The sequence below is a fragment of the Procambarus clarkii genome, chromosome 13 (assembly GCF_040958095.1).
Source record: "Procambarus clarkii isolate CNS0578487 chromosome 13, FALCON_Pclarkii_2.0, whole genome shotgun sequence".
Lineage (NCBI taxonomy): Eukaryota > Metazoa > Arthropoda > Malacostraca > Decapoda > Cambaridae > Procambarus > Procambarus clarkii.
The window spans coordinates 48,728,797-48,800,885 of record NC_091162.1 but is presented as its reverse complement, the minus strand read 5'-3'; the positions used below and the strand labels follow the sequence as shown (position 1 = coordinate 48,800,885).

At 44.9% G+C, this 72,089-nt stretch overlaps 1 protein-coding gene across 2 annotated transcripts; it reads left to right on the top strand.

The window, feature by feature from the left end:
* Window positions 1-15,145: 15,145 nt before the first annotated feature.
* LOC138364303 (leukocyte elastase inhibitor-like) lies at window positions 15,146-53,013 on the top strand. Of its 2 annotated transcripts, none has more exons than XM_069323897.1 (6): window positions 15,146-15,692; window positions 34,570-34,893; window positions 35,038-35,176; window positions 39,378-39,621; window positions 41,840-42,123; window positions 52,213-53,013. In XM_069323897.1, the coding sequence occupies exons 1-6, from the start codon at window positions 15,679-15,681 to the stop codon at window positions 52,489-52,491; spliced, it is 1,284 nt and encodes a 427-aa protein (XP_069179998.1). In that variant the 5' UTR covers window positions 15,146-15,678; the 3' UTR covers window positions 52,492-53,013. The 2 variants fall into 2 exon arrangements, with proteins under 2 accessions (XP_069179998.1, XP_069179999.1); XM_069323898.1 differs by lacking the exon at window positions 15,146-15,692 and adding an exon at window positions 26,340-26,379.
* Window positions 53,014-72,089: the final 19,076 nt, after the last annotated feature.

Genomic DNA, 72,089 nt, shown 5'->3' with positions numbered 1-72,089 from the left:
TTGATTTTTTGGAAGTAAAGAGGATGGAGAGGTGAAGGGAAGTATAGAAGTGGGAAATACAGTGAGAGGTATGAAAGCAGGCGGGCTGTCCGCCTTGCTGACACCATGTGTGGGTGTTGGCAGCTAAGCTAAGCTGGCTCCCTCTTGTCAGGGAGCTGTGAGTGTGAGAGGGGTTCTACACATGTGTTTCACCATATATGGATGTCTATAGATGAATACTGTGTGTCATTCATATATACACACTCCGATGCTTCGACACATGTTGTTCTGTTTAAGGCTCTATATTTTATTATTAATATTTATCGAGTTGTTCATACATACATGTTATTATTTATAGTTGTTCATACATACATGTTATTATTTATCGAGTTGTTCATACATACACATATATACATACATATGCTAACACATACACATACATGCACATACACATATACACATACATACACACATACATATTCAATTTTTCAATTATGGGGGAAGGGGATCTGGTCTGTATTTCATCTGGAATTATGTACTGTGGGGCGGGGTTTTCATCTAGTGAGTCGAGGCTCTTGGGCCACCAGCTGTGGGAGCGGGGCGTCTCATCTTGGAGCAATCTTTCTAACATTGGGTCCTCTAACATTTCGATGGTGTTCCACACTCTGATGGCTTGGTGCTGCAGTTGATATTTAGTGGCTGTATGTTCAGGAGTTCATGGAGCTCCTGGATTGTCTGATCATATGGTGGACGGTGTTTTGCTGCTCTCCTTAGGTGGTATTGTTGACCTTTGTGGACGCCTGCTGGTAGACACTGGGGGATGGTGGGGAGGGCCCGCGGAGGGGAGGAGACAGGGTGGGAGGAGAAAGGGTGGGAGGAGACAGGGAGGGAGGAGACACGGTGGGAGGAGACAGGGAGGGAGGAGAAAGGGTGAGGGGAGACAGCGTGGGAGAAGACAGGGTGGGAGAAGACAGGGTGGGAGGACACAGGGTGGGAGGAGACAGGGTGGGAGGAGACAGGGTGGGAGGAGACAGGGTGGGAGAAGACAGGGAGGGAGGAGACATGGTGGGAGGAGACAGGGTGGGAGTAGACAGGGTGAGGGGAGACCGCGTGGGAGAAGACAGAGTGGGAGAAGACAGGGTGGGAGGACACAGGGTGGGAGGAGACAGGGTGGGAGGAGACAGGGTGGGAGGAGACAGGGTGGGAGGAGACAGGGTGGGAGGAGACAGGGTTGCAGGAGACAGGGTGGGAGAAGACAGGGAGGGAGGAGACAGGGTGGGAGGAGACAGGGTGGGAGAAGACATGATGGGAGGACACAGGGTGGGAGGAGACAGGTGGGAGGAGACAGGGTGGGAGGAGACAGGGTGGGAGGAGACAGGGTGGGAGGAGACAGGGTGGGAGGAGACAGGGTGGAAGAAGACAGGGAGGGAGGAGACAGGGTGGGAGGAGACAGGGTGGGAGGAGACAGGGTGAGGGGAGACAGCGTGGGAGAAGACAGAGGGGAGACAGGGTGGGAGGACACAGGGTGGGAGGAGACAGGGTGGGAGGAGACAGGGTGGGAGGAGACAGGGTGGGAGGAGACAGGGTGGGAGGAGACAGGGAAGGAGGAGACAGGGAGGGAGGAGACAGGGAGGGAGGAGACAGGGTGGGAGGAGACAGGGTGAGGGGAGACAGCGTGGGAGAAGACAGGGTGGGAGGAGACAGGGAGGGAGGAGACAGGGAGGGAGGAGACAGGGAGGGAGGAGACAGGGAGGGAGAAGACAGGGTGGGAGGAGACAGGGTGAGAGAAGACTGTGTGGGAGGAGACAGGGAGGGAGGAGACAGGGTGGAAGAAGATAGGGTGGAGGGAGACAGGGAGGGAGAAGACAGGGTGAGAGGAGACAGGGTGGGTGGAGACAGGGTGAGGGGAGACAGCGTGGGAGAAGACAGGGTGGGAGAAGACAGGGTGGGTGGAGACAGGGAGGGAGGAGACACGGTGGGAGGAGACAGGGAGGGAGGAGACAGGGTGAGGGGAGACAGGGTGGGAGGAGACAGGGTGGGGAGGAGACAGGGAGGTAGGAGACACGGTGGGAGGAGGCAGGGTGGGGAGGAGGCAGGGTGGGGAGGAGACAGGGTGGGGAGGAGACAGGGTGGGGAGGAGAAAGGGTGGGGAGGAGACAGGGTGGGGAGGAGACAGGGTGGGAGGAGATAGGGAGGTAGGAGACACGGTGGGGGAAGACAGGGTGGGGAGGAGAAAGGGTGGGGAGGAGAAAGGGTGGGGAGGAGACAGGGAGGGGAGGAGACAGGGAGGGAGGAGACAGGGTGGGAGGAGACAGGGTGGGGAGGAGACAGGGAGGGAGGAGACAGGGTGGGGAGGAGAAAGGGTGGGGAGGAGACAGGGAGGGAGGAGACAGGGTGGGAGGAGACAGGGTGGGAGGAGACAGGGTGGGGGAAGACAGGGTGGGAGGAGATAGGGAGGTAGGAGACACGGTGGGAGGAGCAGGGTGGGGAGGAGACAGGGTGGGGAGGAGACAGGGTGGGAGGAGACAGGGTGGGGAGGAGACAGGGAGGGAGGAGACAGGGTGGGAGGAGACAGGGTGGGAGGAGACAGGGTGGGGGAAGACAGGGTGGGAGGAGATAGGGACGGAGGAGGCAGGGTGGGAGGAGAGAGGGTGGGAGGAGAGAGGGTGGGAGGAGAGAGGATGGGGGAAGAGAGGGTGGGAGGAGACAGGGTGGGTGGAGACAGGGTGGGTGGAGACAGGGTGGGTGGAGACAGGGTGAGAGGAAACAGGTTGGGAGGAGATACAGAGGGAGGAAACGGGGTGGGAGGGTGGAAACAGAGTGGGAGGAGACAGGGAGGGAGGGCGGAGACAGGGTGGGAGGAGACAGGGAGGTAGGAGACACGGTGGGAGGAGACAGGGTGGGGAGGAGACAGGGTGGGGAGGAGACAGGGTGGGAGGAGACAGTTGGGAGGGGACAGGGTGGGAGGAGACGTTGTGGGAGAAGACTGGGGTGGGAGGAGACGGGGTGGGAGGAGACGGGGTGGGAGGAGAAAGGGAGGAAGGAGACAGGGAGAGAGTAGACAGGGAGGGAGGAGACAGGGAGGGTGGAGACGTGGTGGTAGGAGACAGGGAGGTAGGAGACAGGGAGGGAGGGAGGAGACAGAGAGGGAGGGAGGAGACAGGGAGGGGGGAGACAGAGAGGGAGGAGACAGGGAGGGAAGAGACAAGGAGGGAGGAGATATTATTGGAGGAGACCGGGTTGGTGGAGACAGGGAGGGAGCAGACAGTTTGGGAGGAGACAGGGTGGGAGGAGATATTATGGGAGGAGACAGGGTTGGAGGAGACAATGTGGGAGGAGTCTGGGTGGGAGGAGACAGGGGTGGGAGGTGTCTGGGTGGGAGATGTATATAAGAATTGCTGCTTAGTTTTTCCCGACACTGTTGGCCACACGATCGTCAGCTGTTGTCTGCTGCTGCTGCTGCTCCTGTTGCTGTTGTCTGTTGCTGCTGCTGCTGTTGTTGTCTGCTGCTGCTGCTGCTGCTGTTGTCTGCTGCTGCTGTCTTCTGCTGTTGCTGCTGTCGGTCTCTGCTGCTGCCGTTGTCTGCTTGTCTTGTTCTCTCGTCGCTACAGTTGTGAGTAATTATACATGGCTTGTACGCGATCAGTGGGCCAGAGTATTGGGCCATATTCTACCCCCACTATATTCTACCCCTACATTTTCTACCACCACCATATTCTACCACCACCATATTCTACCCCAACCATATTCTACCACCACCATATTCTACCACCACCATATTCTACCACCACCAATATTTTTCCACCACCATATTCTACTCCCACAGTATTCTACCACCACCATATTCTACCACCACCATATTCTACAACCACCATAATCAAACCCACCATATACTACCAGCACCATATTCTACACCACCATATTCTGTCACCACCATATTCTACCACCACAATATTCTACCCCCACAATATTCTACCATCACCATATTCTACCACCACCATATTCTACCACCACCATATTCTACCACCACCATATCCTACACCCACAATATTCAACCACCACCATATTCTACCACCACCATATTCTACCACCACCATATTCTACCACCACCATATTCTACACCCACAATATTCTACCCCCACACCGTATTCTACCACCACCATATTCTACACCACCATATTCTACACCACCATATTCTACCACCACCATATTCTGCCACCACCATATTCTACACCACCATATTCTACCACCACCATATTCTACCACCACCATATTCTACCACCACCATATTCTACCACCACAATATTCTACCCCCCCACCATATTCTACCACCACCATATTCTACACCCACTATATTCTACCACAACCATATTCTACCACCACCGTATTCTACACCCACAATATTCTACCCCCCACCATATATTACCACCACCATATTCTACACCCACAATATTCCACCCTCACCATATTCTACCACCACAATATTCTACCACCACAATATTCTACCACCACAATATTCTACCACCACCATATTCTACCACCACCATATTCTGCCACCACTATATTTCTACCACCACCATATTCTACACCCACAATATTCCACCCTCACCATATTCTACCACCACCATATTCTACCACTACCATATTCTGCCACCACCAATATTCTGCCACCACCATATCCTGCCACCACCATATTCTACCACCACAATATTCTACCACCGCCATATTCTACCACCACCATATTCTACCACCACCATATTCTACCACCACCATATTCTGCCACCACCATATCCTGCCACCACCATATTCTACCACCACCATATTCTACCACCACCATATTCTACACCACCAATATTCTACCACCACCATATTCTACCACCACCATATTCTACTACCACAATATTCTACCACCATAATATTCTTCCACCACCATATTTCTACCACCACCATATTCTACCACCACCATATTCTACCACCACCATATTCTGCCACCACCATATTCTGCCACCACCATATTCTACCACCACCATATTCTACCACCACCATATTCTACCACCAAAATATTCTACCACCACCATATTCTACCACCAAAATATTCTACCACCACCATATTATACCACCACCATATTCTACCACCACCATATTCTACTATGTGACGGAGTTCCCCCCCTTATAATTCTCCCACGCCTGCAGTAAGAGTCATGTCTACTTTTCCCAAGCGTTCTCTACGTTGCAGGCTACAATTTGATATATGGGAGAGAGTGAAGTGTTCTCGGAGAGCCGAGAAATTTGTGAATAGTAATATTTTGGCCTGTGGTATAGGCCCTTTAGGGAGCCAAGATGGCGCTTGCTCCCTGATTTCCCGCCAAAAACCGTGTGACGTCAGTGGCACCGGATTGGTCACCGACAGCAATGTGGCACCGGGAGCCAATGAAAACCTCCCGTGGCGAAAGTGACGTCACGAAGGAAGGGGGTCCGGCCAGCGCGCCGAGCTGGCGCCGGCAGTCAGACACGACACGTCCAAAGAGGTCGGACGTGCGACGATTGGTCCTGTCAGTTTGACAGTTGTTTCCCGCTCCCGTGGATTTACGCGTCACCTGAAGTCTGCCAGTACTCTGTGAGGTCTTCCCTAGTTCATGTGTTGAACCAGAGAGGGAATCGACGGTTATTTGAGCAACAAGTGCTCCAGTCAGGTACTGTGCAAGAAGCAGTGAAGCCGTGCAGTGACGTATGTGACGTCTGTGGCAGTTTCACCAGTTCGTGACGGCGTAGTGGCTGACAGAGCCACTGGGTAGCTGAGGAAGGAGAGGACTATTTGGGGAATCCGGACGACTGTAGCTGAGACGTAGGCGGCAGCCGTTGATGGGAGAAGACGACGGCCAGGAGACCGACTCCAACCCTTCAAGAAGTCAAGAAGGAGGACGGACCTACAGTGAAGAGGGCACGGAGACGACGCGCTAGAACGGTGGGACGACGAGAGGCTCTGGTAGGACACGACGACGTGTCGTGTGGGGGCGTTCCCGACACGAGGGACCAGGAGCTACATCTCGACTCTCATCGGAGGATAGGTTGAAGTAGGTGTTTCTAGTTCCCTCCCCATTCCCCTTTAGATAGCTATGTTATTCGGCTATATTATCTAGCCTGAGGATTTTATATGTCGTGAGCAAGGTCTCACCAATGTCACAGTGAGGCATCAGTTTGCCGTGTAGTACTATCAAGAGTACTTGTAATACTTTTGTTGATTATTGGTGTGTACAGGCACCAGGAACAAGTGATAAATCTACTGTGTATTGTATATCTTTCTACAGATTTTGATGTGAACATGTAGTGATAAATTATATATAATATTATGCCAGGATTTGGAAGTTAGGCTATGTGCCCAGAAACTATTTATTTTACCATTTACTGATGTCTGATCTATATGCATTATTATGTCTGTGTTCGTGCAGTGATTAATCATTTGTGAGTACAGTGAATTATTGCGTTTTCGCCCACAAGAGAAAGTACTGAAACTCCAGTGTTAATATTTCATAATATATTGTTGAATGAAGAACAATGTAAGACCATTACAGTGAGGCGTTGTAGCATTGATTGTAGAAACCGACTGTTTGAGCCTGAGTACAGTGTTAACCAAGTGATACGTGCTATTGTAGCCAATATCGTGTGTGCGAGTTCATAGTAATATTGGAGAACTTAAAGAAACAGCGCGCGTGAATCTATAAAACAAGCAAATAACTTTCGCGCGGGGGCCAGGCGATCAGCTGTTCTTGACACTTGATGAGGAGGGGAGGTGTTGCCACTTAGCGAGTGCTTACTATTCGTGGGAACTACCGGCCGCTGCCAGGATCAGTTGATTTATTTATTATTGTTTGGCCTTGTGACATCTTTCATACATTTTAAGTAAAATACAAAACTACCTTTGTGTTTTTATCATCTCCTCCATTGATCTTGTGGCTATATTATACTGAAAGCATAGAGTGATAACAGTAAGTACCTGCCCTGATTCCTGATCCTTGTGAGTGTGACCTTGCCAAGGCTACCGACTAATTCCACCAGTTCACTGAGGTGTTACTGGCCACCTAAAACACCAGTTGGCGACCTTGTGGTTAACCGTAGAGCCCGATTGTTGGGATGGGCACATGACAGTCAAGTGAACGAGTCGTGTTCCCACTCTTTCTTAATCAGAGGCCGTTGAGAATGACTGGGAGACTCTCCTGGCGTGCAGTGGCGCCGTGAGGATCGAGTGAAGACCCGCAGGGCTACGGTGAGTGACCTTGAGCATAACTATTGCTCACCCCAGAGTAAGAATAGAGAAGTGAAACCCCAACAACTACCACAATATTCTACCAACCACCATATTAATACCACCACATATTCTTCCACACCATTTCTACCACCACCATATTCTACCACCACCATATTCTACCACCACCATATTCTTCCACCACCATATTCTACCACCACCATATTCTTCCACACCATATTCTAGCCACCACCATATTCTACCTCTACAATATTCTACCAACACCATACTCTGCCACCACCATATTCTACCACCACCATATTCTACCACCACCATATTCTACCACCACAATATTCTACCACCACCATATTCTACCACCACCATATTCTACCACCACCATATTCTACCACCACCATATTCTACCACCACCATATTCTACCACCACCATATTCTGCCACCACCATATTCTACCACCACCATATTCTACCACCACCATATTCTGCACCACCATATTCTGCCACCACCATATTCTAACACCACCATATTCTACCACCGCCATATTCTACCACCACCATATTCTACCACCACCATATTCTACCACCACCATATTCTGCCACCACCATATTCTGCCACCACCATATTCTGCCACCACCATATTCTACCACCACCATATTCTACCACCACCATATTCTACCACCACCATATTCTACCACCACCATATTCTACTACCACAATATTCTACCACCACATATTCTTCCACCACCATATTCTACCACCACCATATTCTACCACCACCATATTCTACCACCCCCATATTCTGCCACCACCATATTCTGCCACCACCATATTCTACCACCACCATATTCTACCACCACCATATTCTACCACCAAAATATTCTACCACCACCATATTCTACCACCAAAATATTCTACCACCAAAATATTCTACCACCACCATATTATACCACCACCATATTCTACCACCACCATATTCTACCACCACCATATTCTACTATGTGACGGAGTTCCCCCCCTTATAATTCTCCCACGCCTGCAGTAAGAGTCATGTCTACTTTTCCCAAGCGTTCTCTACGTTGCAGGCTACAATTTGATATATGGGAGAGAGTGAAGTGTTCTCGGAGAGCCGAGAAATTTGTGAAATAGTAATATTTTGGCCTGTGGTATAGGCCCTTTAGGGAGCCAAGATGGCGCTTGCCTCCCTGATTTCCCGCCAAAACCGTGTGACGTCAGTGGCACCGGATTGGTCACCGACAGCAATGTGGCACCGGGAGCCAATGAAAACCTCCCGTGGCGAAAGTGACGTCACGAAGGAAGGGGGTCCGGCCAGCGCACCGAGCTGGCGCCGGCAGTCAGACACGACACGTCAAAGAGGTCGGACGTGCGACGATTGGTCCTGTCTGTTTGACAGTTGTTTCCCGCTCCTGTGGATTTACGCGTCACCTGAAGTCTGCCAGTACTCTGTGAGGTCTTCCCTAGTTCATGTGTTGAACCAGAGAGGGAATCGACGGGTATTTGAGCAACAAGTGCTCCAGTCAGGTACTGTGCAAGAAGCAGTGAAGCCGTGCAGTGACGTATGTGACGTCTGTGGCAGTTCACCAGTTCATGACGGCGTAGTGGCTGACAGAGCCACTGGGTAGCTGAGGAAGGAGAGGACTATTTGGGGAATCCGGACGACTGTAGCTGAGACGTAGGCGGCAGCCGTTGATGGGAGAAGACGACGGCCAGGAGACCGACTCCAACCCTTCAAGAAGTCAAGAAGGAGGACGGACCTACAGTGAAGAGGGCACGGAGACGACGCGCTAAACGGTGGGACGACGAGAGGCTCTGGTAGGACACGACAACGTGTCGTGTGGGGGCGTTCCCGACACGAGGACCAGGAGCTACATCTCGACTCTCATCGGAGGATAGGTTGAAGTAGGTGTTTCTAGTTCCCTTCCCATTCCCCTTTAGTTAGCTATGTTATTCGGCTATATTATCTAGCCTGAGGATTTTATATGTCGTGAGCAAGTCTCACCAATGTCACAGTGAGGCATCAGTTTGCCGTGTAGTACTATCAAGAGTACTTGTAATACTAATGTTGATTATTGGTGTGTACAGGCACCAGGAACAAGTGATAAATCTACTGTGTATTGTATATCTTTCTACAGATTTTGATGTGAACATGTAGTGATAAATTATATATAATATTATGCCAGGATTTGGAAGTTAGGCTATGTGCCCAGAAACTATTTATTTTACCATTTACTGATGTCTGATCTATATGCATTATTATGTCTGTGTTCGTGCAGTGATTAATCATTTGTGAGTACAGTGAATTATTGCGTTTTCGCCCACGAGAGAAAGTACTGAAAACTCCAGTGTTAATATTTCATAATATATTGTTGAATGAAGAACAATGTAAGACCATTACAGTGAGGCGTTGTAGCATTGATTGTAGAAACGACTGTTTGAGTCTGAGTACAGTGTAACCAAGTGATACGTGCTATTGTAGCCAATATCGTATGTGCGAGTTCATAGTAATATTGGAGAACTTAAAGAAATAGCGCGCGTGAATCTATAAAACAAGCAAATAACTTTCGCGCGGGGGCCAGGCGATCAGCTGTTCTTGACACTTGATGAGGAGGGGAGGTGTTGCCACTTAGCGAGTGCTTACTATTCGTGGGAACTACCGGCCGCTGCCAGGATCAGTTGATTTATTTATTATTGTTTGGCCTTGTGACATCTTTCATACATTTTAAGTAAAATACAAAACTACCTTTGTGTTTTATCATCTCCTCCATTGATCTTGTGGCTATATTATACTGAAAGCATAGAGTGATAACAGTAAGTACCTGCCTGATTCCTGATCTTGTGAGTGTGACCTTGCCAAGGCTACCACTAATTCCACCAGTTCACTGAGGTGTTACTGGCCACCTAAAACACCAGTTGGCCACCTTGTGGTTAACCGTAGAGCCCGATTGTTGGGATGGGCACACGACAGTCAAGTGAACGAGTCGTGTTCCCACTCTTTCTTAATCAGAGGCCGTTGAGATTGACTGGGAGACTCTCCTGGCGTGCAGTGGCGCCGTGAGGATCGAGTGAAGACCCGCAGGGCTACGGTGAGTGACCTTGAGCATAACTATTGCTCACCCCAGAGTAAGAATAGAGAAGTGAAACCCCAACAACTACCACAATATTCTACCACCACCATATTATACCACCACCATATTCTTCCACCACCATATTCTACCACCACCATATTCTACCACCACCATATTCTACCACCACCATATTCTTCCACCACCATATTCTACCACCACCATATTCTTCCACCACCATATTCTACCACCACCATATTCTACCTCTACAATATTCTACCAACACCATACTCTGCCACCACCATATTCTACCACCACCATATTCTGCCACCACCATATTCTACCACCACAATATTCTACCACCACCATATTCTACCACCACCATGTTCTACCACCACCATATTCTACCACCACCATATTCTACCACCACCATATTCTACCACCACCATATTCTGCCACCACCATATTCTACCACCACCATATTCTACCACCACCATATTCTGCCACCACCATATTCTGCCACCACCATATTCTACCACCACCATATTCTACCACCACCATATTCTACCACCAAAATATTCTACTACCACCATATTATACCACCACCATATTCTACCACCACCATATTCTACCACCACCATATTCTGCCACCACCATATTCTACCACAACAATATTCTACCACGATCATATTCTACCACCACCATATTATACCACCACCATATTCTACCACCACCATATTCTACCACCACCATATTCTGCCACCACCATATTCTACCACCACCATATTCTGCCACCACCATATTCTGCCACCACCATATTCTACCACCACCATATTCTACCACCACCATATTCTACCACCAAAATATTCTACCACCACCATATTATACCACCACCATATTCTACCACCACCATATTCTACCACCACCATATTCTGCCACCACCATATTCTACCACAACAATATTCTACCACAACAATATTCTACCACGACCATATTCTACCACCACCATATTATACCACCACCATATTCTACCACCACCATATTCTACCACCACCATATTCTGCCACCACCATATTCTACCACAACAATATTCTACCACGACCATATTCTACCACCACCATATTATACCACCACCATATTCTACCACCACCATATTCTACCACCACCATATTTTGCCACCACCATATTCTACCACAACAATATTCTACCACAACAATATTCTACCACCACCATATTATACCACCACCATATTCTACCACCACCATATTCTACCACCGCCATATTCTACCACCACCATATTCTACCACCACCATATTCTTCCACCACCGTATTCTACCACCACCATATTCTACCTCTACAATATTCTACCAACACCATACTCTGCCACCACCATATTCTACCACCACCATATTCTACCACCACAATATTCTACCACCACAATATTCTACCACCACCATATTCTACCACCACCATATTCTACCACCACCATATTCTACCACCACCATATTCTACCACCACCATATTTTACCACCACCATATTCTGCCACCACCATTTTCTACCACCACCATATTCTACCACCACCATATTCGGCCACCACCATATTCTGCCACCACCATGTTCTACCACCACCATATTCTACCACCACCATATTCTACCACCAAAATATTCTACCACCACCATATTATACCACCACCATATTCTACCACTACCATATTCTACCACCACCATATTCTGCCACCACCATATTCTACCACAACAATATTCTTCCACGCCCATATTCTACCACCACCATATTATACCACCACCATATTCTACCACCACCATATTCTACCACCACCATATTCTACCACCACCATATTCTACCACAACAATATTCTACCACAACAATATTCTACCACCACCATATTATACCACCACCATATTCTACCACCACCATATTCTACCACCACCATATTCTGCCACCACCATATTCTACCACCACCATATTCTACCACTACCATATTCTACCACCACAATATTCTACCACCACCATATTCTACCACCACAATATTCTGCTACCACAATATTCTACCTCCACCATATTCTACCACCACCATATTCTACCACCACAATATTCTACCACCACCATATTCTACCACCACAATATTCTTCCACAACAATATTCTACCACCACCATATTCTACCACCACCATATTCTACCACCACAATATTCTACCACCACCATATTCTACCACCACAATATTCTACCACGACCATATTTTACCACCACCATATTCTACCACCACCATATTCTGCCACCACCATATTCTACCACCACCATATTCTGCCACCACCATATTCTACCACAACAATATTCTACCACAACAATATTCTACACCCACAATATTCTACCACGACCATATTCTACCACCACAATATTCTGCCACCACCATATTCTACCACCACAATATTCTACCACGACCATATTCTACCACCACCATATTCTGCCACCACCATATTCTACCACCACCATATTCTGCCACCACAATATTCTACCACCACCATATTCTGCCACCACCATATTCTACCACCACCATATTCTACCACCACCATATTCTACCACCACCATATTCTACCACCACAATATTCTACCACCACCATATTATTGGGAGCAGCGCCAAGTATTAAGTTGAACAGGAAATAGTGTTTAAAATAATCAGCGCTGCAGGCTGTGGAGGCCAGGCTGTGGAGGCCAGGCTGTGGAGGCCAGGCTGGGGAGGCCAGGCTGGGGAGGCCAGGCTGTGGAGGCCAGGCTGTGGAGGCCAGGCTGTGGAGGCCAGGCTGTGGAGGCCAGGCTGTGGAGGCCAGGCTGTTGAGGCTAGGCTGGGGACGCCAGGCTGTTGAGGCCAGGTTGGGGACGCCAGGCTGTTGAGGCTAGGCTGGGGACGCCAGGCTGTGGAGGCCAGGCTGGGTACGCCAGGCTGTGGAGGCCAGGCTGGGTACGCCAGGCTGTTGAGGCCAGGCTGGGGTGAACAGGCTGTTGAGGCCATTCTGGGGTGAACAGGCTGTTGAGGCCAGGCTGGGTACGCCAGGCTGTGGAGGCCAGGCTGGGGACGCCAGGCTGTTGAGGCCAGGCTGGGGTGAACAGGCTGTTGAGGCCAGGCTGAGGACGCCAGGCTGTGGAGGCCAGGCTGGGTACGCCAGGCTGTTGAGGCCAGGCTGGGGTGAAAAGGCTGTTGAGGCCAGGCTGGGGTGAACAGGCTGTTGAGGCCAGGCTGGGGTAAACAGGCTGTTGAGGCCAGGCTGGGGTGAACAGGCTGTTGAGGCCAGGCTGGGGTGAACAGGCTATTGAGGCCAGGCTGGGTACGCCAGGCTGTTGAGGCCAGTCTGGGGTGAACAGGCTGGGGAGGTCACATTAGGGAGGCAAGGCTGGGGAGGCCAGGCTGGGGTGAACAGGCTGGGGAGGTCACACTGTGGAGGCCAGGCTGTTGAGGCCAGGCTGTGGAGGCCAGGCTGTTGAGGCCAGGCTGGGGAGGACATGCTGGGGAGGTCACATTAGGGAGGCAAGGCTGGGGAGGCCAGGCTGGGGTGAACAGGCTGGGGAGGTCACACTGTGGAGGCCAGGCTGTGGAGGCCAGGCTGTGGAGGCCAGGCTGGGTTTTATTATGTCTGGGTTTTCTTCTAGTGCCCATTCTCCAATTTCGCTAGTTTTATTTATAATACCATCTATGTCAGTGTACATTGCCTTGAAGCTCACTTTCTTCTGTTCATTCTCATGTTCCCTTCTTGGTGAGTGTTCTGCTGATGGAGGAAGCTGTTCCATTGGTGTGAGGATTTGTGAGGTGGTTAACAGGGTCTCAGAGGATACTGGGTGAGGGATGGGGGGTCACGGGAATGTGGGATAGGGAGGTAATGGGGTAAGGAGGGAGGGGGGATATAGAGGATATGGAGTGAGGGGGAGGGGTGACAGGGAGGGTATGGGATGAAAGGGAAATGAGGACAGGGAAGGAAAGAGAAAGGGAGAGGGGTAACATGGTTGGAATGGGGTTAGGGGTGACAGGGTCAGTTCGGGGTGAGAGGTCTCACATCAGGGGTATTTGAGCTGGTTGTGGATTTTAAAACCCAAAAATGATCTCTGGTCATTGCACCAGACTGTTACTTGCATACAGGTGGACAACTTTCTCAATCACTCCCAGACAGAAATAAACAGCCAACCTCGGCAGCCACTCTCCCGCTACCGTCGGTTGACCAGCAATGGACACTTAGGTGCTTGTAATTTACCTAGGAGAGTACTCTGTATGCATCTTGATCTTGGGGAGGGGTTCAGCGTCACCTACTTAGCGGTGTGACTCCCAAACTGGCCTCGTTGTCTTGTGTACACACACCCTACTCGAGCTGCCATGACTCCCCACTCTCTCCTTGTTTGGAATGATCTCCTAAATAACCCTTTTGTGAATTAGTGTCTACTGTCACATATTTGCAGCCATGACCATCTTTCTTTCTCTCTCTTTCTGGGAAACCTCACCAGCACAAGGGCAAAAGCCACCTAACATTTATTATACAAAGAAAACGTACATAATTCATGACATATAAAATTGAACATCACCATACAACGGTCTAAGCTGCTACAACCCAGTAGCGCTCCAAATCATATCCTGGCTTCACCAGATCTCCATATCAAGTGGCTGCACAACTCTGGGCTTTCCACTTACTACTCCCTCACTGTTTGAGGCGGAAATCATGTCACAACATTACTGTATCCTCAACCCTAAAATTATATGAAACTCTAAGGATGAAATACCTGAAACATCTACATAAGTACCCCCCAGGCAAAAGAAGAAATCAGTCTCTCTCACTGCGTCTTACATGTCAATACGCACTCAAGCACTCCCTTATACAATCATGTGTCCACAATGAACCTCTGTTCTGCTCATAGAGGCACCTTAATTAATGCGTATATCTGGGTCCTCCAAAATTCAGGGAAATCAACTGCTTGAAATATTTGCTTGAAATCAACTCCTCACCATGGAGTTCTGCTCTACCTCAGAGTTCAGGATACACAAGGCAGTTCGAAGTGTAGGATGGCGGTCCGCGAATTAGTTCAGTATTCTCAGGATATTTATGTACCAGTGAGCCCAAAACATGGTTTTTGTTCATACGACGGGTACAGCAACGCATTGATAACGCATCATAGGGAATTCTTATAACGTTGGATAAGAAAAAAAAATTGAAAAAGAACGAGTTTGTGGCAAGACTGTGGCACCAGCCGGCTGAGAAGAGAAGAATTTGGACCACCACATGGAGATGAACTCTGGCCTACAGGGACGTCAACAATTAAGGCGGATATCGTTTCATAAATCACCTAGTTGTGCTTTAGGATGCTTACTTGCAGGTGAGTGACTCTCAAAGTCAGTCATACACGGTGTACATTGTTTTATTATATAATAATTAGCTTTGTACTTAAGTTAAAATACGAAAAAGTATCTCGAGAGTCTCAGCTTGGTACTAGTTTTTTCACACCTGTGTGTTACATTACACTGCCACCGACTAGCCCCCCCCCCTCACCATAACACGCTAATGTAAACACACACACACACACACACACACACACACACACACACACACACAAACCAGCCTACCGCCAACCTCACCCCTCGCCCCACAGACTGACCTTCCGTCCCTCACCCACCTGATTGTTCTCCTTCCTCTCTCCCCCGCTCTGTCTCTCCCTCGCTCTCCCTCTCTCCCTCTCCCTCACTCCCTTTCACACTCTCTCTCCCTTTCACTCCCTTTCACTCCCTCCACCCCTCCACCAGTTAACCCCACCCCCCACTGTGCCACCCCCTACAATAAACACACACACACACACCCAAGCAAATGTAATGTGATGAAGATAGGCGTAGGGAACAGGAGGCCAGATACTAGATATCATCTGGGAGATGAAATTCTTCATAAGTCAGAGAGAGAAAAAGACTTGGGGGTAGACATCACGCCAGACCTGTCCCCTGCAGACCATATCAAAGGGATAACATCAGCGGCATATGCCAGGCTGGTCAACATAAGAACGGCATCCATAAACTTGTGTAAGGAATCATTCAGAACTTTGTATACCACATATGTCAGACCAATCCTGGAGCATGCGGCTCCAGCATGGAGTCCATATCTAGTGAAGGATAAGACCAAACTGGAAAAGGTTCAAAGGTTTGCCACCAGACTAGTACCCGAGCTGAGAGGTATGAGCTACGAGGAGAGGCTACGGGAATTAAGCCTCACTTTGCTGGAAGACAGAAGGGTTAGGGGGGACATGATCACCACATTCAAGATTCTGAACGGAATTGATAGGGTAGATAATGACAGGCTATTTAACACAAGGGGCACACGCACTAAGGGGCACAGGTGGAAACTGAGTGCCCAAATGAGCCACAGAGATATTAGAAAGAACTTTTTTAGTGTCAGAGTGGTTGACAAATGGAATGCATTAGGAAGTGATGTGGTGGAGGCAGACTCCATACACAGTTTCAGGTGTAGATATGATAGAGCCCAATAGCCTGTACACCTGTTGATTGACGGGACCAAAGAGCTAGAGGTCAACCCCCGCAAGCACAATTAGGTGAGTACACACACACACACACACACACAGGTCAAGCGGGATGGTAAGACAAAAGAACGAAGCTGTTGGAGAGGGACTGGACGAGTCACACATGGAGATGATTGCTAAGGCATGGAAGGAAATCAGTGGGGAATTGAAGAACCAGAGGGAAACTATATGTAAGCTGCAGATAGAGCTAAGTGCAGCACAAGAGGAGATAAAAGGCCTAAAAACAGGCCCTCCACAGACTCTGGTCCAGGCAACCAGCCCCCAGGTACCAGATGTAGCAATGGCAGGGACCCCTACAATTGGTCCAACCTTTGCTGAAATGCTGAAGAGCCCAGATGCTATGTACACAGTCAAGGAAGTTGTAATGAAAGCAGTAACCTCACAGGAGGCAGCTAGATGCGCAAGCCAGCTAATGGAAAGGAAAAGAGCTGTAGTAGTAATAGGTGTGAAGGAACATGAGGGTTCCACAAGGGAGGAATGGGGGACTAAAGAAAAAGCTGCAGTGGCAGGGATATTAAAGGAGATAGGAATGGAAGGGGCTGAACAAGACATAGAACAGTTTTTCCGGATTGGCCAGTACAACAGACAAAAAGAGATTGATCAAGATAGTATTCAAGAGCGAGGTCCTCAAAGAGGATATCCGAGGTATGCAAGGAATTACAAAGAGGTATATGTTCAGAGGGATATGACTAGAGACGGGATAGTAAGGGCAGCAAATGAAAGGAAAAGGTGCAAGGAGAAGGAAGGGAGCCAGGGAACTTCAGCCTCCAACCCAGCAATCCCAGAGGGGAGTGGGGAACCCCAATCCAGCAACTCGGGAACCCCAGGGGGGAATGCAACACCCCAGCCCACCACCCAATAGGGCCACCCCTATCCCCCCAGTGTAACAAACTAGGCTGTTGTAAGAATTATTCCAGAAGGTTCCAGAAGTTTAGAGTAGGGACCTGACCTCAACAACACACATTCCTCTGGGAATTATCAGGTCTGAGTCACAAATGGCGGGCATCTTTGTTCATAGTTTTGTATAATGAACCATCCTATAGTATTCAGTAATTTAGAGAAATTAGCCTTTATTCATTTTGTATTAAAATTGTATTGTATAATAGTGCTGGGTACAATATCAAGAGTATTCTAATTATTGAGTTTAAGTCACCATCAGTGACGTCACGAATCAGATCTAACTTGTAAGGCGGAGTGACCGGCGGTCATAGGTCATCAGGGTTGACATGTCTACTATTTCTCAAAGTTCAATTAACCATTTCGGGGATCGGGAACAGCTCTGCCGTTAGATGTTTGTGTAATTTAATTTCAGTAAAATAATTCAACCAGTCTGGATCAATTCAGTACAAACAGAGGTTAATTGTTATAACTTAAACCTTGCTAAGTAACTGGGGTAAGCGATGCGGAAGGATACAATGCTCTAGTCTGGGCTAGACCAGACGAGGAAGAGATCAGTGTGGACTCCAGAGCAACTGGGAGAGGTCAACCATCTTACCTCTCCCCAAGACCAGCCCAACATCTTTAGCTGGTAAAACATAGAGGTATAGTTGCTATTGTTATGTATAGGAATAGTCTTCATTGCCATTCAGGTCAAGTAGGGAGTGTTAAAGTGACAGGGAGTGAACATATTTAGATTTTGTTTTAGTTTTTCTTTTAATAAATTAATTAGGTAATAAATTGCATTTTTATTATTTCCATGTGTTTTATGTGTACACTTGTCCTGGTCACGTGGTCCACACGAGGCAGAGTTGGATTGGGCGCCGATTCTAACATCGAATCATTCCCGTGTAATTAATTTTACACTCTTAAGTTTCCACGGTCATCGGTTATAGTGGGGATCAAGCCCCAAGGCTGATTAATTAGCGTGATCGATCCAGACCTCGATCATTGCTCGGTGTTGCTGGTCTGGTGGTGGCAGCGTAGAGACGACTCTAGGGTTTTGCTCAAAGCCTAGGTCACGTCATACTGGGTGTAGAATCCTAAGTCGGTCAATCGTCTTAGGACCACGTGGCGTGGAGTTGGCTTTGGTAAAAGTTTTGGAGTCCCTTGGTAGAGAATAAAAAGTAAGAATACGGGTAGAGGGAAAAGAAGGAAAGATAAGTAGAGAGAAACTCTACCCCGTGTTACAATGGTGCACAGCGGTGGTTTCAACAATTTTGTTTGAAATTGTTGAAAGGCTCACGCGTCTAGCCGTTCGAACACGTGCGCGGATGCTAAGGAGACAGCCGCGGGCCAGGATTAGCAGTGCGCCCCACAACAGTGCGTTTGAGTGGGGATTGGCGAATCTTGGGTCATGCGGGCTGATATGATTAAGGTTTAGTTAGTAAGATTAGGCTGTTAAAATAGATTTATTGAAAAGGAGACCGCTCCGAGTTGATTGGACTGGGTACCATACTCGACCCATTGCAATTAATTCAGAGGTGTTGGGAGCCGCCATACTCTCAACAGCAGTTCCGTGTGGGCTGTCTGGGCGGATATATCTGTGGGACGCCAGTAGATAGTCCGAGGGCGTTATTAGACGACCCAAAACGCTAGGAAAAACGGAAATCCGTGAAGGGCGTTGCGGCCTCCGAGGGACGGACTAGTAACCTACCTAGCAGCGATTCAACAACTAAGTGATCGCACACTTAGTGGAGGTTGAGTCGTCCCTAGTCATAATTGTTGCTGAAAGCTGCGTGTCGCTCTGTTGGAACCTAGATGGTCGAGGCCCCTAGGCTAGGTGTGGTACGGCGAGCCGGTAGGAGCAATTATAAGATTAAGTCGAGTGCATTTTTGAATTAAGTATACTTCAATTTATAAAGTAATTTCCGTTTATTTTCATTGTTCTAGAGATTAATTTTGTTTTCCCTTACATTCAATCCCCGGTTAAAATTTGTTTTTTTTTTCAAAGTGTTTAGCATTTTCTTGCATATTAGGCTAAGTGCGTACATTAAGCTTTGCTATTCCCTGTTGTATTAGTCTAAGTCAGAGGCGTTGTTACTAGAGTGTAGTTAATCCTCTGGACTTAGGGCTATTGGTCGGTCACTATAGTAAGTGAAGGAGTGTAAGGGATAGTAAGTTGCGTGTAAATGCTTAATAGAGTCCGTGGAATATTTCTAAGTATTTTGGGATAAGTTTTCGGCTAAGTCAATGTCGGAAAGTCGTTAACTGTAATTAATTTGTATTCGTGGGTCACGTGTATGATCTGGGTATCATTAGGATTCTCCAGTCGATGCGAGTGATAGTTTCTAGTTTTTTACCAGTAAGACGGTAGAATTGTGTTTTTAGACTTAGAATTCTGTTTTCAGTAGAAACGTAGGTGGAAAATTTTCTAAGTCTAGCTTGGGCTAGAATCTGACTTTTTGGCGAAAATTCGAATTTTCATGTTTTGTGTATATTCTAGGGTCAGTATTACTCTCTAGTGCACGCAAGGGACGTAATTCTGTCCGTAAGGCATTAAACAGTGATAATAACATTTTTGCCGAATTTAGTTATTTTTCGAGAAAATCGTGTTGTAATTTTGTCAGAGTCCATTTGAGGTGAAAATCTCGGATTTTGACGAAAATTCGAATTAGTGAGTGTTGAAACCGCCCGATGTGTCAGTATTGTTCTGCATACAACGTCAGTAGTAAATAATAACGTATTTATATCTGGGAACGAGAAACCCAAATTTTTGTGAATTAAAGGAGTTTTGTGATATTTGGGGTGATAGAAAAATTTTTCCCTCGGAGTCAGAAAAATTGGCAGAGTCCAGCAATTGAGTAAAAACGCAGTTTTTGATAAAAATTCAATTTTTGGTAAGCATATATAGGTCCTGGGTGTCTATATTAATCGCTAGAGCGGTTTATTAACGTAAAACTAGTTATTTTCCTTCAGAACAAAAATTTTGATTTTTCAGCGTTTAAGCGAAAAAGCGCGGGACTTAGTTTTTTCAGCGCAGCTGGTCCCGCTCCATCAGTCATCAGGGGCCACGCTGCTCACTTCAAGTGCGTTTAGTATTCAAGTACAGTAAATATTCTTTATTACTCGATCACGAGTGCTGCGCGTTAGTTGCGTTATCATTTAAATTGTTTTCTTTTTTTTAACGTAAAGGACTTAGGTTTCAGCAATAGAACTGCGGGATATTTCACGGTCAGACACGAGTGCGGGGCAGACACTCATTCATTGGATTCACTTCAGCGATTCTCTTGATAAATCGGTGTATTTCCTACTTTGGGAATTTAGTAGTTTTCTCTTAGAAAAGAGTTGTGATTTTTTTTATTTTTGTAAGGTTACGGTTGTAGTGAGTCCGGGTCGAGAGTGCACTAAAGGGTAGTTTAGAAGAGACGTGGCACACCAGGAATCACAGAAAATGTTTAACCCAGATAGTGACCAGTCAGTAGGGACCAGTGGGAGTGGAAGTGTAGAGGACAGCGCCTCTTCCGACACCACTGGGGATCGCTCAGGTGGCTCAACTGACGCCACAGGTGGGGTCAGTGGGACTGAAGCGACGAATTCACGGGTTCTGCATGGGACTGGGCAGTCGAGGGTATCTTTCCATCCCAGTAGCGATACTATTATTGACATGAGTGGGGAGTCTTGCGAGGAGTCGTCCCATGAGTGGGGAGAGCCGTCTTGGGTTCCCCCACAAATAACATCGACGCCATGCCAGCAGGGCAGACAGGGGGCCTCAGTTAGTATGGCAGGACGTCCCACTTCGCTCGGTAGAGAACAGCAACCCGTTCAACGGGAAAATGAACAACCACACCAACAGCAGGAACTACCCAACATAACACCAATTAGCGTGATCGATCCAGACCTCGATCATTGCTCGGTGTTGCTGGTCTGGTGGTGGCAGCGTAGAGGCGACTCTAGGGTTTTGCTCAAAGCCTAGGTCACGTCATACTGGGTGTAGAATCCTAAGTCGGTCAATCGTCTTAGGACCACGTGGCGTGGAGTTGGCTTTGGTAAAAGTTTTGGAGTCCCTTGGTAGAGAATAAAAAGTAAGAATACGGGTAGAGGGAAAAGAAGGAAAGATAAGTAGAGAGAAACCCTACCCCGTGTTACAACAGCACAAACCCTTCCTTGCCACTGCACAATGCCCATCAAAAAATCAAAATCCTCCCTCTCCCCTTACCCCAAGTATCCCCCTGCTTTCTCAGCCCCTGGTCTTCTTCCTGCCCTAAGGAGGCCCAGGCGAGACCTAAGCCCTCCATCCCCCACTCCACCTCCCCCCAAACCCCTGTCAACTACACCGCAGGAGGGCGTGCCCTCTCCCCAAGCAATCACTGCCCTCTCACCCCCCCCCCCCAGGACTTCTTCCTGCCCCAAGCAGGCCTGAGCAAGACCGAAGCCCTCCATCCCCCACTCCACCTCCCCCTAAACCCCCTGGCAACTACCTCACAGGAGGAGGAGCCTACCCAAGTAGCAATGACCATGGAAAAACTTCCTACACTTGTGGGGAGTGAGGGTGAAATTGGATATAAGAAAGTGAGCTTCAAGGTAATGTACTCAAACATTGATGGGACTAGCAATAAAGCAAGTGAACTGGCCGAAAGGGCGCAAGAAGAAAACCCTAATGTAATAGGACTCACATAAACAAAATTGTCAGGAGTCATAACAGATGCTGTGTTTCCAAAGGACTACTGTATAGTAAGGAAAGAGAGGGAGGGAAAAGGAGGTGGAGAAGTGGTCCTGCTGATAAGGAAGGACTGGGGTTTTGATGAGATGGAAATTCCGGACTGTGACGGGTTCAGAGATTACATAGCAGGAATTATAACAATGGGTGAACCTAAGATAATAGTGGCGGTCATTTACAACCCTCCCTTAAATGACAGAAGACCTAGATAGGAGTTTGATAGGAACAACATGGCAACCATTAAAATATTAGAGAGAGCAGCTTCAGTTGCTTGCAGGAATAGCTCAAGACTCTTAATCATGGGCGATTTCAACCATGGAAAGATAGACTGGGAGAATGGGGACTCACATGCTGGTGCAGATACGTGGAGAGCTAAACTCTTGGAAGTGGCAACAAGGAATTTTCTGAGCCAGCATGTTAAGGAACCCACAGGAGTGAGAGGCAATGATGAACCAGCTAGACTCGACTTGACATTCACCCTGAATGAGTCAGAAATAAGGAAAGTCAAAGTTGAATCCCCCATAGGAATGAGTGACCACAGTGTACTGACTTTTGAGTACTTGGTGGAGGTAGGGATAACCTATCCAAGGATGGGATCGGAGGGAAAAAGACTAAATTACCGAAGAGGAAAATATGACGAGATGAGGAACTTCCTCAGGGGAATACCATGGGAAACATAACTTAGAGATAAGAATGTGCAGGGGATGATGGATTTTGTCACCCAGAAGTGCCAGGAAGCTGCAGACAGGTTTATCCCTGTCCAAAAGGAGAAAAACGAAAAAAAAAAAAAAAAAAACCATGGTTCAACCAGGAATGAAAGGTAGCGAAGCAACTGAGTAACAGAAATTAGAGAAACTACAGAAATAACGGAACACCGGAGAGCAGGGAGAGATACCAGAGGGCCAGAAATGAGTACATCAGAGTGAGGAAGGAAGCAGAGAGACAGTTTGAAAATGACATAGCGAGTAAAGCCAAGACCCAACCAAAGCTGCTCCACAGCCACATCAGGAGGAAAACAGCAGTGAAGGAACAAGTGATGAAACTGAGAAAAGGGGAGAACAGATACACAGAGAATAACAAGGAGGTGTGTGAAGAATTCAAAAAGAGATTCCAGGAGGTCTTCGCAATAGAACAAGGAGAAGTCCCTGAATTAAATGAGGAGGAGGCAAACCAAGCAACCTTGGAGGAATTTGACCTCACCAGTGATGATGTCAAAAGGTGTCTGCTGGAGCTGGATGTGACAAAGGCTGTTGGACCTGACAGAATCTCACCACGGATACTAAAAAAAGGTGCAGAAGCACTAAGTGTGCCACTCTCTATGGTGTATAATAGGTCACTGGAAACAGGAGACTTGCCAGAAAGTTGGAAGACAACTAATGTAGTCCCAATATACAAGAAGGGTGACAGGCAAGTGGCACTGAACTACAGGCCAGTTTCCCTAACTTGTATACCATGCAAGGTGATGGAGAAGATCATGCGGAAAAGGCTCGTAGAGCATCTAGAGGGAAATAACTTTGTAACATACCACCAACATGAGTTCAGGGATAGTAAATCGTGCCTCACAGGTTTAATAGAATTTTATGACCAGGCAACAAAAATTAGGCAGGAAGGAGAAGGGTGGGCCAACGGCATTTTCCTGGACTGCCAGAAAGCCTTTGACACAGTACCCCATAAACGGCTGTTAAAAAAGTAGGAGCAACAGGCAGGAGTAAACGGGAAGGTGCTCCAGTGAATAAGGGAGTGCTTAAGCAAAAGGAAACAGCAAGTAACGGTGAGGGGGGGAGACATCAGAGTGGCGAGATGTCACCAGCGGAGTCCCACAGGGCTCAGTACTTGGACCCATCCTGTTTCTAATATATTAACGATCTTCCAGAGGGTATAGACTCGTTCCTCTCAGTGTTTGCTGATGATGCAAAAATTATGAGAGGAATCAAGACACATGAAGATAGACAGAGATTACTGGATGACCTGGACAAACTGGAGGAATGGTATAGAAAATGCCGGCTAAAGTTCAACTCAAGAAAGTGTAAAGTAATGAAATTAGGCAATGGGAGCAGGAGGCTGAACACAAGGTATCATCTGGGAGGTGAAATCCTGCAAGAGTCAAATAGAGAGAAAGATCTGGGGGTTGATATTACACCGAACCTGTCCCCAGAGGTCCACATCAAAGGAATATCAGCGGCATTTGCTAGACTGGCCAACATAAGAACTGCCTTTAGAAACTTGTGGAAGGAATCGTTCAGGACCCTGTATACCACTTATGTAAGACCAATCCTGGAATATGCAGCTCCAGCCTGGAGTCCATACCTAGGTAAACACAAGACAAAGTTAGAGAAGATTCAGCGGTATGCCACCAGGCTTATCCCGGAACTGAGAGGAATGAGCTACGAGGAAAGGCTAAAGGAGCTGAACCTCACATCCCTGGAAAACAGAAGAGTAAGGGGGAGCCGGTCGGCCGAGCGGACAGCACGCTGGACTTGTGATCCTGTGGTCCTGGGTTCGATCCCAGGCGCCGGCGAGAAACAATGGGCAGAGTTTCTTTCACCCTATGCCCCTGTTACCTAGCAGTAAAATAGGTACCTGGGTGTTAGTCAGCTGTCACGGGCTGCTTCCTGGGGGTGGAGGCCTGGTCGAGGACCGGGCCGCGGGGACACTAAAAAGCCCCAAAATCATCTCAAGATAATCTCAAGATAAGATAGGGGAGACATGACAACCACCTACAAAATTCTCAGGGGAATTGACAGGGTGGACAAAGACAAACTCTTCGGCACGGGTGGGACACGAACAAGGGGACACAGGTGGAAACTTAGTACCCAGATGAGCCACAGAGACGTTAGAAAGATTTTTTTCAGTGTCAGATTAGATAATAAATGGAATGCACTAGGAATTGATGTTGTGGAGGCTGACTCCATACACAGTTTCAAATGTAGATGTGATAGAGCCCAGTTGGCTCAGGAATCTGTACACTAGTTGGTTGACAGTTGAGAGGCGGGACCAAAAAGCCAAATCTCAACCCCAGCAAGCACAATTAGGTGAGTACACTTCTTCCCCATCCTCGAAGTTCTTCCATTTACTTCTTCCCAAACAAACCTGCAATTCCATTACCATGCCAAGAAAAATGTTTTCCTGACAAAACATAAGTAATAAACCTATATCCTAGTATTAAAACTTGCCCTCTGACAACGCTCCGCGCTGTCCAACTGTAATGGGTGCTCCCCCATCCTGGACGGATCCAAGTTGGAAACATGTCTTGACACGCCACTGGGAGCTTTCCTCCGGCCATGTCACTGGGTGCCGCTTCTCCTCAGTTGCTCACCAGACATGGAAGTGTGAAGGTGCACCGCTCCTGCCGCCAGCATGTCCACTCAACTCCAAACCCCTATATTTGCTAACTGGCTCAATAAAATTACTACCCAATATATACACATGTTCACTATGATCGCTGGGCACATGATCAAACACTGATAGCTAATCTAACAACTGATTAAACAGGCTTAATACAGGGATCTATGACACAGGGCGCTCACTCCCTGGTGCTCAACATGACACAAAAATCGCTATAAGACTGCTTCACAAGGCTTCTTCTAGTCCTGACTTGAGTACATTGAGTCGCCCAGCAGGCTCCACAACAGAAACGCCTGCTTACTTCCTTCCTCTTGAAGGAGCACACACAATTAAAATTCCACAAAGGCGCGACCAATGCTCACTTCTAGGTCGCCTCTAATTTATCCAAATCATAGAGAAACGGTGTACTGTGTCCCCAACGGTTTCCTCACACTTGCGAACAAGTAGCCTTCGCTCCACCACTATCACAAGGAACTATTTTCTTCCTCCTTTCAGGAGCTCAACAAAGTACAACCATCTCTGACAACTGCTGTAGCTCAGGTGAGGTCACAACGTCCTGCTAGCTTCATGTCATGTCACCAAAGTATCGACATCACATTTCATGTTACTTATTACCAGATGCTCGTCCTCTGCTAGTATTTTTAAATTATTCACTGGCATTTTTTTTTCTCTGACTTCTTAATCTCAGGTCCAGAAAGCAGAATAACTCTCTCTCTGGGTAGACTCGCTCCACCATGCTACATGGGGTTATAAAAGGGGGAAGGGAGGGTTGACTGAGCATTTGAGTGGGGGCAGGGAGGGTGAGGGGTAGGTAGGGTTTCTGTGTGGCAGAGGGTGGTGGTATTGTCCTCCCTCTGGTGTTGCTGGGATGCTGGTTGTGGGTTCCCCCCTTGCCTCTGGGAATGTTGTGTTGGGGGCTGTGATTTCCTGGTTTTCTCCTCACACACTGTACTTCATCCATGCTTCTGCTTCCATGGCTCTCTCCTCCCTTGACCTGTCCCTCTGGAGGAATACTTTTTGTATTCTCCCACATATTGCAGATGGCTCTTCCTTTCTAGAATATCCTCCTTCATGGTCTTGTTTGCAAACACTATCTTATCAGGCGGTCTCTGTCCTTGTTGTACCAGCACAACCTGAAAAACCTCCTCAATGTTTTTTTCAGCCCCTTCCATCTTTAACCCCTTTAGTATTCCATTCACTCCCTCTCTGTCCTTACTATTCCATTTTTGCCTATTGGGGCCTTCCTGTTACACACACAAATCACAATAGTGTGATGCGTCAAATGAACAAATCCACAAGGGCCGTGATGAGGGCTCGAACCTACATCTTAGCAGATCCCAGAGGCTGCCTGAATCGACTAGGCCATGACATGGTCAAAATAATTGCAACCGGGAGTTCATTTTCCTTCTCATGGATCCTGCAGTCTCTCCACGACACAAACCAGGGTTTTACACAATTCCCCCATGCACTCGGGCTCTGTCAGATCCTCTCAGACATAGGTTCGAACCCTCATCACGGCCCTTGTGAATTTGTTCACGAGCCTTCGTGTTCTCTGATGCCCAGAGCTGCCACTGATCTTTTTCTTTCTAGCAGCTGACTGGTGCACCTTGCTGCTTCCTGTGAGGTAGCTGTTTGCGTGGCTACCTCCCTCACTGTGGCCATTGCTTCTGAGCTCTTTTCCAGTATTTCAGCAATTGTTTCATGTACAGAGGCATTCCTTTCCGATGAACCATTTCCATCATCCCTTTAGATGATTATCTGAGGTTCAGTCTCCATATTGTTCTCACTGAGGGTTTTTATCTCCTCCTTTGCTGGGTCAACTCACTTTGCAGGTTGTTTATTTTATACTTCATTTCATGCATCTCCTTCCTGATTTCCTCCCAAACTTGGGAGAACATTTCCTTCATTAAGTCAATTTGACTTTTCCCTGTGCTCTTGGTGTTTGTGTATTTACCTAGTTACTCACCTAGTTGTGTTTGTGGGGGTTGAGCTCTGGCTCTTTAGTCCCGCTTCTCAACCATCAATCATCTGATGAACAGATTCCTGCGCCTACTGAGCTTCATCATATCTACATTTGAAGCTGTGTATGGAGTCTGCCTCCACCACATCACTGCCTAATGCATTCCACCTGTTAACTATTCTGACACTGAAAAATTTCTTTCTAATGTCCCTGTGGTTCATTTGGGTACTTAGTCTTCACATTTTTCCCCTTGTTCCTATACCACCCATGTTAAAAAATTTATCCTTATCTACTCTGTCAATTCCTCAGAGAATTTTGTCGGTAGTGATCATGTCTCCCCTTACTCTTCTGTCTTCCAGTGTCACCGTATGTGTGTGTGTAATTACCTAAGTGTAATTACCTAAGTATAGTTACAGGATGAGAGATATGCTCGTGGTGTCCCGTCTTCCCAGCACTCTTTGTCATATAACGCTTTGAAACTACTGACGGTCTTGGCCTCTACCACCTTCTCACCTAACTTGTTCCAACCGTCTACCACTCTGTTTGCAAAAGTGAAATTTCTTATATTTCTTCGGCATCTGTGTTTAGTTACTTTATATCTATGACCTCTTGTTCTTAATGTTCCAGGTCTCAGGAAATCTTCCTTATCGATTTTATCAATTCCTGTTACTATTTTGTATGTAGTGATCATATCACCTCTTTTTCTTCTGTCTTCTTGTTTTGGCATATTTAATGCCTCTAACCTCTCCTCGTAGCTCTTGCCCTTCAGTTCTGGGAGCCACTTAGTAGCATGTCTTTGCACCTTTTCCAGTTTGTTGATGTGCTTCTTAAGATATGGGCACCACACAACTGCTGCATATTCTAGCTTTGGCCTAACAAAAGTCGTGAACAATTTCTTTAGTATATCGCCATCCATGTATTTAAAATAATTCTGAAGTTAGAAAGCGTGCCATAGGCTCCTCGCACACTATTCTTTATGTGGTCCTCAGGTGATAGTTTTCTATCTAGATCCACCCCTAGTGTACTCACCTAATTGTACTCACCTAATTGTGCTTGCGGGGGTTGAGCTCTGGCTCTTTGGTCCCGCCTCTCAACCGTCAATCAACTGGTGTACAGATTCCTGAGCCTATTGGGCTCTATCATATCTACATTTGAAACTGTGAATGGAGTCAGCCTCCACCACATCACTTCCTAATGCATTCCATTTGCTAACTACTCTGACACTGAAAAAGTTCTTTCTAACGTCTCTGTGGCTCATTTGGGTACTCAGCTTCCACCTGTGTCCCCTTGTTCGCGTCCCACCAGTGTTGAAAAGTTCATCCTTGTTTACCCGGTCGATTCCCCTGAGGATTTTGTAGGTTGTGATCATGTCCCCCCTTACTCTTCTGTCTTCCAGTGTCGTGAGGTGCATTTCCCGTAGCCTTTCCTCATAACTCATGCTTCTTAGTTCTGGGACTAGTCTAGTAGCATACCTTTGGACTTTTTCCAGCTTCGTCTTGTGCTTGACCAGGTACGGGCTCCATGCTGGGGCCGCATACTCCAGGATTGGTCTTACATATGTGGTGTACAAGATTCTGAATGATTCCTTACACAGGTTCCTGAACGCCGTTCTGATGTTAGCCAGTGTGTGTGTGTGTGTGTGTGTGTGTGTGTGTGTGTGTGTGTGTGTGTAGTGGGTGAGTGTCTATAGTGGGTGAGTGTATAGTGCCTCACCACCACACATCACCAACACCCATCACCACTACCCATCACCACCGCCTATCAACACCACCCCTCACCACCACCCATCACCACCATCCATCAATACCACCCATCACCACCACCCATCACCACCGCCCATCACCATCACCCATCACCACCACCCATTACCAGCACCCCATCACTTGCACGCATCACAACCACCCATCACCACCATCCATCAACACCACCCATCACCACCACCCATCATCACCACCCATCATCACTACGAAGCCTCACCAACACCCATCACCACCACCCACCCATCACCACTGTGAGGGATCTAGATCCCTCAGCTAGTTTTCCTAGTTTCTAGATTAGGCTAGTCACTCTAGAAACTGAAGCTTTCAAAATAACATATGCTTGTTGGGTGTTGAATGAAAGCTTATGTTATGGACTATCATTTGTGAGTAGTTAGAAGCCTGTGATTGCTCTGTAGAGAGAATTACAGAATTTTTTATGTTTCTGTGAAATAGGATGAGGAAGTACTTGACTAAAACCGTTAGAGGTGGGGGAAGAGTGGAGCAAACGTTGCCTTTCCCCCCCACATGGGAGACATCACGCCACTCTCCTTAGGCCACCCCCTCCTTGTGACATCACAGGACGCTCGAGGGTGAGTGAGCCTGATTGGTTTAGGCATGTGTGCTCCAAGCCTAGTTTTGGCGCGAAGAGCTATGGTTGGATGCGGCACGAGGGAGCCGTGCCGGCTCCAGGCTGATTGGTCAAGACGAAGTAGGGAGAAGGTATGGGCATTTTGAGTTTCCCTAGCGCGGGAAATCGTCAGTCTGAGCAGGGTAGCAGGCGCACTAGGACGCGTCTGGGTGGAGGGGGGAAGTTTTCCCCCTCCACCCCCGTTAATCGCTTCTCTCGTCCAAATTACTCATCGAATATGGCACTCCTGCCATCAGGGGTTGTGTCAAGGCCCAATTAGGTGAATTGGGGCCAAGGATTTATGGAAGGAACAGAAAAAAAGCTAAAGAGACAGTTGACTGGGTTCACCCATGAGGCAGCTGGAGCCTCATGATGTAACAGGTGGGTCGAGTATCCTGTCTAGTGGCAATGGACGATTGGTGTTGGGCAGTGTAAGTGTGTGTGATATTACAGGCCCATGTTGGACTTTGCATTCCGCCAGGCTGCGTCAGTGTGGGGACGCCGCCGGCCATTGTAACCCCAGTGTAGAGCAAGGTTGTGATTCCCAGCTGCGTGGGTACTCCTGTGGGCGGCAGCCTGCCAGCCTGAGGCACCCATGTGCGCGCCCGCCCGTGCCGCCCACCTTGGCCAGCTGCTTGGGGGGGGGGGGGGAGGGCCACCCGCGCAGCCAAATCCCCACCCCCACCCCGCGCACCAGCTCAGCCGGCTGGGGTGCTATGACGTCATGCGCTACCCGTGGCCACCCCCAGGCTACCCAGCGGCTCGGCCCGGCCCGGCCCGTGCGCGGCCACCCGCGCAGCCAAACCCCACCTCCCCCTCTCAGCTCGGGAGGGGCGCTGTGGGCCACGCGGTGGCCACATGCCTTGGCCACTTTCCCGGGACAGCCTAGGGCCACATCTTGTCGACGCATGGGGAGCAAGCAAGCTAAGTGTTGACAGCTAGTGTGGTAGTTGTGGGAAAAATAAGGGTTGTGATAGGACTATTATCATTGTGTTACAGTGTGATGCATACCGGTGGAAATTCACGGAAAGATTTGTCTCAGAGCCTCGCCAGGCTAGAGAAGCAGCTGAGTGACAGCTGTCAGTAGGGTCCAGATGACTGATAGGGCGGTACCTGGAGATAGATATTATACATGGGACCACACTGTAGTATCATAATGTATATATATATAGTAGACTGACTAGAGTATGTAACCGGTCAGTGTAGAGATTTACCATATAAGTGATCCAGCCTGTCGATTCTATATAATCGCTCAGACTGGATTAATGCCATAGAGTACCGTAAAATTATAATCATTAGAGGTAAGCAGGCCCGGTTGCAGGGATGTTAATGGGGGGCCCCTGAGGTCTGTGTAGTTAGCTACATTTACTTGATGATATAATTTTCATTGATTGTGTGAATGCCATTTCTATGTGTTCATTTGCATGTTTATGTACTGTGTTGTGTGGTAAGTCAGTAGATGTTGTTGCTGACTGATTGCCTAATGATGTCATTAGCATGTGGGGTATGCTGACGGCATCATTATGTTGCAGGTTTGTGCAGTGTTGTTATCAGTTTATACGATATTATTGCCCCAGGAACTGTGTTGAGGGTTTAAGGGACCTCTAGGATTATTCAGGGGAATTCACAGTACTTAATGAGAGCAGGCAATTGATGGGTTAATTGCCTTGCTGAGGTAAGTGTGTGTGTGTTCACAGTAGTCCGTTGCAATCGGGTGCAAGAAGATAAGGGGGGGCAGTAATATTAGTATACTTTTGTGTGTTGCACAACCGTGTGTCATTATTGTGTGGGCACAGTAATTAGCGAGTTGCAGTAGCCGCAACCATATGTGGGCAGTGCTTTTATGATGTTGCATGCCATTGTAGTGTGACCTATGTAACGCTGGGGTTACTTTGTTTCTTTAAGTTGTGTTGAGGACTTAAGGATTCAGTGAGTTAATTAAGTAAGGGGTAATTAACTGGATAAGGGGAGCACACTTAGTATTGTGGAGTGAGTGAGGGTTGTTAAGAGAGAACAGTGTTGAGCTTGAGTGAGATACGTCTCGGGAGCAATTAATTGTCCGTGTGACAACTAATTGACCACTCTAGCTAATTATGTAATTAGCCTTCTCATCATGAATTCACGTAGTGGGAGAGGATCTGTCAGAGTCTGTCAGTATTTGTGTTAACGTAATATGCTCGAGACTAATTACCTTTCTGGGGTATAGCAATTAGTGGCTCATGTTAATTAGTGGAGTAATTAACATTGGAGAGCTCCGGTGACTCGGTAAAGCGAGGTCATGGAGCTAGCATAAATCGTTGTATTAATCATATCCTGTCTGAGGACAGTGGATTAGTGGCACATCTTGTTAATTAGGGTAATTAACTCCTTTCCCGTGAATTCACAGTGTTTGATGAGACCTGCTTAGGCAGTGCTGAGTGAGACGTATTTATGGATGATTAATTATCGGTCCTGGTGACAGTTAATTAATTGCTCAGAAGTAATTAGGGACTTAATTAGGGTAATTAACTCTCACTAGTAATTTTTTGACACAGACTGTGGAGAAGCTACCAAGTTAGGGTAGGCTTAGTTAACGTAACTCAATGGGGATGTAATTAATGATCCGTTTGACCTTAATTGAGAATTACTCACTGAATACTTGCTAGGAGTGAAGTGTGATGTAATATATGTTTGAGTTATTGTTAACAAGAGAGAGACAAGTGTTGAAGATTAACGTAGAGTATCATCATGTTGTTGTCTAGTGTGAGACAATTGTTTGTGATTACTGTAGTACTTTGTTGCTGACTGCTGCGATCAGTCAATTAACGTAATTAATCACTTAAGGCAATTTCTTTTGGTTGTCGTCTGGTGACGAGAGTAGAGTCATCTAGGAATTTGTGGAGCTGTGTCCCAGAATCCCGCCTTGCCTGTCTTTGTTACTGTTTACAACAGTGCAACTTCTTGTTGGGAGTTGCAAAGAGTGTTCACACTGGGTTTTGATAGGGAGGGGGTCACTGTTGGACTACCCTCCTAGTTACGTGGGTCTCTCCTGGGGGGCGGGAGGACCCCTAAGTTTGTGATTATAGTAGCTGTCAGGGAAACCGAGACACTATTGATTGCCTGCTTGTGTCTTTGTCTTCAGTGAATATCCTTCATTTGTTCAGTTAGTTCATGTTGTCAGCCCGAAGTGTCAACAAGATGGAGCCTGCTGTCACTTCTCGAGGGGCTGTTGAATAGCTGTGTTGCAAATGCCACTTGATGTACAATAACGTAACCATTCGCTGTGGTGTAACTTAGTCTGTGATATTTTTCTTTGTTTTGCAATATTGCGTCATCAGTGGGCACACCTGTGTTCAGGTTAGTTCAGTATGCAGCCTCACAGCAAGGGTTGCTAGTTAGCTGTTTGTTATCGTGCCACTGGATGGACTTTAACGTAACGTAAACTCGGTAATGTAGTAGTTAGTCTCTTGTTATTAATAAATTGTTATGTTATAGAAAACGGTCTTTGATGTCAACCCTTCAACCATATTATTCCACCATATTTCTGCATATTATTAAATGTTGATGTGATCTTGATAAGGCGGCTGTTCTTGGGAATTCGAATTCCAATTCATAGTGCCACATCAAATATAAATATTTGATTGTGAGAACCCGTCGATTACCCTTTATTAGTTTTAACGTCCTGTTTATTTAGGAGGAGCCAGCGGCCTATTGTGGACAGGTTTTCACCCTTGGTGGTGGAGGCCTGGCAGTTTGCTCCCGCTTTTCCTTTTTCTATTGGACTGATGCTTAACTGCCGTGAGCAGACTTTAAACTTGTAGTCCACCTCCTAAGGGAGGTAGGCGTAGAGAAAAATCTTACAACCACCACCCATCACAACTGCCCATCACCAGCACCCATAACCACCACCCATCACCACCACCCATAACCCCACCCATGACAACCACCCATAACCACCACTCATCATTACCACCCATCACCACCACCCATCACCACTACCTGTCACCACCACCCATCACCACAGCCCATCACCAGCACCCATCACCACCACCCATCACTAGCACCCATCACCATCACCTGTCACTACCACCCATCACCATAGCCCATCACCACCACTTATCACCACCACCCATTACCACCACCCCTCACCACCAATCATACCCACAACCCATCACCATCATCGATCACCACCATCACCCACACCCCACCCCCCGCTCCCCCCCTCCTACCCCCCATCACCACCACCTATCACCAACAAAACTATTACACCACAACTCTCCTCAGACGACTGCGAGCTTCTTCTTATAAAAATATTTAATTCAATAAGATATTGGTATTTGTAATATAATAAAGTAGTCATCAGTGTTGGTGGAGCGCCACTGCTACAGTCCTCTTCCCCACAGTATGAGGAAGCTGTGGTGTGCAGCAGTGTTGGTGGTGACGCTGGTGAGTGTGGTGAGGCCTCAGTGTATCTCCAACAATGACAAGCTGGTGGTGACCTCCCCACCTGACCTGGCCCACATCACCCCCTTCAGCTTGGACCTCTTCAAGCAGCTCTATCCATCCACCGCCACAGGAAACTTTTTCTTCTCGCCCTACAGCGTGTGGACCGCCCTGGTCCTGGCCTACTTTGGGTCTGCTGGCAGGACTCGTCAGCAGCTGCAGGACACCCTTCGTCTCAGAGACCCTTCAACCACTCTGGCTACTTACAGGGCCCTCGACCGTCTGTGAGTCCACTCACATTCCTCACTTGTCATCTTAATTACTATCTTTTGTACTTAAACAATTAAAATTGTATTACATTTATCTGTATCAACGAGCGATGTTTACCAATATTTGTGGTATATATATTGTTACTTATGAACGCGCAGGTATGCTGAGAGACAAGCCAACACCACAGAGTATGTGATAGACTTGGCCAACAAGATATACGTGGACGCAGACTTCGCCCTTCGGGAGTGCGTGAGGGAGGTCCTCCCTACGGAGGTGCAGACAACCAACTTTAAGAAGGTGTGATATATTCTGCATGCAGGCGGCAGTACTGTAGTTAACTTGTGACTGTTGGAGTGTGTTGGTTCACTCAGATCACCGACCCTTGTTATTGCACAGATGGACAGAGTCATCACGTGGGAACCCTTGACAGCACTACTGCACCTGTTCTACTGAGCGTCTCAGCACCACAGCTGAGACCCTCTGACACACACCATGTACTGCTCTCAGCAGCACCAGTAAACACAGCAGCAACATTACAGCTGCGACACTCTGACACACACCATGTACTGCTCTCAGCAGCACCAGTAAACACAGCAGCAGCACTACAGCTGAGACACTGACACACACCATGTACTGCTCTCAGCAGCACCAGTAAACACAGCAGCAACATTACAGCTGCGACACCCTGACACACACCATGTACGGCTCTCAGCAGCACCAGTAAACACAGCAGCAACACTACAGCTGAGACACTCTGACACACCCTGTACTGCTCTCAGCAGCATCAGTAAACACAGCAGCAGCACTACAGCTGAGACACTGACACACACTATGTACTGCTCTCAGCAGCACCAGTAAACACAGCAGCAGCACTACAGCTGAGACACCTCTGATACACACACCATGTACTCCTCTCAGCAGCACCAGTAAACGCAGCAGCAGTTCTACAGCTGAGACACCTCTGACACACACTATGTACTGCTCTCAGCAGCACCAGTAAACACAGCAGCAGCACTACAGCTGAGACACCTCTGATACACACACCATGTACTCCTCTCAGCAGCACCAGTAAACGCAGCAGCAGTTCTACAGCTGAGACCCCTCTGACACACACCATGTACTGCTCTCAGCTGCATCAGTAAACACAGCAGCAGCACTACAGCTGCGATACCCTGACACACACCATGTACTGCTCTCATCAGCACCAGTAAACACAGCAGCAACATTACAGCTGCGACACTCTGACACACACCATGTACTGCTCTCAGCTGCATCAGTAAACACAGCAGCAACATTACAGCTGCGACACCCTGACACACACCATGTACTGCTCTCAGCAGCACCAGTAAACACAGCAGCAACACTACAGGTGTGTGTGTGTGTGATCCTCTATCCATCTATCATTCTATCCGTCCAGCTTATTTTTCCAACTATCATTGTATCCATCCATCTACTCTTGTAGATGTTTAAGTGTTTAAAGTGTTTCTTTAGAATTGTTATTATATAATTAAATGGACTGTATTAATAATAGTTTCTTGTCAGGTATTTCCACTTACACAAATTTATGGGTTAGATTGATAACATTAAATTTGAAATTGAAATAATATTAATTCAATGAATTAGTTAGTAAGTTACACTACTATTGGTTAATGGTGAGAACTTTGTGGCTTAGCTGGAAAGACGTATCCTTCCTAGGTCAGTCCAGACACGGAGTAGATAACGTGGATCAAACATGCAAAATAGACCTCGTGGTCCCTGCGTCCAGTACTCCCACGTGTTGAAACTGATGTGGTACCCTCTCACATCTCCATCGTATATGTGCCAACAATTTACGGTATACTAATTGCTACAACTTACTATTCACATTGCAATTATATTCAAGGCAATACCCAATGGAATTAAATGAAGCTTACTTGGTTTATTTGTAGGGCATGCCTCCTAACCCGGCTGAAATTCTAATCTTATAGAGCTCGTAACAAAAGAATAAAGCTTTCAACTGGGACAAGTTCTCTCGTGGTTGGAGGATGTGGCAGTCCGATGTATGGTAACTTGTTCTAGGACAAGTCTCAGCTGCTCAACTTGCCCCTTCGAGAGATACCCTTCTCTTATAAGTACAAATATGGCGGTAAAAGGGAGTATTATGGTATATCCAATCGTCAACAACGCCATGTGCTCAGCTACTGCCGCGGTGCGCGGCGTCCTACCTCCTCCCTCACAGCTTTTTTTTTTTTTAATTTATATATACATGAGTTCTTACATTCTTGTACAACCACTAGGACGCATAGCGTGTCCGGCAAGTCCTTAATCCTATGTTTCCTGGAATACGACCCCCACGAAGAATCGTTTTAACAATAAGGTACCCATTTTACTGTTGAGTTAATCAGAGGCTACAGTTAAGGATCTGCGCCCATTAAATCCTCCCCGGTCAGGATACGAAGCCCAGGACAAAGCGCACGCGGAACGCCAGGCGAGCGTCTTACCACTACGCCACGGAGACTGCTATCTAACGGAGGAGACTGCTATGTAACGGAGACTGCTATCTAACGGAGGAGACTGCTATCTAACGGAGGAGACTGCTATGTAACGGAGACTGCTATCTAATGGAGGAGACTGCTATGTAACGGAGACTGCTATCTAACGGAGGAGACTGCTATATAACGGAGACTGCTATCTAACGGAGGAGACTACTATGTAACGGAGACTGCTATCTAACGAAGACTAGCTTATAGTCACGACACCTCTTTCCGGTGTAAATTTACATATGAGAGGAGGTAGATGCTAATTTATGAGCGATTTTATAATCCTCAATTATTATGAACAGTTTTATACTGTTTCTGACAGCCTACCGCAAAGAGTTCAATAATTTAGGAAGAGTTATATTAAGCTAGAATTCCCAGTATGATCCCTCCTCCTTCTCCATGAAACATTTATTCACGGTAGTTTTAAATTTTACTATAAGAGGAAGTCAAGGAATTCATCCTATTTATTAATGGAACTCAATCTAAGATGGTAATCGCGAATAAAGGCAGATTGTAGATGAAGTTTTATGAAGTGTTAGGCAAAGGAATAGTCACCGCGAACATGTGGCGACTGACCCGATCATCCCTTTGCATGTTCTAGAACTTCTAAACCCTCAATTATCAGATTATTAGTACGGTTAGTTAGATTAGTGTTTTAACGCAACGGATTTTATCTTATTGTATCATGGGTTAGCATTTGGGGTGTCGGAAATTTCCGACAACTCTATCCATCTATCATTCTATCCATTCATCTATCATTCTATCCATCCATTTATCATTCTGTCCATCCATTTATCATTCTGTCCTTCCATCTGTCATTCTGTCCATCCATCTATCATTTTGTCCATCCATCTATCTCTGGATGGTTATCCATCTATTCATCCATGTATTCATCCATCTATTTATCAATTATCTATTCATTCATCTATCCGGCCATCTCTCTATTCATCCATCCATCTACCTACTTTTTGTCTTTCTCTTTATCCCCCCATCTTCTATCTCTAAATAGACCTTTGTTTAGAGTTTTAATAGAATCTCTCTCTCTCTCTCTCTCTTTCTCTCTCTCTCTCTCTCTCTCTCTCTCTCTCTCTCTCTCTCTCTCTCTCTCTCTCTCTCTCTCTCTCTCTCTCTCTCTCTCTCTCTCTCTCTCTCTCTCTCTCTCTCTCTCTCTCTCTCTCTCTCTCTCTCTCTCTCTCTCTTTCTCCTTCTAAGAAAAGAAATTTTGAGTGTTTTTGTTTTAAACTTAAATAATAGGCCATTGAGTGGTAGGTTTGGGACGTTGGTAAGCCACACGGTATGAAAGAGTTGTCAGGAGGAATGGAGGAGGCAATATAGAAGTTGTGTGTTTATGGTAGTACGGCTGAAGTTTGAACATCAGAAAATATATTTATATTTTCTCAAAATCAGTAAATAATGTTGTATATTATGATAAGAAACATGCAGTTTAGATTTTTTATTAAAAAGTTACCAATCTGTTTTGTATCTGTGTCTCTGCCTTTGGCTGTGAGGGCATGGGAGTCTGTGGGAGTTGTTGTGGCTATACTTAATTTGTTTTATCGGGCTATGATCGAAATAATAACAAAAACAATAATGTCAATTTCCCAGTATCAATGAATAACGCAGCACACTATTAAAAAATTATTGATATGAAATTTTATTCAGAATATTTACAGGGTTAGCCAGCAGCCAGTGCCAAAAATTGTGGTGGGGGTCTGAGTTTGGACCTTGCATCCTGTTCACTTATCACTTCTGGCGACCCTGACCAGCCAAAGTTCATCCCATACTACAGACCATTCTTTCTGCAAATTTGGGTGAATCTAGTCATAAGAGAAACTTATCTCTTATCTGCTTGTTTGATCAAAGCCTAAAACTTTGAACAGACAGACAGACATTTTCACTTCAGTATTATAGATGTTTACCCTCATTGTTTAGTTTACCCTTATTTTGTGTAATCCGTTTTCTTTTATTCCATCTATTAGGGCGACGAGGCGGCTGCAACAATCAACAACTTCGTTAATAAGGCAACACGAGGCAAAATCCCGGAACTAGTGGATGGTGGAGTCGTGCAAGACAAGGTGATGGTGCTGGTGAACGCCGCCTACTTCAAGGGTCTCTGGCTGGCGGCCTTCAACACCAGCGCCACCACTAAGGAGAAGTTCTTCCCCACCCCGGGCCGGCACACTCTTGTTGACATGATGAAACAAGTTGATTATTTCAAAATTGGTAAGTTAAAACACACAAACACACACACACACACACACACACACACACACACTACATACCAGTTGATTGACAGTTGAGAGGCGGGACCAAAGAGCCAGAGCTCAACCCTCCACAAGCAAAACTAGGTGAGTACACACACACACACACACACACATACACACACACATGCAGGGAGCCGGTGGCAGAGCGGAGAACATGCTGTACACGTGATCCTGTGGTCCCGTGCTCAATTCCAGGCGCCGGCAAGAAACCATGGGCAGAGTTTCTTTCACCCTATGCCCTTGTTACCTGGCAGTAAATAGGTACCTGGGAGTTAGTCAGCTGTAATGGACTGCTTCGTGGAGGGTGGGGGTGTGTTGTGTGGGTGTGGGGAAAAAAAGTAGTAGGAGAAACAGTTGATTGACAGTTGAGAGGCGGGCCGAAAGAGCAGAGCTCAACCCCCGCAAGCACGACAAGGTGAATACACACACACACATAATGTGTGTGTGTGTGTGTGTATGTGTGTGTGCTGCTAAATGTGAGAGGACACAAAAAAGTATTCCTCCATAGGGACATGACAAGGGAGGAGAGAGCCATGGCAGCAGAAGCAAGGAAGACACACAGGGTGAGAGGAGAAAATCAGGGAACCACAGCCCCAATACAACATTCCCAGAGGTGAGAGGGTGGGGGGTAACTGCCAACCAGCATTCCAGGAACACCAGACAGTAGGGCAGCACCACCACCCTCCTCCCCATAGAAATCCTCCCAGTCCCGAACCCTCCCTGTCCCCACTCAAATGCTCAGTCAAATCCCCCATTCCCACCCTGTCACCCCATCCCGATTCCCACCCTTTTGCCCCTCCGCCCTTTCCAGCCGAGTTCCCTACCCCATCACCCCATTCCCTCCCAGTCCCCCCTCCCCCTCACCCTATATCCTCCCAGTTCCCCCTCACCCCATACTTTGAGGCCGCTTCGGGCCGAGATGGTCTCTGTTTACCTCTAGATGCTGGCGGCACTTCGCCTCTAATGTATGCTGCACTGTGATGTTTACTGTTTAGGAAAACTCCGTCTGGACCCTCCTCTGAGACCGGGAGGTCATATTGATCTAAATGTGTGCCATGATAGGATCTAAACTATTGGGACCAACTAAAGAGCCTTAAACTGTATTCTCTTGAGCGCAGGCGGGAGAGATACATAATAATTTACACATGGAAAATAGTAGAGGGGCTGGTCCCAAACCTGCACACAGAAATAACAGCACATGAGACCAGAAGGCATGGCAGGATGTGCAGAATACCCCCGTTGAAGAGCAGAAGTGCAACAGGATCTCTGAGGGAGAACTCTGTCAACATCAGAGGCCCGAGACTGTTCAACACCCTTCCGCTACACATAAGGGGCACAACTGGCCGACCCCTCACAGTGTTCAAGAGAGAACTTGACAAACATCTCCAAAGGTTACCTGATCAACCAGGCTGTGACTCATACATCAGGCTGCGAGCAGCCGCGCCCAACAGCCTGGTTGACCAGTCCAGCAACGAGGAGGCCTGGTCACCGACCGGGCCGCGGAGTCGATGAGCCCCGAAATCACCTCAAGGTAACCTCAAGGTCAAGGTAAGGTCACCTGAAGGAAACCATGTAACAGTGATGTCTTAGAGCCCTGCGGGGTCTCGTAAATGTTTATAGGAGAGACGTTGTGTGCACCTCCAGACGTCGTCATGTGGTTGTAGGAGACTAGTGTGACAGTCCTGAGAGTGAACACTGGTTACAGTGGACTGTGGTTGCAGCAGACTAGTGTGACAGTCCTGAGAGTGAACACTGGTTACAGTGGACTGTGGTTGTAGGAGACTAGTGTGACAGTCCTGAGAGTGAACACTGGTTACAGTGGTCTGTGGTTGTAGGAGACTAGTGTGACAGTCCTGAGAGTGAACACTGGTTACAGTGGACTGTGGTTGCAGCAGACTAGTGTGACAGTCCTGAGAGTGAACACTGGTTACAGTGGACTGTGGTTGTAGGAGACTAGTGTGACAGTCCTGAGAGTGAACACTGGTTACAGTGGTCTGTGGTTGTAGGAGACTAGTGTGACAGTCCTGAGAGTGAACACTGGTTACAGTGGACTGTGGTTGCAGCAGACTAGTGTGACAGTCCTGAGAGTGAACACTGGTTACAGTGGACTGTGGTTGTAGGAGACTAGTGTGACAGTCCTGAGAGTGAACACTGGTTACAGTGGTCTGTGGTTGCAGGAGACTCGAGTGAGCTGGGAGCGACGGTGTTAGAGATGCCGTACAAGGGGAAGGCGGCGTCCATGTTGGTGTTGCTGCCTCACAACACCCCCGGCGGCGCCCCTCGCAAGACCTCCACGCCCTTGGCCGCCCCTGGCAACTCCGCCACGCCTTTGGACGCCATGCTGCGGCGCCTCTCCCACGACACCCTCCGCCACGCCCTCGCCAACCTCAGGAGACAGGAAGTTATCCTCAAGTTTCCAAGGTTCAGGCTGGAACAAGTGATCACGAAGGACCTGATAAAGGTAGGTCATCACTTTGTTGATTTTATCATAATATTGGTAACCTTTGGCCAAACATTTCTTGAGTTTAGTTAAACCATTATAAATATACTTCTCAAAGAGAGTGTGGGATCTGTTAAGGTTATTGATGGCATGGCAAGCGTGTTATTGACGGCATGTCAAGAGTGTTATTGACGGCATGGCAAGAGTGTTATTGACGGCATGGCAAGCGTGTTATTGACGGCATGTCAAGAGTGTTATTGACAGCATGTTTTGAGTATTATTGACAGCATGGCAAGCGTGTTATTTATGGCATGTCTAGAGTGTTATTGACGGCATGGCAAGAGTGTTATTGACGGCATGGCAAGCGTGTTATTGACGGTATTGCAAGAGTGTATTGACTGTATTGCAAGAGTGTATTGACGGCATGACAAAAGTGTTATTGACGGCATCGCAAGAGTGTTATTGACGACATGGCAAGCGTGTTATTGACGGCATGACAAGAGTGTTATTGACGGCATGACAAGAGTGTAACGCCAGGAGCTGTGTTATGTTACCTGTGGTATGATCAACATGTTACCACACTGTTGATCATGTAATCCCTCCCCCTCCACTGTTCATCATGTTAACTTTAATGAACTCACTGCGTTATACCAAGACATTTGCCTGTCTCGTCCCCTGGCCCTTGTGGCGTGACATAAAACATGTGCCCAGATGATTCTGTAACATTCTGCAATCATCTTCTGTTACCTCTGTTTTCCGTAACATCATTATTTTGGCATCGTTCGACAACATTAACATGCACAAGGTCACTCCTTCAGGGAGATCATTAACATATATTAGGAACAGTAGTGGTTCCAGAACCTATCCTTGGGGGACCCACATGTTACATTTCTCCCGCTGGAAACCTTGTCTCTGACTGTGACTACTCTCCTTCAAGTACTTCCTTACCCAGTTTAGTGTTTCCCAAGTGTCCCAGCCTGTTCAAGAGCCTTTCACGAGGAACATCATCAAATGCCTTTTAAGTGTCTAGGAAAATGCTATCTACCCAGCCTTCTTTTTTTTTCTTATTCTAGTAACCTTGTCATAGAACTCTATCAAGTTTGTCAGGCATGACTTTCCCCTTCTAAATCCTTAATGTCGTTCTGTTGCAAAGATCATTCTCTCTAGGTGCTCCAGTATTCTCGACCCGATTACTCAGTCCAGCACTGTACAAGGAATACTTGTCTGTGAGTCTGGTCTCTAATTTAGTGACTACATTTGCCTTTTTTTATAATTCTGGGAGAATCCATGTTTAGAGTGTTTTATTAAACTCCTCAGTAAGTGGGGTCACAGTTTACCTCTTCAGTCTCCTTCAGTAGCCATAGTGATATTAAGGCTGGTCCAATTAATTTTGTTACATCTAGTTCCTTCAGGGGATTTGTAACCTCTTCCACTGTGACTATTATGCCATCCAGTGTTTTCTTTGGCCTTTCATCACTTAACTCTGGTCTCCACAGTGATGCCATTGTAATGACCACCTGGAATATTTTGTTTAGTTCCTCACACACATTCTTGTTGTTTTCCATATGACTGCCCTCTTCTGCCTTATAATGTGGTCTCTGACTGTTGTTTTACTCCTTCTATGGCTTTAAAAGAGCTTTGGTTGGTCCTTACCTCTGTGTCGTTTTCAAACTGTTTCTCGGCATCCCTCCTGACTCTTTAATAATTTCTGGCTTCCTTTAGTGATGTTATGAATTTAGCTTGCTTCCTTTGGGGGTAAAGAGTATTAATGAGAAGGGCCAACAGCTAGAATCAGGAGGTATCAAAATTAGAGGAGATCAGATAAGTCCGGCCCCCAATAAGAACATAAAACCATATTAAAGTAGTGGCTTCAAGTAATACGTCAGCCTAGAGGTTGATCACTGATCCCCTACACAGGAAGAATGGATACTCCTTTAAAAACTAACTTATTTATTAAACCCTCTTAACAACCCCCCATATACATTAACAACAATAACAATTACTACTTTACCACACTATCTTACGTTAACTACCTTGGTCCACATAGACAGGATACAAGGCTTACATTTGGGACAAGCTAGGGTAAAGTCTACTAGACAAGGGACACCAGCAAGGACTCTAGGTAGCTTGGTACCATTTGAGCACACGTGGTTCCACTGAGACCCATTAGAGTAACTTAGCAATATAAACACTAACGTAGCCTATACACATTACTACATACTTATGCCAGAAACGTACATGTAACACGGTACTTAGCTTTGTAAACTAGACACAGGATAAGGTAAGGGAAGAGGAGGAGGAGACAGAGCCACACAGGAGAGGTGTTGGCTCAACCACAGCAGTCCAGACTAGGCTGTCGGAGCTTCCAGTTCGAGCTCTCTCCAGTTGTTGTTGCCGGGAAGATAACCAGCTGATCGTGCAGCTTATAAACATTACAAATCTTCACCGATGTACAAAACTGATTACTTTAATAGTTCTAAGAATAGTTGATAACTAGTTCAGTGTTTAATAATCAATAACAAGCTCAGAGTCTGAATGCTCTGTGAGAAACAAGATTCGTCTTACATCTGGCAAGGATGATAGGAACAAAAACTCATCAGAAGTTCTATCAAATAATGTAAAGTACTTATTTAGAGCCCAATTTGATCTCTGGTTTCCAACTAAGGAACCCAGGGTCGTAACACTTCTCCCCCTTCGGAGAAAAAAATGTGGCTATTAGAATAGTAGTCATATTTTTTTGTAAGACCATACAGAGAATAAAAAGGAAAATCTATGCCATAAAAGAAAATCAATCAAAAACAAAAATTTCTCTGCAAGAAAAAGTGCATGGGAATTCTCTGAAAGAAAAAGCACACAAAAATATATTTTCTGAAAGAAAAAGCACACACAAAGGAATTCTCTGAAAGAAAAAACACATAATAAAAAAGGGGGAAGTAAATAAATTTGACACGGAATATTTAATGTCACAGGAGAACCTAAAAAAAATAACTAAATCATGACAGTTGGTATATGGCTTCCTGTGGCTCAGATGAATGTTACTCAGGTAACAGGGAGAGAGCATTGGCTATCATATTGAGCCGGGCCTGGTAGGTGGGTAATGGAATGATTGAAATCCTGTAGGTACAATGCCCACCTGAGGATGCGTTTATTTTTCGCCTTCATCTGGTGTATAAACACCAGTGGGTTATGGTCCGTGTACACTTCCACTATATTAGTTGTTAGATATACTTAAAATTTTTTACATGTTAACACTAGCGCCAACGCTTCTTTTTCTACCACTGAATAATTGCGTTGCTCATTGTCAAATTTCACAGAGTAATAGTATACTGGGTGGTCCTCTTGATCATCCCCAGTTTGCAACAACACTGCACCAGCAGCCGAGTCAGATGCGTCAACATGAATTTTAAACGGTCGGTCGAACCTTGGACTAGCGAGCACTGGGGCGGAAGTTAAGATCAATTTAAAATTTTTGAACGCTTCTGCACAGTCTGTTGACCACTTAAATTTAACGGCCTTTCGCAACAAGTCTGTGAGAGGAGTGGTGACACTGGAAAAGTTCTGACAAAAGCGTCGGTAGTACGCACACATACTGATAAACCTCTGAACGTTCTTTTTAGACCGGAGCACGGGATACTCCAGAATGGCACTGATTTTATCTTGCCGAGGTAACACTTTTCCTTGGCCTACTTCATAACCGAGGTATGTCACTGTCATTTAAATATGCCCGACAATTTGGCTCATTAGTGAGTAGAGAGTTCATTAGCCTCTGGAACGTGGCAGAGGCATTACGCAAGCCGAACGGTAACACTTGATACTCAAAGACACCATAGGGTTACGAACGCAGTTAATTGCTTGGCACGTTCGGTGAGCGGGATCTGATAATAACCTATCGAGAGGTCGAATTTTGAGACGTACGTGGTGTTTCTGATCTCGCTAATACAGTCTTTGAGGAGGGGTAGTGGATAGGCATCCACAATGGTCACCTTGTTGAGCTGCCGATAGTCGGTGCATAATCGCCAGGAGCCGTCTGGTTTGGGGACCAAAAGGCAGGTCGAGCACCAAGAGCCCTGGCTCGGCTGGATGAGGCCATGCTAGAGCAGTAAGTCGACTTCGTTCTTCACGATGGCCTTTTTTCCTGGACTCATCCGATAAGGTTGAAGACGAATGGGGTATAGTCCATCAACTTGACATCATGATAGATGGCATAAGTCTGAGTCAGGACTTCCCCGAACAGACTGGAGAATTCGTCAAGCAATGACTGCACCTCCTCACGTTGGGCCATCTGCAAATGGGACAGTCCCACCTCCACAGCATTTGCAGAGCTAGAATTATTGAGAATGAGATTAGTTGGGTCCCCAGAACAATCATCCCCTCCCTCGCTGGAAAAGGAAACATTGGTTAGTGCAACGGGCCTGGGGCCCTGGAACTTCTTCAGACGGTTCAAGTGCACAAGCATCACTTGGTTGTGCTTGTCAGAGTGCCTTACTGTGTACGTGAGGTCCCCAGCCTTTCCTGTCACAATATAGGGGCCCTTGTACCTGTGAGACTTATTGTTCTCAAGTCGAGGCTTTAATGCCAAGACAGGGTCACCAGGTTGAAATACCCACAACTTAGCCTTAGCATCGTGTCGTTCTTTAATATTTTCTTGGACCTTCCCAAGATACTTTAGTGCAGCCGCCTTGCAGTCCCTGAATCTCTGGTGGTGTTGCGCAAAGAATGCCGAACCTTCGGTCAATGTTACGTTCCCTAACAGATTCTCCTGTAACATTTGCAAGGGTCCACGAACTTTATGGCCAAAGAGTAACTCAAAAGGAGAACAACCCCAGTGAACCTTGTAACCCCTCTCAAGCAGCAAACAAAACATAAGGCAGGCTCTCATCCCAGAAGTTGTGGGAAATCTCACACGATGTCTTCAACATCTGCTTGAGCGTTTGATAGAACTGCTCAATTACCGCCTGACTCTGTGGATGGTATGGGCTGGAAACCTTATGAGTCATTCCATGGTCCTTACAGAATTGTTAAAAAATATCAGACTTAAAGTTAGTACCATTGTCAGTTTGCACGACCTGAGGCAGTCGAAAAGTAGAAAAAAATTGCAACATACGAGCAAAAACAGTCTTTGCTTGGATGTGCCTTACAGCAAAAGCCTCAGAGTAACAGGTCGTGATACACATCATCGTGATTAGGTAAATATTACCAGACTTAGTTCTAGGGAATGGACCAACACAGTCCATTACTACATGAGAAAATGGTTCCTCCGGCATGACAATAGACCTTAGAGGAGCTTTAGGTGGTGTCTGGTTTGGTTTCCCAACACGCTGACAAGGAATACACGAGCTACAAAATTTTGCCACATCGCTTTTCAGCTTGGGCCAAAAGAAATATTTAAAAATTTTGTGATAAGTAATATTAATACCTTGGTGTCCCCCCATGGGATCATCATGAGCAGCTGCCAAAACTCTCTCCCTATAGCAAGTATGCAACATAACCTGGTGGACTACCTCCAACTCATTTGACAATGAAGAACTCTGTGGTCTCCATTTTCTCATCAAAATCTGATAATTATAGTAGTACCTGATTGCTGCATCTACAATCTCCACCTTAGAGAGAGCTACATCATGACATTCTGCAAGACTGGTGTCAGCTTTCTGTAAATCACTCAAGGAGGCATCCAGGCCATGGTCAAATGCCATTGGCTGAGGCTCAACAGTGTTCTCATCCACCTCCTCACTACTCTCGGTAGGAGGCGATGATAGGCTCTCCACAGTGTCCTTGGCCATGTCATCGATTTGGGCCTTGAATGTGTCCGCAAGGTCCACTTGGCTTTCACCACTCGGAAAGTTCCTCGTGTCCTCAGGATTTACCACCTTGGCAACCACAGGGCTGCGCTTACATTTAAGTCTCATAGAACTGGTCACCACGCATGCAGGGTACACAACATTATCCTCTGCAGCGGGTAGATCCAGGGAAACCTTAGGAGTAAGCAACATAATAGGTAGTCTGGAGTCCCCTACCTTATCCCCTGCTAAATCATTACCCAATATTACATCAACATTAAGGAAAGGTAGGTAAGAAGTGACTCCGACTGTACAAACACCCTTGTGAAAATCAAATTCCAGGGTAACCATATGGAGGGGTACTGCTCGAGTATCACTCGTGACACCCTCGACCAGTACTACCTCTCCAGTGTCGAGAGTGTTGACACCTTGCAAAGCACTCTCCAAGATTAAAGTCTGGATGGCCCCAGTGTCTCGGTAGATCACCACCTCATTCCAGGAAGAACCCTCAGACAAAACTCTCCCCTTCGACAAGAATGGGGTAAGCAGGTCCAACCACTGTGGGTTGGAGATCTTACTCCCTAACCCTTCAGAAGGCCTCAAGCCCTGTGTCACCACAAGAGCATTGGGTCTTTTTTTCTGGGTGCAGTTGCCAACAATGGCTAGTAATGTGGTTTGGACGTTTACAGTGACCACAGACTCGTCGGGAAGAAGAGACATTGCTAACCATAACTGCCCTTTGGTTCACCCTTAGGTGCCATGAGGTTAGACAATTTAACAGGGTTAGTTATGTCTGAAACAGAAGGTGCATTAGTTATAGGGTTAGAATGGGCTGGTCTGGACTGGCTGTGGGTATAAGTTTTGTTACTATGTGACCTATAATTATTTTTATATTGGGGCTTTTGCCCGCCAACTGGTAGATTACTGCCATCTTGGCCAAATCCATAATATTAAAATGTACCTTTGTCCTTCCTCTAAGGTACCATGTTACAGGCTCTGGAATTTTTTTCTATAAAATTCTCTGCTAAAACTAAATTCTTAAGTGCCTCGTATGTTTCGGCTTTAGTCGAGCGAATCCATTTTTCAAACAATCTTATTTGGTCATTAGCAAATTCAGTGAGAGGTTGGTTGTGAGTAGGCCTAAGGTTGCGATAAGCTTGGCGGTGAGCTTCAGGCGTAATTTCATATGCTCTCAAAATCTGTTCCCTGACTTTACTATAATCAAAACACTCGCAGTCAGGTCTGTTTATAAAAATATCTTGGGCTTTACCTTTTTAGCTGCCCCTGTAAGATTTTCACCCACTCTTCCTTTGGCCAGTTCATGGACATGGCCAATCTCGGAAAATTGTTGAAAAACCTTTCAGGGTCTGACTGAAAATTCCGGCAGGTTATGCTTTTTATCATAATGCCTGGGGTTTGAATCCCCGGCCGGTGGTGGTACATTGGCATTGCCTCTAATTTTTGCCTCCTCAGTTTTGAGCCTTTGTTCCTCTACTCCTAGCATTTTGTTCTTCCACTCTTGCCTCTTGTTCGGCTAGTTTTAATTAGGGCAGCTGTAATTCAAATTCTATCCTGCTAGATTCTCTTTCAGCTGGTCTGGCCTGGCATAAAATAGTATCAATTGCCAATAGGCCTTGGTCTATGCAATTCTGTAAATTTCATTGGTTATGACACTTTTTATTAGTTTCATTTAAGTTGAGGCCTAATTCCTTGTCTAAAAACACTAAATTAGCTTTGGTAAGCTTCTTGATCTCTACCACTGAAGGTGCCTTTGCCAGTTCCTGCAATTTAGCCTCCATCACTAATTATTTTAGCTCCTAGCCAAAGAAAAAATAAAATTAAAAATTTGAAAAAAACAAAAATTTGCATGACCCCTGTCACAAGGCCACACTCACCTCAATCGTGAAGAGATCCAGCTGGGTGTCCAGTCAGTGCAAGATGTTTCCTTTGCCAGTTGAGCTGGACCCTAGGATACCACACAACCTTTCATCGGAATTCAAGAATTTTAGTTTTGGCACTCAAAAATCTAATTTTTTACAATTAAAATGTTCCTCCCGGTCAGGCCAACCACTTGTTATGAATTTAGCTTGCTTGTTATAGGCGGTATAGAGTATTAATGAGAAGAGCCAACAGCTAGAATCAGTACGTATCAAAATTAGAGGAGATCAGATAGGCCCGGCCCCCAGTACGAACATAAAACCATATTAAAGTAGTGGCTTCAAGTAATACGTCAATCCTAGAGGTTGATCACTGATCCCCTACACGGGGGATCAGAATGGATACTCCTTTAAAAACTAACTTATTTATTAAACCCTCTTAACAACCCCCCATATACATTAACAACAATAACAATAACTACTTTACCACACTATCCTACGTTAACTACCTTGGTCCACATAGACAGGATACAAGGCTTACACTTGGCACAAGCTAGGGTAAAGTCTACTAGGCAGGGGACACTAGCAAGGACTCTAGGTAGCTTGGTAGCATTTGAGCACACGTCGTTCCACTGAGACCCTTTAGAGTAACTTAGCAATATAAACACTAGCGTAGCCTAAACACATTACTACATACTTATGCCAGAAACATACATGCAACACGGTACACGGTTTACTTTGTAAACTGACACAGGATAAGGTAAGGGAAGAGGAGGAGGATACAGAGCCACAAAGGAGAGGTGTTGGCTCAACCACAGCAGTCCAGACAAGGCCGTCGGAGCTTCCAGTTCGAGCTCTCTCCAGTTGTTGTTGCCGGGAAGATAACCAGCTGACCGTGCAGCTTATAAACATTACAAATCTTCACCGACGTACAAAACTGGTTACTTTAATAGTTCTAAGAATAGTTGATAACTAGTTCAGTGCTTAATAATCAACAACAAGCTCAGAGTCTGAATGCTTTGTGAGAAACAAGATTCGTCTTACATCTGGCAAGGACGATAGGAACAATAACGGATCAGCAGTACTATTAAATAATGTAAAGTACTTCTTTAGAGCTCAATTTCATCTCTAGTTTCCAACTAAAGAACCCAGGGTCTTAACAAGTGCGTCTATTTTCCTCTCATCCGAGCTCTCTCCACTTTGTCCAGGCTTTTGTCTTCCTCTCATGCGCTTCTCTCCACTGCCTCTTGAACCATTGGTGTACTTTGTCCTGTGTCACGTTTCTTGACCCTTGTGGCTTGACATATTATATATACCACATCCCTGTGTCACGTTTCTTGACCCTTGTGGCTTTACATATTATATATACCACATCCCTGTGTCACGTTTCTTGACCCTTGTGGCTTGACATATTATATATACCACATCCCTATGTCACGTCTCTTGACCCTTGTGGCTTGACATATTATATATACCACATCCCTATGTCACGTCTCTTGACCCTTGTGGCTTGACATATTATATATACCACATCCCTGTGTCACGTCTCTTGACCCTTGTGGCTTGACATATTATATATACCACATCCCTGTGTCACGTCTCTTCACCCTTGTGGCTTGACATATTATATATACCAGATCCCTGTGCATTACTTCCCACCAAGAGATCGTTCACTGTGTACACAGATGGTCCACTGTGTACACAAATGGTCCGCTGTGTACACAGATGGTCCGCTGTGTACACAGATGGTCCGCTTTGTACACAGATGGTCCACTGTGTACACAGATGGTCCACTGTGAACACATATGGTCCACTGTGTACACAGATGGTCCGCTGTGTACACAGAGGGTCCACTGTGTACACAGAGGGTCCACTGTGTACACAGATGATCTGCTGTGCACACAAATGGTCCACTGTGTACACAAATGGTCCACTGTGTACACATATGGTCCGCTGTGTACACAGATGGTCCACTGTGTACACAAATGGTCCACTGTGTACACATATGGTCCGCTGTGTACACAAATGGTCCGCTGTGTACACAGATGGTCCACTGTGTACACTGGTGGTCCACTGTGTACACAGATGGTTCACTGTGTACACAGATGGTTCACTGTGCACACAGATGGTTCACTGTGCACACAGATGGTTCGCTGTGCACACAGATGGTCCTCTGTGTACACAAGTGGTCGACTGTGTACACAAGTAGTCCACTGTGTACACAGATGGTGTACTGTGAACACAGATGGTCTACTATGTACACTAACTACCACCTTAGTGCCGTCAGTAGCCAACGCACACAGATCGTCAGACATTTGCCTCCCTTATTAAGACCCGTCTGCATACCGGCGCTGTTCTATATGTACATTGTTACACTGTCGGCAGGGAGAGAGACCAGCTTGAGGTGAATAGCAACGTGTTGTATGTTACCTGTAACACTCTCATCTCTACCACAGGCTCTCAACACCCTCGGGATCCAGGACCTGTTCACTAATGCTGCCGACCTCTCTAATTATCATCCTACTGGCAATTTGCTGGTTACCGATAGCATCCATAAGGCCGTGATAGAGGTGAACGAGGAGGGCTCGGAGGCTGCTGCTGCGACAGCTCTGGTCGTCAGCCTTACGTCCTTAATACCTTCTCGCGTGTTCTCGTGTGACCGACCCTTCGTCTTTCTCATTCAAGATAACGATACCAGCAACATTCTCTTCTTGGGCGTGTACAGGCAGCCGTAGATCTTCCAGGGCGTGTACAGGCTGCCGTACATCTTCCTGGGCGTGTACAGGCAGCCGTAGATCTTCCTGGGAGTGTACAGGCAGCCGTAGATCTTCCTGGGAGTGTACAGGCAGCCGTAGATCTTCCTGGAAGTGTACAGGCAGCCGTAGATCTTCCTGGAAGTGTACAGGCAGCCGTAGATCTTCCTGGGCGTGTACAGGCAGCCGTAGATCTTCCTGGAAGTGTACAGGCAGCCGTAGATCTTCCTGGGCGTGTACAGGCAGCCATAGATCTTCCTGGAAGTGTACAGGCAGCCGTAGATCTTCCTGGAAGTGTACAGGCAGCCGTAGATCTTCCTGGGCGTGTACAGGCAGCCGTAGATCTTCCTGGAAGTGTACAGGCAGCCGTAGATCTTCCTGGGCGTGTACAGGCAGCCATAGATCTTCCTGGAAGTGTACAGGCAGCCGTAGATCTTCCTGGAAGTGTACAGGCAGCCGTAGATCTTCCTGGGCGTGTACAGGCAGCCGTAGATCTTCCTGGAAGTGTACAGGCAGCCGTAGATCTTCCTGGGCGTGTACAGGCAGCCATAGATCTTCCTGGAAGTGTACAGGCAGCCGTAGATCTTCCTGGAAGTGTACAGGCAGCCGTAGATCTTCCTGGGCGTGTACAGGCAGCCGTAGATCTTCCTGGGCGTGTACAGGCAGCCGTAGATCTTCCTGGAAGTTTACAGGCAGCCGTAGATCTTCCAGGGCGTGTACAGGCAGCCGTAGATCTTCCAGGGCGTGTACAGGCAACCGTTGATCTTCCATTGCGTGTACAGGCAGCCGTAGATCTTCCAGGGCGTGTACAGGCAACCGTAGATCTTCCAGGGCGTGTACAGGCAGCCGTAGATCTTCCAGGGCGTGTACAGGCAACCGTAGATCTTCCAGGGCGTGTACAGGCAGCCGTAGATCTTCCAGGGCGTGTACAGGCAGCCGTAGATCTTCCAGGGCGTGTACAGGCAGCCGTAGATCTTCCAGGGCGTGTACAGGCAGCCGTAGATCTTCCAGGGCGTGTACAGGCAACCGTAGATCTTCCAGGGCGTGTACAGGCAGCCGTAGATCTTCCAGGGCGTGTACAGGCAGCCGTAGATCTTCCAGGGCGTGTACAGGCAGCCGTAGATCTTCCAGGGCGTGTACAGGCAACCGTAGATCTTCCAGGGCGTGTACAGGCAGCCGTAGATCTTCCAGGGCGTGTACAGGCAGCCGTAGAGACATGGCAGGACACTAACTGCTCCAGGAGCCCATATTATGCTTAATGTTATCATGTTTGTTAATGTGTTGTGTCAGCAACACGCGGTGTTGATGGTCCCGTTCTACAGCTCACAGCAGAACAATGTTAACCAGAAAGTCATAAATGGAAAACATCCATAATTAAAGTTCTTAAAAGTACCTATGTTTTATTTATCATCAGCCTTAGACAGCAAGCATTAGTGAATATGATCACAAAACTTAATTTAACTAGTCTAAGACGATCACAACATTCATAAAACCTCAAATGTATCGTTTGTAAAAAAGGTCCACCTGTTGTTCGGGTATAAATCTATCTCGTATTATTTACATGGCAGCGTGTGCGCGGGCAGGCGTGCGCGCGCACAGGCGTGTCTGTACGTAATTGTCTAAGGGTAGTTACAAAATGAGAGCTACGGTCGTGGTGTCCCGTCTTCCCAATACTCTTTGTCGTTTAACGTTGGGAACTACTGACGGTTTTGGCCTCAATCATCTTCTCACTTAGCTTGTTCCAACCGTCTACCACTCTCTTTGCAAAAGGAAGATTTCTAATAATTTTTCTGTCATTTGGTTTCCTTACCTTGAATCTGTGTACTCTTGTTTTAGAAGTTGGTGATCTCAGGAATTCCTCTTTTTCAAGTTTGTAGATTCCTGTTACTATCTTCTATGTAGTGATCATATCACCTCTTTCTCTTCTTTCTTCTAGCTTTGGCACAATGAAAAAAGCTAGCTGCTCGTAGCTCTTGTTTTTCAGTTCTGGAAGCCATTTTGTAGCATGCCTTTACACCGTTCCCAGTTTACTTACTTGCTTCCTGATATATGGCACCATACAACTGCTACAACTGCTGCATATTCCAATTTTCGTATCATTATATATATATATATATATATATATATATATATATATATATATATATATATATATATATATATATATATATATATATATATATATATATATACATTTTATGTATTTATTTATTTCCCATATATATATATATATATATATATATATATATATATATATATATATATATATATATATATAAGTATATTTTGGTACCAGTCTTTCCTGTAGACATATATTATTAAATATGACCGAAAAAGTGAGATTAATAATTCTAACACGAATTTTCTCAATCTTTCGTACATTTCTTTTCACTGTTGGAGGTAATTCAAAAATCAATTCTCCAAAATTCATTTTTATTTCTACTCTGACGCGACACGAGCGTGTTTCGTAAAACTTATTACATTTTCAAAGACTTTAGTTTACAAATACACAACTGAATAGAACTTACACATCTCCGATTTTGTTTATATCTACATTTGAGTGAGGTGGATGGGGTGAGGTGGCATTAATAGGGTATTAATATTAATACGACACTACAGCCGAACTGAAAGCAAAGGTCAACAAATTGATCGAAACTGTAAACGCCAAGAAATCTGGACTCCACCTGCCAAAGATTATTGGGGAATATAAACCTGGATATGCGTATGGAAATGTCAAGACACACAAGCCTGGAAAAACACTTCGGCCAATCATCAGCCAGATACTCACACCCACGTACAGACTGGTGAAACGACTCAACGGCTTGCTGACTCCTTATGTCCCTTGCGCCTTCAGCCTGAAGTCTCCAAAGGAATTTGTTGACTTGCTGCGGGGAACACGGGCCACATGGATAAGAGCCTCGTTGGACGTAGAATATCTGTTTACCAACGTACCTGTGGATGATACAATCGGGATGATAGCCGACAGAGTGTACCGTAATCCGGCCTGTACTCCTCTTGGCATACCAGAAAACAGTCTAAGGAAACTACTCCAAGCTTGTACTAAAGAGGCACCCTTCTTGAGCCCGGATGGGCACATGTATAAGCAAGTAGATGGGGTCGCCATGGGTTCTCCCCTAGGTGTCCTGTTTGTAAACTTCTACATGGGTACCATCGAGCAAAAAGTCTTAGTCAACATGAACTTGAAACCGGCCATATATTGCAGGTATGTTAATGACATTTTTACACAGGTACCTGATGTCAGACATCTGCAGGAGCTGAAGGAGGCATTTGAGCAGAATTTTGTGTTGCGTTTCACTTACGAGATGGAGAAGGATGGGAAGCTGCCCTTTCTAGATGTAACAGTCATGGAAAGGAGCGGAGTTTTCCACACTGCAGTCTACACTAAGGAAACAAATATAGGAATGTGCCTGAATGCCAACAGTGACTGCCCAGACAGGTACAAGAGGAGTGTTGTTAACGCTTATGTCGACCGTGCCCTCAGCCACAGCTCAGAATGGAAGCAAGTCGATGAAGAACTCTGTAGGGTAAGGCTGGTCCTAGTCAACAACGGCTTCTCCAATGGTTTCGTGGAAGACATCATAAGAAGGAGAGTGAAACGCCATGCAACCTCTGAAGAGACAACTAACACAACACCTATACCCCCTATTTGACTATTTTACAGGAACTTCTTTTCCACAGCCCATAAAACAGAGGAAAGGGTCGTGAAAGATATTGTCAATAGAAACGTTATCCCTACAGACAAAAATCAGAAGATACAACTGACGATTTACTATAAAACCAGAAAAACGGCCAGCCTACTCATAAGAAACTCTCCAGACACAAAGCAGAACGCTTTAAAAGAGACCAACGTCGTCTATGCCTTCAAATGCATTCTTGGGGACTGTAAGCCTCAAAAAACCATGTATATAGGCAAGACAACAACATCTCTTTCCAGGCGTTTAACGATGCATAAGCAACAGGGCTCCATTAAGGAACATATAATCTCTTCCCACAAACAAACCATCACCAGAGAAATCTTAGCAAACAACACAGAAATCATCGATAGATACAGCGATAGCAGGCGGCTTGACGTCTGTGAGGCACTACACATCAAGAATTCAACACCAGCAATCAACAGCCAATTAATGCACAACTATATTCTACCCACTTCAAGACTCTGCTCCAATATAGAAGCATCAAGAAAAATGGACCAATAGACTTTCTACAATCACTTCCATTCAATACCCATTGTTTCGTGTTCTGTCTTGTGTTTGAATTTAATACCCATTCAATACCCATTGTTTCGTGTTCTGTCTTGTGTTGGAATTTAATACCCATTGAATACCCATTGTTGAAAGTTCATTTTTCACCTCATCCACCTCACCCAAATGTAGATATAAACCTCGAAGATGTGTAAGCTCTATTCAGTTTCAGTTGTGTGTTTGTAAACTAAAATCTTTGAAAATGTAATAAGTTTTACGAAACACGCTCAAGTGTCGCGTCAGACTAGAAATAAAAATGAATTTTGGAGAATTGATCTTTGAATTACCATCAACAGTGAAAAGAAACATAAGAAAGATAGAGAAAATTCGTGTTAGAATTATTAATCTTACTTTTTTTTTCATATTTAATAATATATATATATATATATATATATATATATATATATATATATATATATATATATATATATATATATATATGTGTGTGTGTGTGTGTGTGTGTGTGTGTGTGTGTGTGTGTGGGGAAACTCCAGGCAGCTTTTCTCTTTTTTTTTTTAACTGACTTTAATAAGATAAAGTTTTGTCTTATTTATTTTCTTAGTAAGTAAGAATTAATTGAGTGGACTGTATGTACTTGATTAAACTGCCTGAAATTATCTCACACAGTTGGAGGGACAATTTGTAGCTTACACCACTTTGAGATGGCTCATTCTTAAACCACAAATTGTTTACCTTATTAATATAATTATATCATACCACATATGGTGGTCTAATCTACTAGTAATAATTACTAATTATGAATACTAATACTACTATAAATAAAGAGGGCTTAGCTGTTCCTGTTAAGGGGCCTGCTAAGGCTGTGTAATGGTAGCATCAATATGGGTGTGGCCCTGTGCCTCTTTGTGCCATGTAATGGCGGCTGTGGAGACTACAAGCCCTGGCATACAGCTAGGTAAATGTGTAAGGCCAACTGTCTGCTCTGTTTCTTGCTATTCCAAATCACAATTTATCTGTATGGGATACAATGAATTAATAAATGTTCCCTAAATATATAATTACAGGTATGGCATGAAATAGGTGGGTGTAAAATGGGGTACACGTACTTTTGTGGGGTGTTATTCATACATCATGACCCCCTACCTATTGATACTAAACAGTGCACTGGTTTAATATACAAATACTTGGTAAGACGGATACGGTCGTTGCTGTGATGTTGAGAGGCTGTGTTGCTGGTTGTTGACACATAATTTGGGTGTCTGGGGAATCAGCTTGAGGAGCTCTCTACAGCGTGTTTTGTTTGTTGTTGTTGTGAGGTAAGTGACGCTCTGGGCCGATGCCCCTGAGGGCATGGTTCCACCTCTAAAGTAATTTTACATTAACAAAGGGGTTAAGCTATATTTTGGTGTTAGTAATTATATTCAGTCTTGTTGAGTACTTTTTTGTTAAATTTAGATACAAGACTGTTGTATAAACAGTATTACTTGATGTAAATATACGACGTCGTCTCTGACATCACGGGCTCACCCATTTTCTTTCTGAAGGGAATACTGAAAGGGGAGACTGTTATTATCTGCGTGTCGGATTCCGACAATATATAAATATATATATATATATATATATATATATATATATATATATATATATATATATATATATATATATATATATATGTATATATATATATATATATATATATATATATATATATATATATATATATATATATATATATATATATGTATATATATATATATATATATATATATATATATATATATATATATATATATATATATATATATATATATATGGTACAACTCTCCTAAACACGAGAGTGAAGTATACAACTTTAGAACACTTTCCCACCAGGAGACTCGAACCCTAGCCAGCACAGAAGCCTTCCAGCAACTGGCATAACAGGTACGCCTTAACCCGCTCCACCACCCGCTCAGACCCCTAAAAGAGATGGTAATTTCGGAGTATTTAAATACCCCAAAGATCAACACCTCCCAAGAGCACTAGAGCAAGTGAGGGGTCATTTATACGTTTATTTCATCAAGTCCCTGTTAATATGGGAAGACACAGTGTCTATGCTTAAGGCACAACTCTCCTAAACACGAGAGTGAAGTATACAACTTTAGAACACTTTCCCACCAGGAGACTCGAACCCTAGCCAGCACAGAAGCCTTCCAGCAACTAGCATAACAGGTACGCCTTAACCCGCTCCACCACCCGCTCAGACCCCTAAAAGAGATGGTAATTTCGGAGTATTTAAATACCCCAAAGATCAACACCTCCCAAGAGCACTAGAGCAAGTGAGGGGTCATTTATACGAGTCTCCTGGTGGGAAAGTGTGCTAAAGTTGTATACTTCACTCTCGTGTTTAGGAGAGTTGTGCCTTAAGCATAGACACTGTGTCTTCCCATATTAACAGGGACTTGATGAAATAAACGTATAAATGACCCCTAACTTGCTCTAGTGCTCTTGGGAGGTGTTGATCTTTGGGGTATTTAAATACTCCGAAATTACCATCTCTTTTAGGGGTCTGAGCGGGTGGTGGAGCGGGTTAAGGCGTACCTGTTATGCCAGTTGCTGGAAGGCTTCTGTGCTGGCTAGGGTTCGAGTCTCCTGGTGGGAAAGTGTTCTAAAGTTGTATACTTCACTCTCGTCTTTAGGAGAGTTGTGCCTTAAGCATAGACACTGTGTCTTCCCATATTAACAGGGACTTGATGAAATAAACGTATAAATGACCCCTCACTTGCTCTAGTGCTCTTGGGAGGTGTTGATCTTTGGGGTATTTAAATACTCCGAAATTACCATCTCTTTTAGGGGTCTGAGCGGGTGGTGGAGCGGGTTAAGGCGTACCTGTTATGCCAGTTGCTGGAAGGCTTCTGTGCTGGCTAGGGTTCGAGTCTCCTGGTGGGAAAGTGTTCTAAAGTTGTATACTTCACTCTCGTGTTTAGGAGAGTTGTGCCTTAAGCATAGACACTGTGTCTTCCCATATTAACAGGGACTTGATGAAATAAACGTATAAATGACCCCTCACTTGCTCTAGTGCTCTTGGGAGGTGTTGATCTTTGGGGTATTTAAATACTCCGAAATTACCATCTCTTTTAGGGGTCTGAGCGGGTGGTGGAGCGGGTTAAGGCGTACCTGTTATGCCAGTTGCTGGAAGGCTTCTGTGCTGGCTAGGGTTCGAGTCTCCTGGTGGGAAAGTGTTCTAAAGTTGTATACTTCACTCTCGTGTTTAGGAGAGTTGTGCCTTAAGCATAGACACTGTGTCTTCCCATATTAACAGGGACTTGATGAAATAAACGTATAAATGACCCCTCACTTGCTCTAGTGCTCTTGGGAGGTGTTGATCTTTGGGGTATTTAAATACTCCGAAATTACCATCTCTTTTAGGGGTCTGAGCGGGTGGTGGAGCGGGTTAAGGCGTACCTGTTATGCCAGTTGCTGGAAGGCTTCTGTGCTGGCTAGGGTTCGAGTCTCCTGGTGGGAAAGTGTTCTAAAGTTGTATACTTCACTCTCGTCTTTAGGATAGTTGTGCCTTAAGCATATAGACACTGTGTCTTCCCATATTAACAGGGACTTGATGAAATAAACGTATAAATGACCCCTCACTTGCTCTAGTGCTCTTGGGAGGTGTTGATCTTTGGGGTATTTAAATACTCCGAAATTACCATCTCTTTTAGGGGTCTGAGCGGGTGGTGGAGCGGGTTAAGGCGTACCTGTTATGCCAGTTGCTGGAAGGCTTCTGTGCTGGCTAGGGTTCGAGTCTCCTGGTGGGAAAGTGTTCTAAAGTTGTATACTTCACTCTCGTCTTTAGGATAGTTGTGCCTTAAGCATATAGACACTGTGTCTTCCCATATTAACAGGGACTTGATGAAATAAACGTATAAATGACCCCTCACTTGCTCTAGTGCTCTTGGGAGGTGTTGATCTTTGGGGTATTTAAATACTCCGAAATTACCATCTCTTTTAGGGGTCTGAGCGGGTGGTGGAGCGGGTTAAGGCGTACCTGTTATGCCAGTTGCTGGAAGGCTTATATATATATATATATATATATATATATATATATATATATATATATATATATATATATATATATATATATATATATATATATATATATATATATATGTCGTACCTAATAGCCAGAACGCACTTCTCAGCCTACTATTCAAGGCCCGATTTGCCTAATAAGCCAAGTTTTCATGAATTAATGTTTTTTCGTCTACCTAACCTACCTAACCTAACCTAACCTAGCTTTTTTTGGCTACCTAACCTAACCTTTCCTATAAATATAGGTTAGGTTAGGTTAGGTAGGGTTGGTTAGGTTCAGTCATATATCTACGTTAATTTTAACTACAATAAAAAAAAATTGACCTCATACATAGAGAAAAGGGTTGCTTTATGATTTCATAAGAAAAAAATTACAGTAAATATATTAATTCAGGAAAACTTGGCTTATTAGGCAAATCGGGCCTTGAATAGTAGGCTGAGAAGTGAGTTCTGGCTACTAGGTACGACATATATATATATATATATATATATATATATATATATATATATATATATATATATATATATATATATATATATATATATATATATATATATATATATATATATATATATATAAAATATATATATATATATATATATATATATATATATATATATATATATATATATATATATATATATATATATATATATATATATATATAATTCCAGGGGGGGGGGGGGGAGAACACGAGTTGAAGTCCCGGTAAGGATTGCGATCACTTTATTCTTCTCCTTCAGAATTATAGTGCTGCTTTAATTTGAGTTTACATTGTTGTGCTGCAGGCCTTAGGGGATGTATGTCCTGTACTGGTGTATCGGGTGGTGGAAGTCGTTGCACGTCTTCTTTCCTTGCCAGTTCTAGAGGAACTAATTTCTTTAAAGTTTTGAGAGTAGTGTTGCCTCTGCATTTTACTTTCACTATTCTCAAGATGGCCTGGCTGTCTGGATGAACAGAGACTATTTGACCTATAGGCCACTCTGAGCGTGGTCCATCACTATCCACCAGAACTATGTCACCAGGGTTCAAGTTAATTAATTCTGTTATAGGGGTTGTTTGCCCCATAATGATACTCCCTCAGAGCTGTAAGGTATTCTCGAGTCCATACGTCATTCCACCGACTTATCACCCCTGATAGATGTTTGAAACGTTGAACCAAATCACTCTCTTGGACATATGAAGGATCCTCTGGTTCCTCGTCCGTAAGTGTTTTGAGAGGTCTCCCATACATACTGCCCGAAATGCTGTGCGTACTAGTGGCTTTACAAGAATGTAAATACTGTACTATCTAATGTATTCTCACAAACCCAATGTACCTTCTTGTATATATATAAATAAATAAATAAATAAATAAATAAATAAATAAATACATCAGATGAGCTGGACTTAATGGTTCAAGCTGCAAAACATCATCAGAGAGGTAGGTAAGTGGTCGGTTATTAACTCGTACTTCTATCTCTATGACTACGGTTTGAAGCTCCTGTAGGTCAATCCTTTGGCGGTGTAGGGTTTTCCGTAGAGAACGTTTCACCGTACCAATCATGCGTTCATAGAAGCCTCCATGCCATGGTGCTCTGGGAGGTATGAATTTCCATTGGCACTGCCGTTGATTTAGGGTCGTGCGTACCTTTGGGTGTGTCCAGATTTTCCTCAGACATGCTTCTCCTGCCACTAAGTTGGACCCATTGTCTGAAATCATTAACTTAGGACAAGATCTACGTGAAGCAAACCTGCGGAAAGCCTGTAAGAATGCTTCGGCACTCATATTGGGAGTCACTTCTAGATGGACTGCCCTTGTTGTGGCACAAGTAAAAAGACAGATATAGGCCTTTACTGGTTTCTTGTCTTTAGTGCCTGTAAGTGTTAGTGCTCTTGTGAAATCTACTCCTGTAGTCTCAAAGGGACGAATATGTACGACTCGTTCCTTCGGAAGTGGAGGAGGGCCAGGATATGGACACACTCTGGCATCGTATCTCTGGCAAATAACACAGGAATTGATTATTGATTTTACTGTCTGTCTACCTTGGGGTAGCCAGTACTGTTGTCTTAAGTCCGTGAGAGTATCTAATACCCCACCATGCAGAGTGCAGTATTTTTGTATATGTAACACAATTAGTTTACTTACTATGTGGTGACGAGGGAGCAATATTGCATTTTTTGCCTCCAGATCTATGTCAGCATGCTGTAAACGGCCTCCGGATCTTATTAAATTATAATTATCAGTGTCTAACCAGAGACCCAGATCATGTTGTAGCTTCTTAGGAACATTGTTAAATTCTGTCCCGAATGTGTCGGTCTGAGCTCTTTTGACCCAGTACCTTAGGGCACTAGGGAATTTATGCTTGATTCCTATTTTCTTTAGAAAATCAAACACTACTTGGGTGACACCTATAAGTATGTTCAGTTCAGAGTACCGAGTAGGATCAATTACCAAAGTCCGAGGTAGTTCTGGGTTCTCAGTGGGAACAGTGACATTGGTCACAATGACTTGTGGCTTTTGTTCAGGCCACTGGTCGCTGATTAGCCACTGAGGTTCATTGAACCACATCTCTGCCTTTGTTAATTACCGTAAAGTCAGGCCTCGGGAGAGATAGTCAGCTGGATTCTCTTTAGTGGGTACATATCTTAGTTTATAACCTGCTGACAACTCTCGTATTTCCTTTACGCGGTTACTCACGTAAGGATTCTTACTGTTATTGTTTTTAACCCACTGTAGCACTGCCTCATTATCTGACCATACTACTGTTTCCTTAAAGTGGATGTGGCTTAAGGCCTTGATCAGATAATGAACCAATCTTACACCTAGCAGTAAGGCTGTTAATTCCAGTTGTGGCAGTGATCTTTTCTTTAAAGGTGACACTCTGGCCTTTGATGTGAGCAAATTGGCTTGCCCATTTGAGACCAGGTAAGCTACTGTGCCATAAGCCTTTCATGAGGCATCACAAAATACATGTAGCTTAATTGGTTCTTGTTCATTTACTACTGTGTTCCGAGGGAACTTGACAGACTCTAGGATACTTAAATCTTTCACTAACCCTTGCCATTTTTCTTGTAGGGCAGGTGTTAAAAGATCATCCCAGCCTATCTTTTGTTGCCAACATTCCTGTATTATCAACTTCCCATTAATTAGGATTGGGCTTAATAGTCCTAATGGGTCGAAGGGTTTGCTGACTTGTGATAGCAATTTTCTCATTGTTAAGTTAGTGGCATCTGGCTCCACCGACTTGATTCTCAGCTGATCGGTTGTCGTGTTCCATTCGACTTCTAGTACCTTTGTCATCTCGGGTACTTGGTAGTCGGGATATTCAGTTGTGATCAGTTGATTTAATTTGTCATTGTTAGAGACCCAAGACTGGAGAGGCATATTGGCTCCCATTAATTCTCGATTGGCCATATGGTATATGTCCAACAGTTTACTCTCACTGTTGGTTGTTCCTTGAAAATTATCCACATACAGGTTTTTACTAATTTCCGTCTTGTTCGGGCTATTGGACTTCTTCAAGTGCGTATCCAAGGTAGCTTGGAGCAGAAATGGTGAGAAAGTGGCGCCGAACAATACGGACGCAAACCGGTAAGTGATTAATTCACTGTTCGGATCGTTAGGATCCTTGATCCATACGAACTTTGTGTAGTTCCGGTCTTCTTCTTGAAGACCTACCCTAAGGAAAGCCTTGCTGATGTCGGCCGTATATGCATAAGTCCCAATACGGAACTTTAACAGCACGTCGTAAAGCCTTTGTGTCAGGCTAGGGCCAGTTTGAAGGCAGTCATTTAACGAAACACTACTCTGCCTTGTCTTAGCACTGCAATTAAATACTATCCGTAATGGGGTAGTAGCAGAATTCTTCTGTACAGGGTGGTGTTGCAGGTAGTGTCCTTCCTTTGGGTTATCATTTGTAACAACTTCGATATATTTGTCATCGAGCTGCTTCTGTATTATTTCAAGGTACAACTTCAAGTTCTCAGGTTGTCTTTGTAAGTGCAACACCTGTGATCTTAATTGGTTTTGTGCCATAAAATGGTTGACGGGTAACTGAGGGTGATTCAGCTTCCATGGTAACCTGACCCAGTATTGATTATCTCTGTAGATAACTGAGTCCAGGTATTGTTTGTAAGTCCAGTCATCATCTGGGCTAGGTTGTTTAGGGACAATGCCGAGAGTTGCCAGGTCCCATAACTTATGTACAGGGGGATCAAGCTCATCCTCTGACATGTCTCTGAGTTGCAGTGGAGACTGGTCTCCTAATCATACAACCATTACTGGGTTGGCATGTTGGTTGTCTACAGGTGCGGGTTGTTTTAGCCGTAATACTGGGCCTGTTAGTAAATAGCCACCTGCAGATGGTAACACGTTCATGCCGTGGTGATCTTCCTTTCCTTTGATAAACTTATGGTAGACATCTAATCCCATAAGGATTCCAATATTGGAAAGGTTATCTGATGTGATTTTATCAGCCAAATGAACTCCCTTTTCTTCCAGGAATTTGGCTGTTGTTCCTAGACCATATACATACAGTTCTGTTGGGAATCTATCTACTACCAGTGCTTGTACCTTTCGTACATAACCTCCTAATCGTACTTTGGGTTGTACTATCCTAAAGACTCGGGCTCCTGAGTCAGTCAGGAATCCTGCTATGTGTCTCCGTGTCTCAGTGACACGGAGACACAGAGATGACTTACTGTAGAGTACGAACAGCTTATCCAGTATGTCATTGGGTAATTTGCGTGTCATATGGACTTGGATTATCCAGTCTGACTCATCCAAGTTCACTTTATTTTTAAGGGCCTTGAGCAAGGACTCAAGCTCTAATCTAAAAGCTTGGAGTGAGACTGCTGTATTATTGGGAGGTTTAATGTCTAACAGCTTCTGTGTTAGAATTCTGATGGTCCTTTCTGGTTTAGCGTAATTATCTTTCAGGAGCTGTACGGCATTGTCATAATCGTCATCTGTGAGATTCAGATTACAGACCACCTGAAACGCTTCATCCTTCAAGACACTCTGTAAATATGTAAACTTTGTCATCTTAGGTACATTGGCATTAGAATCCACAGAATCGACAAATTTGCTCCAGAAACCATCCCAACTCACGTCCTCTGTACCAGAAAAAGTTGAGAGACTGAGTGATGGCAATTTGACTTCTGGTGCTGTCTGGTTCTGGGAAGTTGTGGCTGCAATATTTGTATTGGCCTTATGTGCGTTTATTATATCGTCAAAGTGTTGTAACCTTGCAAACATTGCATCCACATTTATTTATTTTTATTTATTTATTTATTTATTTATTTATTTATTTGTTTATTTATTTATTTATTTACTTATATACAAGAAGGTACATTGGGTTTGTGAGAATACATAGTATTCTAATTAAAAAAGTATTCTATTCTAGTACAGTAATTGCACTCTTGTAAAGCCACTAGTACGCACAGCGTTTCGGGCAGGTCCTTAATCTAACAGATAATTTTAAGTAGGTAAATTCTATCAGAATTAATAAAATGATAACAAATACATTGCAAGAAAAAAAATGAGATGAGAGAGACTAGAAAGTATATTAAAGCACATTGGTATATTAAAGCTCTGATTGATTACATCGACAGCTTGATTGGTAATTTAAACAAGATTAATAGACACCATACAGCAGATTGACAGTACATATAAGAAGACAGCAATGATCGCAATGATAAAGATGTTCAGATTGGGTACATAAAGATTGGGAGATTGGGTAGCAATAGATACAGTGCAGTTTTAAAGCAAAAGGTAAAAAACTATGAAGATGAAATTAGGTACTTTTTAGTATTGTTTTTGAATGATGCAAAAGTTGGACAGCTTTTCAATTCATTAGGGAGTGAGTTCCATAGACTGGGTCCCTTTATTTGCATAGAGTGTTTACACAAATTAAGTTTGACTCTGGGGATATCAAAGAGATATTTATTTCTGGTGTGGTGATAATGGGTCCTATTACATCTGTCCAGGGAGAGTTTCAGAGCAGGATTTGCATTTAAGAACAGGGTTTTGTAAATGTAGTTGACACAAGAGAATTTGTGGAGTGAGATTATGTTTAGCATGTTTAGGGAGTTAAACAAGGGGGCCGAGTGTTGTCTGAAAGCAGAATTTGTTATTATTTTGATAGCAGATTTTTGCTGGGTAATGATGGACTTGAGGTGGTTTGCAGTGGTTGAACCCCATGCACAGATACCATAATTAAGATAGGGATAGATTAGTGCATAATATACAGAGATGAGAGCAGAGTTAGGTACATAATATCTGATTTTGAAGAGTATACAAACTGTTTTAGAGACTTTCTTAGTTGTGTGTTGTATGTGGGTACTGAAGTTGAGTCTCTTGTCTAGGAATAGGCCAAGAAACTTTCCATCATTTTTATTGCTAATGTTTACATTGTCTATCTGAAGCTGAATTGCATTTGTAGATTTGCTTCCAAATAAGATGTAGTAGGTCTTTTCTATGTTAAGTGTTAGTTTGTTGGTTGACATCCATAAGTGGACTTTTTTTTAGTTCATTATTAACAACATTATTTAGTGTATGTGGGTTGGGGTTAGAGTAGATGAGGGTAGTATCATCAGCAAACAAAATAGGTTTCAGAATGTTAGAGACGTTAGGCAGATCATTGATGTAAATAAGAAATAAGAGAGGTCCCAAAATGCTGCCCTGTGGCACTCCAACGGTTATTGGTAGAGTGGGAGAGGTTATATTATTGATGGCTACACATTGGTGTCTATCACTAAGATAGGATTGGATATAGTCCAGTGTATGGCCTCGAATTCCATAATGATGGAGTTTACGTAAGAGGTAATTGTGATTAACAGTATCAAAGGCCTTTCTTAGGTCAATGAAGAGTCCAATCGGAAACTCATTTTTGTCAAGGGCTGAGTAAATTATATCAAGGAGACTAATAATTGCATCGTTGGTACTCTTTTGGGAGCGGAAGCCAAACTGACAGGGGCTAAGAATGTCAAATTTTACGAGGTAGAAGTAAAGCTGTTTGTAGATAATTTTTTCAAATGTTTTTGATAGTATGGGTAGGTTTGATATTGGTCTATAATTGTTTATGTCTGCCGGATTACCTCCTTTATGAACTAATGTTACTCTTGCTTTTTTAAGGATATCAGGGAAGGTATGACACTCAAGGGATTTGTTGAACAGCAGAGCTATAGGTGGGGCAAGGGCGTGGGAGGCGCTCTTGTATATAATGGATGGTATTTCACTGATGTTCCCAGCTTTGGTTTTTAGTGAGTGTATGATGGACACATCTGTCGGGCTGACTGGTGAGAGGAGAAGAGAGTTTGGATAGCTGCCTGTTACGGCCCTCTCGGGTCGCAACCGGGTCCTTTCTCTGATGTTGTTAGAGGTAGGGTATCCGGCCCCAAGCTAGTAGTGGCTTTCAAGGGATGTGATCCGTAACGCAAGTAAATTAAAGAGGAAGGGAGACAAAGGCAAAAACTTAATAATATAATTATTACCATCACCATAAATAGTATATAAATGATCACAAGGGGGAGGAATAAACACTATTATGTACAACGTCGTCTTCCTCTGAAGACGCGGAGTGTTCCACGGTGCTAGACGATGCTAAGCTCTTGGTCCTCTTGTGGCCTCACGACGAATCCTTCGATTCTCTTGAGTCTACCCTGGCCACAGGCCAGCCAAATCACAGTTCCACTGGGGGCACCGTCGCGGAGGCCGTCAACCACAAGTCCAGCCGGTAGCTGGCAGGTTCCAATCAGCAACGCTGGTTAGGCCACTCCACGACCGATACTAGGGTAGCGAGCCCTAGTCAGGAGCCTCGTGTGATCCCACAGACCACTCTCCTCGCCACAACACCCCAGTGGTTAAGCGTCTCCAGCAGTCAGTCCCGGGTACGACAATCCCTCAGCTGCCACGTCACAGACAGGCTAACACCATAGTGTTCACCCGGGCGGTGACTCACAGCTGCTGCAGCAAACACTTGGAGACAATACGGCTGCCTTGGGTAGACTGATCCAACTTCCATTACAGCAGTCCCAGGTCGACTCTGTAATCAGACACGTCATCAGTAACAGGGACACTCTAGGGCACCTCACTTACAGGCTTAGACACAAACGCCCGACGTATCCACTCCATAGATGGCGTTGCTGTCTAAGCTCCACCTCACCAGAGGTCAGCAGCGGCTGTGTTATGAGCTGATCAGGACAAGAAACTAGCCCTTGTGGCCAGTATATCTCGTCCTCACCAGGTGGCGTCGTCCATTTGGAGGGGGTTTCGGGAGCTGACCCACAGATGGCGTGGTCGTCACTGCTCCGTGCTCGGACGCTGGGCTCGGGTCCGTAACACTGCCTGAGAGATATGTGTTGATATGTGTCTGAGTCTGTGGGATTTAACTGGCAAGGTTAGCACCAACTGATGAAAAGAAGCTATTAAATTCATTCGCCATTTCTAAATCAGATGATGGTGTAAGGCCATCCTTAGAGAGTGTTATCTGGTTGTGGGAGTGTTGTTTAGTTCCTAGGATATTAGAGATGGTTTTCCATGTGCTTTTCATGTTGCCTTTTGCTTCTTTGAATCTAGTCTCATAATATGAAAGTTTAGCTTTTCTTATGATACTGGTAAGCACTGATGAGTACCTCTTAACTACTTCCTTTGTAACTAGGCCAAACCTAAATTTCTTTTCATATTCGTGTTTTTTGTTGATCGATTTGATTATGCCACTTGAGAGCCACGGGTTATTTTTTCTTTTATCAATTACTTGTTTGGTAAGGAGGGGACAGTGAGTGTTGTAGAGGCTTAGAGTTTTGGAGAGAAAGAGGTTAGTTAATGAGTTTATATCCTGTGTATTATTAAATTCAGATTCCCAGTTAATATTGTGAAGTGCATTAGAAAGATTGCCTAAAGCTGATTCACTGTGTAGCCTGAATGAGAGTTTCTTGCTTTCTGGTGGTGCTGTGTCCATGTTTGCTATGAGGAAGGAAGGATAGTGGTCAGTTGTTCTGTCATAGATTACCCCAGATGTAAGGGGAGCTGTTATATTAGTCCATAAGTGATCTAGAGTAGTGCCAGATGTTTGAGTAACTCGGGTGGGCTTGGTGATTGTGGGGATTAGCATACAGGAGTGCATGCTGTTACGGAAATAGGCAACTTGAGGGTTTTTTAACACCCAGGTCAATATTGAAATCACCTCCCAGAATGATGGGAATTTTGTTGAGATTGTTATTTATGATAAGATTCTTTACGTTATCTGAGAATGAAGCTATGTTGGTATTAGGAAATCTATAGATGGCACCGATAGTCAGAGAGGATTTTAGGGATTTACTGGAGAACTTTGCTAAAGTATATTCACAATAGTCGTCTCTATCACTGATGACACTTGCAGATGAAGATATTTTTGTAATATATTGCTGTGCCACCTCCTTTTTTATTAGGCCTGCAGTTATGAATGGCTTTATAACCAGCTAAATTGTAGAGTTGGGTATAGTCTTTACTTAGCCAAGTTTCTGTTAAAATGATGAATGATAAATTAGTCATAATCAGATTTTTCTTTTATTACATCATTCATTGTATCTTCATCAATACTGGTAAGATTAAGTAAATCTTGATATTTTATCATTTGTTGCAACACATGGTGATATTTGTTCTGTGCAAGATAGTTTTCCAGTGCTGCATAATTAACTGGAGTTTGTTTACTCAAGTCTTCACATTTATTAATCTGCCGTGCTAAGTGACCCTTCATGCCAGTGAGGGTTACTTTTGCATTTTTGACAGTAGACATCTTGGAAGTACTTGCTAGTCGTGTAGAACTAGTGCCAGGACTATTTCTGGCACTTGAATTAGTAGAGCCACTAGTTTCCGAACTAGAGCTACTTATCATTCATTTAAAATATACACTATATAATCATACACACTATAATTTGAGTGGTAAGCCTGCATCAATGCTGGTAATCCTCAAGTTAGCCCATCATTATCACTCTTGGTTGGTACAGAGACACAGGTTAACACTCAAAGGTGAAATGATTATAGTTAAATTATATCATGTTGACAACACAACTCGGGTTGTCATGAATACTGCATAAAAATATGTACTTGCTAGGTTGTATTATATGTTCAACTCTAGACAAGTGTAAAATTCTTACCCTAACACCAGGTTAGCACAATAAATTAGACTAACTTGCTGTACAACACCAGCCTAAATTGTCCTACCCTTGTGCAAGAATTAGTTGTAAATAATGTGGCATGCAGTAATTGTTACAGTAATGGTGCAATATTAAAGTAATGTTTATATAAACTTATAATTACAAAACATTTATAAGTAAAGTAGCCTCTTATCAACCTCTTGTAGTGAAAAAAGCACAATTGTTCTTTTGGTACAGGCCTCAGAACAATAATAGTGCTTGTTGTAAGTTCTGCTTGCTATGAGATTGAAAAGTTAGGCTAGAAAATGCAAAATATATAGCAGTGTCTTCCTGCTATCATTAATGTGTAGGTAATAGGTAATATTGCACTAATGTTATGTATATCAGATCTAGGTTCGAAGGACCAAACAATGTGGGGAAACTCCAGGCAGCTTTTCTCTCTTTTTTTTTTAACTGACTTTAATAAGATAAAGTTTTGTCTTATTTATTTTCTTAGTAAGTAAGAATTAATTGAGTGGACTGTATGTACTTGATTAAACTGCCTGAAATTATCTCACACAGTTGGTGGGACAATTTGTAGCTTACACCACTTTGAGATGGCTCATTCTTAAATCACATATTGTTTACCTTATTAATATAATTATATCATACCACATATAGTGGTCTAATCTACTAGTAATAATTACTAATTATGAATACTAATACTACTATAACTAAAGAGGGCTTAGCTGTTCCTGTTGAAGGGGCCTGCTAAGGCTGTGTAATGGTAGCATCAATAAGGGTGTGGCCCTGTGCCTCTTTGTGCCACAGAATGGCGGCTGTGGAGACTACAAGCCCTGGCATACAGCTAGGTAAATGTGCAAGGCCAACTGTCTGCTCTGTTTCTTGCTACTCCAAATCACAATTTACCTGTATGGGATAGAAGGAATTAATAACTGTTCCCTAAATATATAATTACATGTATGATATGAAATAGGTGGGTGTTAAATGGGGTACACGTACTTTTGTGGGGTGTTATTCATACATCATGACCCCTTACCTATTGATACTAAACAGTGCACTGGTTTAATATACAAATACTTGGTAAGACGGATACGGTCGTTGCTGTGATGTTGAGAGGCTGTGTTGCTGGTTGTTGACACGTAATTTGGGTGTCTGGAGAATCAGCT

Excerpts from the sequence above, each read along its gene's own strand:
- LOC138364303 (XM_069323897.1), top strand. Across the intron at positions 34,894-35,037 it reads TACAGGGCCCTCGACCGTCT|GTATGCTGAGAGACAAGCCA; the intron begins GTGAGTCCACTC and ends ATGAACGCGCAG. Across the intron at positions 39,622-41,839 it reads AGTTGATTATTTCAAAATTG|GAGACTCGAGTGAGCTGGGA; the intron begins GTAAGTTAAAAC and ends CTGTGGTTGCAG.